This window comes from Brienomyrus brachyistius, chromosome 18 (assembly GCF_023856365.1).
Source record: "Brienomyrus brachyistius isolate T26 chromosome 18, BBRACH_0.4, whole genome shotgun sequence".
Lineage (NCBI taxonomy): Eukaryota > Metazoa > Chordata > Actinopteri > Osteoglossiformes > Mormyridae > Brienomyrus > Brienomyrus brachyistius.
Window position 1 is genome coordinate 15,032,606 of NC_064550.1, and position 62,925 is coordinate 15,095,530.

Genomic DNA, 62,925 nt, shown 5'->3' on the forward strand with positions numbered 1-62,925 from the left:
CCAAGTATGGAAAATGGATGGATGGATGGATGGATGGATGGATGGATGGACAGACTGGTGGATGGATGGAGTTTGATTTATTTATAAAATAATGAGTACATTTTGTTTATGATTGCCGATGCACAAAAAAATCTAACATACTGACTTGTACTGATATTGCCAGGACAGTTTATATAAATTTTAAAAGATTATCTTTTCAAATCTACTAAAGGTCTCTCAGTTAATATAGCAGAAAAATGTCTTGTAATAGATTGTTTGATTAGGCAACATTGGAAGTTGTTTTGCCTAAAGTTGCCAGTTTAAATGAGGCGTGACGGTCTGGAAATCATGTTGATTCTGTGGATGTTTTGGGATTAAGTACAAAGGATGGATTTGCTACGGATATGTATGCAGATTAAAGTATGTGCCGGGGAAATGCCTCAAGTTAAAATTAAGTTTATGAAAAATATTCATAATGTTAATGTGCATGACAGAGTGAGATCAGAAAACCTAGAGAAAAGAGGTTTGAAGCAGGACATCAAAATTATGCTTGATTTTCTACAAGAAATAAGGAAACATCTGTAGAAAGGACATGCAGCTTTAAGTGGCTTTTCCCTGAGAAGTTAAGTTCCGAAGCCGCACAGAAGTTACATTTCAAGATATATTTCCCAGTTTCTTCTAATAACTCACTTCATTTAAAATCTCCGATTTCTAAGTTTTTACACTCTTTGTCCCTCAAATAGCTCACAAGAAGACAGTTTGCAGGTTTAATTGAGAGGGATTCTGTTGTTTCCAGAGCTACAGACAGAGCAGAGTTTCCTTTTGGATTAACTCAGTAAATGGTTTTGGTTAGCCCCTCCTTCTCTAAAGCCTTTCCTAAACCCACTGCTGATCCTGGGAACGTGACTCATCCCAGTATTCTGCACCTTGTGTGTGTGTGTGTGTATGTTGAGGGGGGGGGGGCATACTCCATTTGCCCTGTGGAGTCCGAATCATAAGTTGATCAACTAAATCCTTCGTTTTGAAACCTTTAATAAAAGATAACAGCTAATTCTCAGGAGCACTAACCCAGACATTACTGTTACTATTAATCTAAATTTAAATTCGGGAAATGACACATCCAAACACACACACGCACATGCAGTGGTTAGTACTGTTGGCTCACATCTCTGGGATCAGGCTTCAAGTGTCTGGTAGGGTTCCATGTGTATAGAGTCCAAAACGTTGCTGAGGCTGATTGGAATTACCCAATTGTGATGGGTTGATGCCCCATCCTGGGTTGTTTTCAGCCTTGCGCCCATATCCTTTGGGACAGGGTCTGCACCCCCTCCCTCCAATCCTTAATAGGACAAGTGCAGTAATGCCTTTGATGGAACAAGCCTAGAACCCTTTGATGGAAATGATTGAGGTGTAATAATTAAATATTGAGATATATTCACCAGTTTTTGCCTCATAGATTTTTAGGGCTTTCTTGTCTTAGTTTAGTGTCACTTATTAATGGAGCCCTAAATGTAAATGTAGTAGAGGTAACCTAATTTATGGAAAGAGAGCATTATTTAGGAGAAATAATTATTTGGGTATGTGTGTCAATATCCCTCATGGAGTTTGATTCTCAGTGGTTGTGGGTTTGATTACAGTGTGTGTTGAGATGCATGGATGGATGGATGGATGGATGGATGGATGGATGGATGGATTTGGGTGTAGGTTTCCAGCGTATAACTGGAAATATATACCAAGTAAGTCCTTTCGTGATACTCTGCCGCACCTTGTCACATTGCTTGAGTTTCTTATGTTAACAACCATTAGGAATAAACAGCTCTGAAATAAATGTTTACCCTCGGGAGATGCATTGGACTTAAAACTTTGTTTCATAGGAATCTGTTGCATATGTTTGCAGGAATGGTGCAGCATTTTAGATTCAGAGCAGGTACATAGAAATGTGTATGTCTGTGTGAATCTAGAGTAGTACCAAGACTGTACTGCTTAACTCGGCGGGAAATTTAGCCTTAAAGTCCTCCGTCGATTCACTAGAAGCACGGTCACTTAGTGAGCAGCAGCCCAAACCTCAGTGTCCCATTTACACGTAGATAGAAAACAGCCCTAAACAGGCGGTAATCAGTGCGGAGCAGCTTGTGCTTTGCCGCACCATCAAAGCAACATGGCAGAAGATTTATCTCACCACATAGGAGGAACTGAACCCTAAGAAGTTTTGGTGAAATGTGAGAATGACTGAAGAGTCGAGCCGGAGTGATCCCCCAGTCTTCCCAGTGTTCATGCCACGGTTCAGCACTGGATGGATTCATCTCCCAGGAGGAAACATGCGATACATCCTTGACAGTCATACGTAGCAGGGTCAGTGGGCGTCACCTCAGTGTGTGGACATGTGTGTGCGTGCGTACGACTCTGCCTCTATGAATCTGTGCTGGATATAGACACGTGTATGTATGTGTGTGTAAGAATGTGTTTTTCTGCCAAGACTCAAGACTCTTTCCCTGACTCTTACCTTGACTCTTTCCCTAACTCTTCTCTTGACACTGAAGAGTGATGACATTTTCAGTTAAAATAGTATTTACTTGTGTTCTCACCTCATTAAATAAAGCCCTATTATTCTACAAAACATTAATAAAAATGGCCATCTCCCCATTTATTTTCAGCCTATTTTCAACATCCACTTGTGTGGTTTTAGAACCTACAGTAATATGTCCTCATGCACGACCGGAAAAAAAAGAAAAAAACAAAACTAAAAAACTTCCCAAGGGATTTATATGGGAAATAAGGACCAATCCATGGAAAGTGATCTCCGCATGCATAATCTGCTCTTCCAAACAAATCAAGAACATTTCAGCAATTCAGACAGCTGTTGAACTTCTCCACTCGGAGAACTCCCGAAAATGTTTCTCTTCTGCTGTCACCTGCGCTGTGTAATTGTTATTTTCTTCCTTTCTAAACTTCTTCTCCAAGGAGATTATTTTGTCATCGCCATAGCGATAAGCCCTCAGAAGCAGCCCCGCCCCTTTTATTGCCCGCGTAACTCTTACCGATCCGGTTTTCACTCACGGAGTATTAATGAATTTACGTGAAACATGTTCCAACAAAACAAGTCAGTCAGTCAGAATCCTGTGGGATTTTCAGATCAGATATGGTAGGTCCAACGCTGATCTAATGCTTAATGTAAGACACGCATAGCTGCATTCTTCTGTATGTTAACATCGAGCTGCATTATCCTTGACGACATTTACATTACATTGTGTTTCCTTATTTATTGTCATAATTGTACTCATTACTCATTACTTACTGAAGCACCTTGATTTGTGTTTGTATTTAATTAGTGTTTATCGGGGGCTGGATGAATATGCAGAGTAAGGTTTTCATTGTACAGCGTAAGTGACTGTTTACTCTGCATATGACAGTAATCTTTTCATTGCCAGGCTTCCTGTAAGTTGCTGCTGCTTTTGAATAGACAGCTGCCAGCAATGCGTGAGCGTTGTTTTATCAGGAATGATTGCATTTAGTAGCTGCTGGTCTTCCCACTGACAACCAATCTGCCTTAATGAGTATCTCTCTTAGTGCCCCACTGGAATATCCCCAGCATCCTGCCCCACTGGAATAATCTGGCATCCTGCCCCACTGGAATAATCTGGCATCCTGCCCCCTGGAATTACCCTGGCATCCTGCTCCCTGGAATACCCCCAGCACCCTGCCCTACTGGAATGCCCCCAGTGCCCTGCCCTACTGGAATGCCCCCAGTGCCCTGCCCTACTGGAATGCCCCCAGTGCCCTGCCCTACTGGAATACCCCCGATGCCTTGCCCCACTGGAATATATCATCCAGACTGCAATGGAGGAGATGAGAAGCTGGTACGTTGCCCATTGATGGTAACGGCGGTGATTTCCCTTCAATTACAGAAATGTGTTTAATGAAACATCAGGACATTTTTAAATGATGCTGGTGTATTATAATAAAGAACTTGGTTCTATGGACAGTGCATGCTGGCTGTCCTGACTAATTTTTAAAGTGTGTTTTTTTAGCGGATGGAGCTAAAATCATCAATGGCTATTAAGGCCCTGGCCAATTAAACAAATTCTAACTAAAAGTCAAAATTGCTTAAGCATGGTCGGCTTAAAAAATCAAATACTGCAAAATGAGGACTTGAAGTTCCCTGGCAACCATGGTGATGAGGGCCGGCAAGCCAGGATGGGAATTACTTTGGTGAAAGGGGTTTGGTTTATTCAGAGAGATGATGGTCGAATGAGGTGAAGAGATTCCTTCTCCACCTTCAAGAAAAACCTCAATACCCATCAGTACCAGGAACAGCTCTGCTAGTCTGATAAGGCTCCGTGCTCCCAGAACGTCGCACTTTATTCTGATCTGAGTAGCTTAGTCTTGTTAGGTTCTTGCTTAGTTTGGTAGATGTTGTGTAGCTCCTGCTCCAATCCTGCTTACACACATATCCAGGCACTCATTAGAAGTTCAGCCTAGCAGAAGCATCTGCTACATAAAATAAATGTACGTTGAAGAGAAGAGAGGGTGGGGTAGCTCTGTAAATAATGATTTCCAGTTGGGAATTCGTGCAGGAGGTCTGTGGTGATGCCATATGAGTGCGGCTGGAGGAGAAAGTCCGATACATGCTGCCACCGTTCAGACGTAGGATGTAGCTGCGTGTCACGCAACCGTCAAGCTGCAGTTTGTTAACGTGGCGGATTGTTACAAGCAGGCTGTTGCTAAAGTGCTGAACGATTGTGTCCATGCAATCTGGTACTGAAAACGAATGCGGGCAAAACGGAAAACGTAAAAGAAGGCAAATGAGTAATAATTATGGTAGAGTGAAAATATATGCTTGGATGCTAAATGTTAGTGTAATTTTAGAGACCACCGTCATGTGGTCAGGGTCAATGGTTGCAACTTTTTGGCTTGTGACCCTTGTACAGTCGAACCTCGTTACTACGTACCCCGGATACAACGTTTTCACCTTTTCAACGTACAGGTTTCTATTCCCGTTTTTAGCCTATGTATTATTCCAATAGCGGCCATTGTTTACACCCTTACAGCGTAAACTTCGATACAACATCTAAATTTCTAGAGAAAATACGAAAACTAACCATCGTTACAACGTACAGCGCTCTCCCCGCCCACCACAACTTGTGTCGCTACATCTACCTGTATCTACCTGATCTTCGCCCGACAATGCATATTTGTCTATTGCGTTGCTTGGCGTTAAATGAGTTGCCTTGACCGATTGTTACTGGACTGCATAGTAATGTCTTGTTAAGTGTTGTGTGCGTATTCTTTGTTTATTAAACCTTGTGAAATACCGGTCATGCCGGTAATTGTGAATTCAGAATAATAATGGAAGTAAAGGATTTTATGATTTAATTTGACCAATATTTCATTAATATTTTCAGGCCATATTTGGATGCGAATGTTTATTTTAAAAATCGATTTTGACCAGCCGTTGTGTATTTTCGTTGCCGTTTATCACCGGCCAGCACTAAGTAATCGTGAGTAATTTAAGGAAAATTTCAAGGATCCAAATGAGCTTTGTCGAATTATTTAACAAGTAATAATGTGTTCGTTTGTTTTGTAGTCAATTTAAGGGTCTGTTCTATTAAAGTTTTATCATTTACATGGATATTTCGTGAGTTCTTTCATCCATCTTGCACTAAGTGGTTACAACATTCTATGCTTATAACGTACATGTTTTTGATATCCCGTCTTGTACGTAGTAACGAGGTTCGACTGTATTAATAGTAATGCAGAAGCCATTGTCATCTATCTTGATGTCTGGAAAAGACTCTGAGTAACACAGGGGCTGTTAAAATCATTTGTGTTTTATCTCAGAATTAAATAGTCCAGACCCAAGGGCCTTTCATACATATTTCAAGTGGAAATATTAAATTACGAATTACAGACATGTGTGTCATTTATGCTCATAAACTGCTCAAGGGGGATGAAATATGGAGTATTTGGAAGATGTTTCACCTGCTCAGGAATATCTGATAACAATTCCAGATGCAGTACATCTCAAAAAATGCAGAAGGAATCGAAGCAGGACGATTCCTGCTGCTTCTGCAAGGACACCGAAGAGGAGGTTTGGCCCTGAGTGGTAGATGACGTCTTTGATGTGAAGCCATCGGAGAAGCCAAAGATTCAGAGAACAAGAACGGAGGCGCTACCACAGTGTGAGAAAACAAGGTTAATTCATCAAGCCTTCTTTCAATCCATATTCTGGAATGTTCTGATCCTCCATCAGTATAACTCAGAAACATTATTGGAGTACAGGAAGGAGACTAAAGTCCACATGGAGAATGTTTCATCAGAATATTAACATCTCCTGCAATTCCTCTTGTCCATGGTAGCAGGCGGAAAGTAAGGAGTCAGATGCAGAGTACAAGAGTACCTAGAAACCTGTAAACAGTAGCAAAAATAAAGTGGTGAAAGACAGCAAAAGAATGATCGTTAGTTGAGGCCTGGATCGTGTAAAAGGCAAGCACTTCAAAACAGTCAAACTATCTGAGTTTTGAAGTGGAACAGAAACCGGCATCAAAGAAGATACACAGCCCCCTGCCAGCATAGAGAGGAGAGTCCAGCTCATCCACGGGTTCATGACACCAAGCCTACGGTCAGCAGTTAGATCATTAAGAGGAAGTGCTCTGGTAAATATGTGATGTTATATTTACCGATCCTGTTTTCAGGATGTACTGCATACAGTATGACACACACAGAAAAGCAGGGTTGGGTGTTTATACAGAAGATGGTAGTAGATGTCTCGCCTTTTGAGTTGTTGGCGAGAGGTCAGTTGTGAAGTAGCGTTTCACGAAGGTGCATTTGAGAATTTCCCTTTAAATGGTCGGCATGCAGCCCAATTATTTGAATGTCGGAAAAGCAGCATCCAATAAACCATAATCTAGAAAAACAAGGAATAAACAGAAAATGGGAAAATAGAGAAAACAGGAAGAACTCTGGAGACAATAAGTAAAAGTTAATGACGCTTTTATAACAACAGAGCCAAAAATATTTTAAAAGTAAAAATGAAGATGGAAAAAAATCTGCAAAAACTAAAATTGAGTTTTGTCTCATAGTTCAAATGCAAAAAAAAATCATGCAAATGTTTAGGCTTGGGAACTGTAGGCAGGTTAAATGAGGTCTTTACATACATTTTTACTAAAGAATATATGGGGAAAATGCCCTGCGATGAGCTGGCCCCCCATCCTGGGTTGTTCCCTCGCCTCGTGCCCATTGCTTCTGGGATAGGCTCCGGACCCCCCGCGACCCAGTAGGATAAGCGGTTTGGAAAATGGATGGATGGAATATATGGGGAAAATGCCAGGTATTTCTGGCAGTTTCTACTCCTGTGTCTGTTATACTACTAAGCAGCATGTTAAGGCTGATCTTAAACGAGGTACATTTCAGTTGTTGGGCTTTTCTGTTTCAGGAAACATTTTGGATGTTCATAGTTACACCAAAAAAAAGATGATTGAATATGTCTGCTATCTCCAAGTATAGTATATTTTTTTGTATACCTTATATATATATTTACTTTGTCTACCACGTGCCTATTTGTTACATGTCTTTCTCTCGTCTGCACTGAAAAAAGCTGGAGCCATGCCATCTCTCTGTGTACCTGTACAGCATATAGCAGAGATGACAATAAAGTTTACTTTGACTTTTGACTTTGACTTTGAGATTAAATCTAGGAAAGTCTTGGTAAGGCTGTAAGTTTGATGGTCCTGCTTAGGAATGTATTTAACTGTGGGATGAAATAGGTTCATCTTAAGGGGTTACTGTATAAGCATCGGGCAGAAGCCTTTAAGCCAAAACTCTAGAGCTAAAACAGATAGTAGGAGATGATGCTTGCAGCCAGTTAGTGGTACATGTACAAACAGGGCACTTCGTGAGCTAGCAGGATAGTTAAGGCATCAACCTGTTGTATTATTTCACAGGGTAGATATTTAAGCATTAAACATCTAATCCATCAACATGACTTGAGTAACCACCTCTCTTTCGCCGTATTCCTAACATTACACGATACATAAATTATTCCACATTTTAGCATTTCAGTTATAATCAGCGGTTATGGGTTTATGTAATTGTGTACTATAGTCACAGTGAGTATACCTGAGGCCAGAATCTCTGCCCTGTATTTGAATGACAAGTGTCACGTGAACTTTAGCCAATGGTGTCCATCCATCTATCCATCTTGTAGTAGTACGGTAGTATATACAGGGAGATGGAATTGCCTACTAGGCATTGCTGCCGGTCGCACCTCCTCCGGTGCCCACGGGTCAGCTGCAGGGTTATCAGCCAGGAACCACCGATCAACAATGTTCCTGGATGGTCTCCTGGAGGCGGAGCAGGTGGACGTCTCCCTGTCACCCCTGCAGCCGATTGGTGTTTCCCCTGTGACTGTTGTCAGGGTTAGTTGTTGTTTCCCCAGCACTTGTCCTTCCTCCTCAGCCAAAGCCAAAACGCTCCCCTTCTCAGCCTCCTCTCCCAGCTCTTTGATTGCCTTCTTTAGGTTCCCTCCAGTCACTCCTACGTCCCTCAGATGGCGAGTGATTGACAGCCCCACATAGCCTCAGCATCCAGTAAGATTATTCTCTGTCAACTTTGAGATGACCTTCACATAACAGTAGCTAAAGTTCTGGGAATATTCTGTTTTAACTGGGAAGACTGGGGTACACGCTGGATAGAATGCCAACCCACCACAGTACATACATCCATGCAGTCATACTCTGTGGGTATTCGAACTATGGGAGAAACCTGGAGTACATCTCAAGGAGAGCATGCAGGCTGTACACACATGGGGGGGGCAGGGTACTCCAGTGCTGGTGGTGTAGCAAAGGAGATCAATCACAAACTAGTGGCCAGACGCTGGAGGCTTCTAGAGAACTTCAGGGTCTACAGAAGTGCCCAGTTTGTGAATTCTTACCACAGGTGTGTTGTTCCTGCTCTGAAGATTCAGCGTAGGTCCATTAGGCTACAACATACTAGGAGAATGAGGCTGGACCTGTCCAGACTCCAAGATCAAGATCAATGAATTTGCATGCAGTTTGTTTGAGGAACTTGCAGAACTGGGTGTGATTGCTGGTTCTAATACGATGTGGGAGACCTTCTGCGACAAGACCCTGAAGGTTGCTGAGGGTTGTGCTGGTGTTGCTGGTGTTCCTAGGAGGAGAAGTTTCATCTCGCAAGGCACCCTGGATATTTTAGAGACGAGTCACAGTGCATGGCTTGATGGAAACTCCAGTCAGTACCAGGAACTAAGAAGGATGGCTCTGAGGGCAGAAAGAAAAATCTGTGAGCAGGTGACAGCATCTATGGTCTAGTGACCCACATCCTGCTTACAGAGGAATCAAAGTCAGGGTGGATGATGGAACGGTCCTTACAGGTGACACTGCAGTTGTGACCTGCTAGGCTGGCTACTTTTAGCAGCTGATTAAGGCTGATCCTTCGGCTATGTCGTTGGACATCTCTGGCTCCACAGTTCCTGAGGCTGACCGAATGTTGGCCTGCAAGGTCACCAGCCGGGATCCCGCGTTCCGTCGCATGATGGGTGCTGCAGCGCACAGCACCAGTGCATGCTTCTCAACCTGACCTAACCTGACGTGATTACATATTTCAATCACACTTCACTTGAGGGGGAACAAGTAACAGAGTATCTCAGTAATTACTCAAGTACGCATCATGAGCAAATATAGTAACTGCATGGAAAACATGGGCCGTTGTGACTGATTAAGGATAAACAAACATGAGATCAGTACAGTATCTAACTGAGATTAGCATGATAAGTTACAGTAGAGCATTAGCATATATTTCTCTTTAAGCACAATCAAGGAAGCAGATGGTGAAAGCATTTCATTGTTTCTATCTGTGGGAAATAAAACTTGAAACTATATGCTACACAAAACTGCAGCAAAACCTAAGCTCACACTAAAAACGTTACTGTTGTATAATACTAACAAAAAACTTCACGGTGAGCATGTCTTATGTCACGTCTGCTGAGTTTCAGGTTCCTGCCCACATTCTTCAGACTATAGAAATACTACATACTTCATGCTACCCAAACTGCAGCGTGTTGCTTGTGGGGCAGAGCCCCGGATTTCGCCGGAATTCTCTTACCCGTCAGTGTTGATATTCCCTTCAGGATGACTAGGGCCCCGCCCAGCAGCTGTAAGCACTCAGCGTGCACACGCAAGGCTCTGTCCTTCTCACTCCCCTTCTCACCACGGAGGATTCCCCGCAGGCACGACCACGTCTGATATCAATAGTAAAGCCAGTTGCGGAATTTCACAAACCAATGAAACGTTCACGCTCAGCTTGGCCACTTTTGGCTCAGCACCATGATAGTCAGTGATATTCCAACTATTTGTAATCGAGATTTTCACACTGTCCGACGCCGCATGCCTGAGTTTCCTGTCATGCCCTCTGCTTCCTGGGAGAGGTTACAGGTTCACCATCTCGTTGGATAAGTGGATGTGGAAAGTGGATAGATGGATGGATGGATTTTCTTAGCAATGTTCATTATAACCAGGTCTGTGATAAACAGCCGTACGACAACTACAGAAGTGATGTGACTCTGTAGAGTGATGTGACTCTGTAGAGTGATGTGACTCTGTAAATAATTTAGCTGACTTGCCCCTTGCCTTCTGTCGTCCATAATTCATCATCCATCTGTCCATCCATCCGTCCACCCATCCATATTCAGATATAGTCTCCTCCACATCACCAGGGAACATTCACACGTACCAAGTAAGACATCACATGGTGTTTGTTAATACAAATTATTTTTGGTCCTTAACTTGCCCCTCTGAGGATCGGAAAAGATGCAGACACCTCAGCATCAAGGAATATCCACCCTGGTGTGTTAACCCTTAAAAGTATTTTCCTAGGTTAATCCACATATTTTTTTTGTTAGATGCACAGAAATGGCATTGATTATACTGCATATAGCGAAATGGTGGTATTTGAACCAGCTAGAAGATGCCACATTGAACGCCTTTGTTCCAAACTCATGTGGCATAAAAAAATCGCATTCATCTGTCACAGCCGAAGCAGAAAGGATGCCTATAGACCACAGCTTCTGAATTTCAGCCATAATAGCATCAGGGAAGAGGGAGCTCAGTGTGTTAAGCTGGGTTTGGACACTGTGTCTGTGATCACAAGGCTGCCAATTCAAATTCCAGGGCCTGCAGAGTGACTCCACCGTTGGGCCCTTGAGACCCTCCAGTTTCTCCATGACTGTCTAACTCTGCTTTCTGAAATGTCTGTACATAAAACTGTCTGCAAAATTATCAATTAAACACTACAACTAGGGGACTTGAAAACGCAGCTTTCATGTCTGATGACTAATTATTATCGTTCTATTTGCTGATTACGTTTTCCTGATCCTTCTTCAAGTTTTTCTAGATCACAATAAAACCAGAAACCAGCATATAAAAATACCCCCCCCCCAAAAAAAAAAATGTAAAAAACACAGTGAGGGGCTTTAGGATGTTTCCACTTGAGCCCACGATCAAACGTTTGCCCTTAGAGATAGATGAATCAAGCAAGATCCGGACTGAAGTTATAACCAGCACCCTGCTAGCCAATGCCTCGGCAAGTAATACCAGTATTTTTTTTTCGAGTATTTGCATAAATAGTTACTGCAGACAAAACTATTTAATGTGGTGCGAGGTGACAATGTGAGTAGGGACAGGGAATTCTCCATGTCTTACTCCGTGGACAGACTCCAGGGCTCAGAAAAAGGCTTTTGCAGCAGCCTGATGCAGATCTTCGACAGCAGCACATGGAAGATGAGATGAGCCCCTTGTAGTATTTTATTTGCCCAGGAAGTTAGAGAACTCACATATTTGAGTTTTCGGTTATTTGCATGCAGTAGATTGATGCAGACTTTCTCGTGAGAGTCGGCGCTCCATAATTTTAAAAACACAGTTCCGGCATCCCGTCATTCCAGGCAATGAAAGCAGCAACATTTCACTCCCAGTTTACTTCCACAGTTTCTTAATGGCATACAGCAACACATGGTCAGATTCCTGGGGTGCCGTGACTGAACGCTAGCCCTGTTCGGCAAACGCAGACAGGCACGAAATTCAATATCTGCATTAAAAAGTGACCCAGCAAACGGGACAGATGTGAGCGAGGGATACGCATGTCACCGTCTCAATCCTCAGCCAATTAGCTATTCGTCCCCAACTGGAAGATGGGCAAGGACAGTACTTTCATGCCTATTTCATATACTACATACAGAACAACAAAACCTGCTTCTACAAAACTGGACATTTTTATTATTTGTACCCTAGAACTCTGTTTTGCTCTACCTTACGTTTATCAGGTTCTGTGTACATGTACTCCTGCTTGATCCTTGCCTTTCACGTCATTGTTTACCCCGTCTGTGTCATTTGTATCTAAGTCCTGTGTTCCTGGAATTTCTTATTTCCTAGTGTTTGATTAATGGTTAATGACCCACACCTGTCCCTGGTCTAGACCTCGATACTTGCGTTTAAACATCCCTTTCAGAACAGAAGAGTTCAGAAAATAAAAATCCAGACCAGGATTTTCTTTCAACAAACCAGCTGTGTATAAAGAGTCACAGGTTGGCTGAAACAAAATCTGGATCTTTACTCCTGAACTATCCACCTCTGGTCCCTGCCTATCCTTAGTTCCCTTCTCGGCTATTGAATGTGTTTGTAGTTGCATGATCCCCTACTGCAAGCCTAAGACCGTGCCCTTACTCCATGCTTCCTCTTGTTTAATTTTAGCCTTCGTTAGTACTTGTATAGCTTACCTGCCTTTGTTTAGACCCGCCACAGTCTCTTTTGTTTCCAAGTCTTTTGAGTTACATTTGAAATAAAGCTCTGTATTCTCTGAACGCTGTCTGTTGGGCTGTGATCCATGCCCTGTCGTAACATTAAGGGCTTATATTGTTTTGACATTTGAACATCTTAAAAGTCTGAAAGTAAGGCCTAAAGAATCGGTTTCGTGTTAACGATCCTGAAACATTACGAATATATACACCCATGTGTGTGCATGCTCTTCTCATGATGGGCAGCTTTCTTACTTTGCCTAATAAAACTGTCAAAGAGGTGTTAAGGGAGCGGAAGAAGTAATTTTCATTGAAATATTTTTTGCTTTCCAGAAATCTCTGTGGCTGTTTGCTGTTTGCGGTTTTTTATTTAAATACATTTTGCCTATTTTAGGAAATCCAGTACAATTGCTAAAATGTTGCTAAGCTCTTATCTCAGGGTGATTATGGTCTGTTCCGGGGCATTTCGGGGTCCAATTTCAACAGTCTTTAGGCCACATGCCAATTGATCATGTCAGCTATGTTTTTAAAAGGATATTAGAGTCATTTTAGATTAAACTGATTGATTAAATGGTACGATCTATATTTGTGCGAGAGGAAACATGGGAGCAAAGCATAAAATTATGATTAAGAATTAATAAGGTATGAGTTGCTTCCTGTTCAGAGGTTTGATTTATGGGGCTTGGTGGTGTCCGGTCTTCCAGGTTTTTTATGCCTGTAGTCCTGTTTCCTCGGTGCCCGTTAGTAGCCAGCAGGTACTGGTTTGGTGGTTGGGGTGGCAGTTGGGTACATGGTCCCTGTTGACTGGCATTTAGTCTTGGGCTCCTGGTTATCCAGGTTCTGTGTTGGGGATTCATGACCCAAAGTAGCCAGCATTCTGCAGGTGGCCTGCTGTGCTGCTGGTGTCCTGTCTTCAGATTTTAGTGGCTTGGGTTTTGTGGTCTTGCCCCTTTTAGCTTCTCAGTTCCTTGTTCATGTTCTCCAGTCCTCTGCGAATAAGTTTCCCTCCTCGTTCACCTCATCCTAGAAGCTGTCCATCCAGTCAGCAGCCTAGTCCCCTTAGTCCATTTTTTAAATTCAGTCAGCAAAGCACATGAGGTAGGATGTGATCTGAGAGACAGCCGGCTTGTACCCGGAGCTGCCACGCACTCTCTGCTCCCTGCCCCCTGACCAGCATTAACAGATGGATGGATGGATGGAAATCTTACAAATGATTTTCACTTCATGCCTAATGAAAACGACACCAGTGCCATGAGCAGAGTCGAGTGGACCTCCTGAGCAGGCGTAGATACGAAGATGACCCAAGCAGACCGACCAGGAAGTGTGACACCAGCAGGTGGAGAAAACGTGAGGCACCTGGAGCCGACTGGCCCACAGCTGATGTGAAGTTGATGTCTTCATGGACAGAAAAGTCACGAGAGCACCCTCATGTCTGTCTGATACACTAAATACAGAACAGCCAAACCTGCTTCTACGGCCCATCCTTGGAATTCGAAGGACCCTGTGATCCCTGTGAGGATGAGGGGAAATCCAGATGTGCTCTGGAATCCATAAGACTTCAGCTCCATGCCCGGAGGGGTGGGGGGAGGGGGGTGAAGTCTGCTGGACAAGAGCCAGACTGTTAACCCCGAGTGCAAGGAGATATGGATGTTTGGCTTATTTTGATGATGCATCCTTATGTAGTTTAACAAAAATGGGACCTAGTCATCGCTGGATTATGGACTGGGCCATTGCCCAAGGGCTTCGGGCAGGAGGGGGTCTCTGACTATTAATGGTAACATTTATAGTGCGAGCTAAACACTATGACTCTCACATACGTGAGTCCAACCCAGGGCCCTCTGTATATACGGCATACAGTATAGAGCAAGAGTTGACCACCAGGGCCCAAGAGCCATTGGACATGTACAGCACAAATTAGCCATATGAGGGCCCCTCAGCACTGCAGCATAAGCCCACCAGCAGGGGCCCGCAGGGCCTTCGGCATGTACAGCACAAATTATCCATATGAGGGCCCCTCAGCACTGCAGCATAAGCCCACCAGCAGGGGCCCGCAGGGCCTTCGGCATGTACAGCACATTTTGATCAATACCCGGCCTCCAGGGGCCCCTCAGCATATACAGTAGAATACAAGCTGGCCATTGGTCTTTTTCAAGAGTTTAAAGATCACCACCACTACTTTTGCTTTAGCTCTCCGAGCCAATCATAATCATTTTCATTCTTGCTGATTAAATCATTCCTGGACAGCTGTGTGAGAAATTTATATTGCCTTTTTAAATACCACAGTATTTATTGCAGAAATAAATCACATGGTGATATCTGAAATTTTCCAGAGCGCGCAGCCTGAGCGCACACGACTGCAACCGTGTTTTTCTGACAGCGTGAAAGGCTACATCCGTGGCAAAGACAGCAGGCTACCAATGAGCCAAACACAACCTTTTCCCGACAACAACAAAACATCTGTGCAATACAAAGCTACCCAGACCAATCACAGTTGTTGAGCTGTGCCTCAGGCTATGGTGTTGGGTAAGCAGCTATGCTGTACTTATGACGAAGATTCTACATAAATCAGCCTTTAACTGGCAGAGATCCCCCAGCCCCTCCACCATATAAGTTGTGAGCTGCCCACCTGGGGCACTTAGTACGTACTATGGACTCCCTGGTGTGTACAGTACACACTTAAAACAAGGGCCCTTCGGGGAATAAGTTGTTAGCCCCTCTGCTTACACAGTGGTGCAAGACTAACATCAGAGTCCTCGGCCCCCATCCTCAATACGCTGTCTGGCATTTCACAATATAGTGAACTATCTAAAACAGAAGGCCTTGATAGTGGAGCAGAATCCAGACCCTTTATGTGGCACGTATGTACCTGTAAGAACGTACGGTACCCAGCATGCACCTGTATGTCCCCCTTCGCCCCTGACAGGGGGGGCCCTCCAAAAAGCAAGACGACCTTAAGAACTTCATCCATGCTTTTCAGCACGGTGAAATTTCCTGAAGTAGTGCTTATGTCCTGCACTTGCTCGGGCGCGGAACGGGGAAGCAACGCAGGAGCCGGGAAGTCAGGCGAACGAGGGATTTTAATAAGAAAACGACAAGGACCACTACACACCATAAAATGGATGGACGTCAATGTAGGGACTGAGGAAAAGATACCTAAGAGAGATTTAAATACATTGAACTAATGACAGCAACAAGAATCGGCTGGTAACATGGGGATTCCACACGAGGTAGGTGAGGGGGCGTAGCACCCGGGGAGGAGCGGACGAGCGGGGCGTGACAGCGTATTTGCTGTATTGTAATCTAAGATTACTCTCTTGGTTTACCATAAACTTAGTGAAATAGATTCTTTAGGCTAAAAAATGGGTTCTTATTACTTCACACTGAGTATCTGCTGATTTTAACATTATTTTTTCCATGGTCTTTCTTTCATAGTGTGTTTGGGGCAGAAGATTGAGATATTAGAGATATTCTATTAACATTTGAATGTCCATCGTTGTTTTTGGCCTCCTCTCCTCCCTCAGGTGAGGTTCTAGACCAGGTCAGGATTTTGGAACCCCTTTGCCTTTCGATCTAAACAGATTTATTTCCTAAAGAACATTAATAACAGAGTGTTGCTTGCAACTTTAAAATGTTTTAATGTGTTAATGCAACTATAATTGCTACATTATGGTCCATATTATTGCTAGTTTTTATTCTTAATGCTCTTAATGCTGTTTACGGCCCACGGAGGGACTCTTGGTCGGGGCCAGAAATGAGCTAAAGCCTTAAATGCTTTAATATATTGTTTGTTCACACGACTGAGGCTTGGGTGGTGCCACGAAATGTTGGAAAAGCAATTGTCTTGGCACATTTAGTGTTAATGCTAATGATCCCCTTCCAGTTGGATGGGGTCCGTCGCTCTCGTAAACATCAGGCCTTTCCCAAAATTACATTTCCAAGGCTGTACTTGTACACCTCACAAATGTCCTTAATTGGTGGACTGAGCCATGTGACCTGCTGCGGGTTGCAGTGACTTTGTGCAGTGCTGGGTGGGTTTCCACTCAACAATTCAACTATTTCCGTTTGAAACAAGCTAAATTATTAACTGATGCTCCAGTGGGGTCATTGTGAGTAGTAGAAATATGAAGAGGTGACCTTCTTCCATGTCTCCACTGGCTTGGCACAAGAACATTCCAACTATCATTGCTGAGTTTGCCCGGTGTGTAGAAACTATGCATTCTTCTTGAAAATGTGCAGAAAACAGCAGAAACACAATGCATCTGTTGTGCTCATCCTTGCTGATCGTAAAACCCTTTCTGAACAGGGAAATGCCTTTGAAAGTTTCACTTAATTGTGCCACATGATTCAAATCACCAAAATTACAACAAATCTTTCCTGCCTCTTCTATATTAATCACATTAGATTTAATCAAAGTCAAACAGATCCATGGGGATAAGAAACCATGAGACTGTGATGAGCACTCATGTCATGATGGAGTCATTTACCACCATTAAGGGATCTCAAGACATCGCTGATTGGTCTACCAATGGATATGGGATATTGCGTCTGGAACATCATCCATGGAGACAACTGGGTTCCACCAAAAAGACTCTGTCACTGACTCATGAGGCATTTCTGAGTCAACAAGTAGTCAACATTCAGAATCATATGCCATCATGAAGAAAACCGGAGATGAAAACAATCCTGCAGAGACATACTGTATACCTACATTTTACTGCAGTTTCTAATTTTCATTTTGAAATTTCTGAAGTATTACTTTAAATCCTGGTCTTGTGTTGTTGTTTATTCACATGTTATTGTTGTTGGTTAATTCTGGAACTCAACTTTGACATGTGTCCCTATTGTTTACTGATGCTGCTATTAGGAGTGAGCCAAACAATTTCCTATGTACAACATGCAATGACAATAAAGAATTCTGATTCAGATATAGAATATGTTATTTTCTATGTTTATGCTTGAAGATATAATCATTATATGTGAAAAATAACATCCATGACTTGAGGTCCTGAATTATAAGCGGAGTTTCTATCACTGCATTGTGAGTCTGACATTTTTACATTGATGAATCGAAATGGTGCAGTGAAATATCCAGCCATGAAGCCACATAGTAAAATTACGTGTTTGAACCCCTTCTCTGCACCCCCCACCATTACCACCAAAATTTACTTGCTCTTGACCAGGCGCATAGCCAGATAGTAAACTTATGGGCTTGAACCCAGCTCAAAATTAGCCAGACCCCCCTGAAAATTAATTGTTGGCTACAGACCTGGATATACGCAGCCATACAAGTAAGCAAAAAACACGAATTTGCCATTTGTATTATGCCAGCTACCTTAAGTACTTATCTGTTCTTAATGATTACAGGTTAGCTAGCAGATAAATGTTACAGTGTGACAAGCAGCCATTGGCCGACAGGACTGTCTTTCATCTGTGTAACAAACAGTCATTGGCTGATGGAGCAATGTGAAGCAGGTGAATACTCTCTCTCCTACCGATGTGTCTTGACTCGTAAGGGGAGGCATTTCAGATCATTAAATTAGGGTATCCCTCTGACTAAGAGCTCAATGATTTAAGATGAGATTTCTCCAGCATTCCACTGCATTGAGACAGACTCGGGCTGTTTATTTGTAGCATAACAGGAAACCTGGAGGTAATTAACAACAGCGCCATTAAGCATATTACACAAGATGGGCATTTAATGAGTCTGGGCATCTGCCATGATATTTCATTCATAAATATAAAACCATGATTAGAGACAATGGGGAAGAAATCTGGCAAAATCTCATAGATCAAGGCGAATGTTGTCAAATTGTTCTGGAAGTTAAAGAGATTTCAAATGAACATCAGCCTGAGACGAGCAATGTTGTGTTTTTACTGTAAAAAAGAAATAATGCAATAGGTAACAAAGTGATGTGGCTGGGATGACTGTGGTTGTTCATCACAAGCTTGGAATGATGTTCTATGGAGGCAGTCAAGTGTGCAGCTTTTTAGCAAGCCTGAGACTTTGTGACCAAACCAAACACTACATTCCATAGTAGGCTGACGAAGACCTGGGCAGCTTAAATTCTGCTGTGCAGCAGAGAATTATACAGACCATTTGTTAGTGAGCTGAAGCTGAAGTACTTTTTGGTCATACAAGACAATATGTTAAAAAATAGTCTATAATAATAATAATAATAATAATAATAATTTTAATAGCCTAGGCAAAGTCCAGGCTTGAGCTATCTTGAGACATTGAGAGGCAAAAAACATTTCCCAGTAAATATATTTTTATAGAAAGTTGTCACGCTTATGTTTTCATTAGCATCAAAAAGTAACGTACTATAACAATGAGTGAAGCAAAACCTCAAAAAGGCTACCAAACCCTCACTGCAGGATCACACCACAGCGTGGAAACTAAGGGCTAGAACTCATCCATTCATCCATCCTCAGTGGAGAAAGGGATTTCACGGCGCTCTGTTGTGGCAAAGTGGGAAACGAAGGCCTACGCTTGAGCGTGAGATTAAGTAGTCAGCCTTTCCCAAATGTTGGCTCTGTCCCAGTCCTCAGAATTGCCCAAAATGAGGTGACAAAGGAGCCAGATCTTTCACAAGCATTCCTGAAAATGACGTTGCAACAGGGACATAACTAATATGGAAAACAAACCACTAAACTCTAAGTGGTACTAAGCAGCCATCTTTCTTTTTAACCTGAACATTCCGTAAAGGTTCGAACACCCCAGCTTATTAAACAACTGCTTGATTAAACTTAAACTAACCTGAGTTGTATGCTGGCCTGAAATAATGAATGAATGTTACATTTGCGTAGTGCTTCCAAAGCGCTTTACAGAGGCAATGGGGAGCCAGTTCAACCACTGTGTAGCTCCCGTCTGGATGGTGTGACGGCAGCCGTTCTGTGGCAGTTCACTCATAACACAGCAGAATAGGTGCTTATTAAGTAGACTAAGCAACAATAACTTCAACATCGTAGTAAGAATGCCTTCAATTCATTTACATTTACATAGTAATGAATCTATCTTCTGAAAAATCTATAATCATGCCCCAGTTATATATGGAGAGTATCCAACCAAAAGAAAGGAAATAAACCATATATGTGTGTGTGTGTGTATATATATATATATATATATATATATATATATATATATATATTGTCCTAAGATAACAGAGATTAATCAAAAAAATCTAAAATCTTTTTTTGGGAAATTGTTTATTGATACCACAAGTCAAGACCGTGCTTCAAGTGACCAGATACCCCCAAACATGTGTCAGCAAATCGTTAACCAACAGAAGTTGATTTGTGGTGCGGAGCCTATTGCAACACTGGCATCCTGTCGTCTATAAACACGTGGCATAGAGGTGGCCTGCTGTTTGTTAAGGAAAACCAGGTAACATGGCCCACGCCTGTTCTGAAGGTGCAAGCCTGTGTGTCGGGTGGCTCAGCCGAGGCGGAAGGATGCGGCTTTGGCTCCGCCTTCGCACATCTGCACACCTCTGCCATTGGCTGGCTAATGGTTGGGATGTTCATTCTCCCCAATGAGGGAGCGGAACCAAAGAGGTCATAACAACTTGCATTCAGAGCCAGAGGCTAATACTTCTTAACAGGACTCTGGTGTTGTAACTGGATCGTCCCCGGAGGGTCTGTAGTTATAAATCTCACTTTACTTCTGGGCCGAAAGGTTAATGCCACTTAGCTAGTGGTATATTTAACACAATAGTATAAAAGTTCGCAGCTATAGAACAGTGATTAACGGGACCTAGCCCTGTGGAATGTTTAACCCTTGATAAATCAGGTATCTGCTTTTGAACCCTTGAAGTGTATGACCATGTTCACGGAACCTTGATATGGTGCATTCATGTTGACCTTTTGACTTGGAAAATCCGCTCACCATTGTAGCCTTGACAAATTCCAGAACGCCAGCTACTGATTTTGTGAGTATTATGTCTAAAAGTGTGTAACTGTAAGGGATAATACAACTGTAGGGGGGTAAAGACCCTTATCACCAGTTCTTGTCCCAGTTTATACTAAACATGGACAATTTCCTCCTAACCCTAGCTGTTAATCTGTAAACTGAATAGTGTTTTAAAATGGAGACTTACTTATTGCTAAGCTCTTGTCCAACGGCAGTTTGGTGAAAGCTTCTTGTGTAAAGTGCCTATTGCCTGCAATGCCTAACAGTGTAAAAACTCTTTTCTTCAACGGCATGTTCATGATGCCCATAGAATATTTACAAATGATTTCATCCATCCATCCATCAGTCCATCTGTCCATCATGTCCCTGCCGATACAATAGAAGGTCGTGGCAGGTGACCAAGAGCAGAGGTCACAAGGCAGGGCTGCACCCTGTCTGCGATGCCAGGATTATGTTATGCTGTGTCCTCATTAATTAGACGCAGACACACTGTTTTCATAGCTCTATGCTCCAGTTTCACCATCCGTCTAGTAATATATGCCTCCCATCATTGTCCATGCGAATAATAGGGCGATGGCATGGAAGACACACCTGGGTATAGGATAGCCATTTCGGGGAAATAAAAAAAAGCTAATTCTGAGCCAAAATAGAGACGGGAAATTTCAGGAAGGATCTCCTGGAAAAAGAAAACACGCCACAGAGTGGTTTATTTTCATATTGTCTTCCGGAATTTAGTGCCACGGTTCCAAACCTGGATGATGGTGAACAGCGATAAATGAAATCACCTTAGTGTGAAACCAAGGGGATCAGGGCACTTCCGGGCTGGAGAAACCAGGAGATGTGACAAAGAGGGAGCGGAGACTTGTCTGGAAAACCCTGGAAGTAAATAAATAATTTAAAAAAACTTTTAAAGATGTTTAAAGGGAAACCATTTAACCACATGATTCATTGTTGTGCAGTTTTGTTCTTTTCTGGTCATTCTCTGCATTCTTCATCCTTTTCATTAAATTCTTTCCTCTGTCCTCTTTTCTTTTAATATTACTGTTCATTCAGAATTCCAAAGTTTATTGTCATATGCACAGTAAACAGTCAGTTACACTCTGCATGTCCTTCCCCCAGAGGGTAAATGCAAACCTCAGTTTTATAAAAATCTGTAAATGCTTTTAAAAAACTAAAAAAAGTTTTGCCAAAAGTCTTGTATTTTGTTTGGTTACATATGGTTAAGGATAGTAGGGGTTAGAGATATCATATAGATAGGATTAGGATTAATACCATAGAAATGATTGAAGTGGCCCCACAATGATTGGAATACTTGAACTGTGCATGTGTGCGTGTCTGTCTGTCTGTCTGTCTGCCTGCCTATCGGTCTGTCTGTCTGTGTGTCTGCCTGTCTGTCTGTCTGCCTATCTGTCTGTCTGTCTGTGTGCCTGCCTATCTGGCTGTCTGTCTGTCTGCCTATATGTCTGTCTGTCTGTCTGCCTATCTGTCTGTCTGTCTGCCTATATGTTTGTCTGTCTGTCTGTCTGCCTATCTGTCTGTCTGTCTGTCTGCCTGCCTGTTTGTGCATAATTTTGCAGAATCAAGGCACTTATTTGCCATCATATGAGACTAATTCTGAAACAATCTTCAGCACTTTGGAAAATGCTTCTAGTTCTGGGGCTGCAGGGCAGGGTGTCACACAAACACACACATCAAGGTGTATTTCAGAAAATGCCATCGTGTCAAAATGTCACCATGACTGGTGGGGTGTCCCTTTAAGCAAAGGTTCTCTGACCTGGGAATATGAGAACAACTTCTTAGTTGTCATACCTAATACCTTAATATACTCTATTCCACAAACGTACACAGGACCTTCTCTGAATAAAAGGCAATGATTGTGATCAACAAGTAGACTAACATATCACACAGAAATTACTGTCTCAAACTAGTTAATTTTGAAATAAATAGTCATAAATAATCACCACTAAATAATCACTAGTACTTGGAAGTCCAAGGTAATCTAGACTGTTTTTCAGTTGTGCTTTATCTTAGAAATGACACTGTAGCATAAATCTTCAGCACGAAGAGCACGGATTCCCGGAGAAAGACATGAGATACATGAGAGTGGACCACCTACAATGACACGGCCATTCACAGGAGTTTCACTGGAACGAAATCCCAAGGAACACGCTCCCTCACACAGACAAAGGTGAACAGGAAGAATGCTCACATTCCTCAAGCTGGGAGACAAGACGTATCGAAGACATATCATGCTGTAAAGCGCACAGAAATGGCAACAGGACTCGGGACCCAGCTAAGACAGATCAATTGGCTGAAGAAACCTGATAAAGCTTGTGAGGATAAGCCAGTGCTCGGCTTTTCAAAACAAACCATTCGACGCCCCCCACCCCTGTCACCTCGTGTCACCGCGGTCCAGAGGTCTTACCGGCCCAGACCAAACATCACAGACATCGAGAAACACACCCTGTAAGCACCTGTCGGTCTGCAGAATATGTATTGTGTTTCCATCACCTGGCAACCCTGGAAGCTATCAGAGGGTTAGGGTCAAAGTTCAGGGGTCGCCTTTCAGCTAGCCACTCGAGACTGACATAATGGGTGAACAATGAAAGGGGAGACAGTTCTGCTGGGTCACATATGAACATATTAGTTATTTTTGTATATACCAATTTGCACAATTTCGTATATTTTAAAACTTCTGTTTTCTTCTTATTTTTTTTATATTTCTGTTCTCTGTTGTCTGTTGAATGTATGCACCAATTTGCCAAGACAAATTCGTCGTGCGTGTATGTATACATGACCAATAAAGTGAATTCTGATTTTGATGTTTTCCACAGCATATTGTCACAGCTTAATGTTTGCCATTAAGTAGCATAAATGTAGCTGTTTGGGAGTAAATACGCTTTTTTTTGGCTCAGGGGGTCGGGCACTGTGGCCGTGATCAGAAGGTTGCCGGTTCAAATCCCAGTACCAGCAGACTGATCTCACCACTGGGTCCCTAAACAAGGCTTGTTCCCGGGACTGTCTGTCCCTACGTTCTAAAAACTTTTGATAAAAGCATCTATTAAATAAATAAAATGCAAACATTCAAATGCAAATCATTGTCAGGTTATCGGAAAAAGCAAAAAAAAAAACACAAAAAGTATTACCCAGGATTTCAGTGTTACTTTGATTTGCTCCCTCCAGTTCACCAGGCAAATCATTCCATTATAACAGCAGAATGACTTCATGTGGACTATGTTGCAACAGAGAAGAGAAGCGTAAACAAGAATTATGGGAGAGAATCTTCAATAAAAACTATACCAGGCAACAAAATAAAATAAGTGAAAGGGATAATCCTTTGTAAATGTTTACGAGAGACACCCCAGCCGAGTCACAGAGACTTTATGCCTGGTTTTACTTGAGCTCTAGTGCATTGTGGGCAGTGGTGGCTTAATGGTTAGGGAAACACACTTTTAATTGAAAGGTTGCAGGTTCGAATCCCTGACCAGCAAGGCACCACTGAGGTACCCTGAGCAAGGTACCGCCCCCAAGCACTGCTCCCTGGCCGCTGAATTAGCTGCCCCCTGCTATGTCACATTGTCACATATGGGTTAAATGCAAAGGACACATTTCATTGTTGTGTGCTGTGTCAACAATGACAATTAATTTAAAAAATTATATATGTGCATTTTATGGGGCAGATTTACATATAATTTTACTAATATACATTAAAAAAGTTTATTTGCTGTTCCCCAGTAAAAAAACCTTTAGTTAATGGTATTACCCTGTCATACAGCTGCATAGTCCATGGGATGATTTGGCACGGCTGGATCCAGGAACAGGCAAATTAGGCAGCTGCACAGGGCCCCAGTCAGCACCAGGGGACCCAGACAAAGTCAAGAAATGATGTGTGTGTGGGTATGTATACATGTATACGTGTGGTGAATGCTATACACATTCCGGGCTCTAGCTATAGGACCTCAAATTACCTGTGCTGTGGAGGAAGTGAAATGATCATTAGTTTTTGTGGTAAGGGGGTCTCCCAAGTTAAGCTTTGCCTGGGGCCTCCTGAAAAGGTACAACCAACCCTGCATTTGGGAAATGCGTTTAAAGGTACAGCAACCCACAAACATTCAGTGGTAAGTTTACTATCCCAGCTGGGTCCTCAGTTTTGGATTTTATGGTTGTCTATTAAACATTTAAGAGAGGAAAGCTATGAAACTCCAAACAACATTAGTGATCACGACAATAAACTCAAGACGGAAACAACGAAAACATTTCAGATGAAGCCGCGGAGATTTTCCTGACCTAGATGCCCCATCTGCCCTGCCAGAGAGGTGCAGAGCATGACATTCTCCAGGAAGGAGGAAATTTGGACGTATCCTCAGAGCAGGCCACCTTAGATCTCTGCTCCATGGTGAACTATGGTAAGTGATGAAAGGTGCGTTTCCAAGACAGCAGGAGGCTCAAATCAGCTCATCGGGACTTTGGTTCTGGCCCAGAGATACACAGCCTCATTCTCCTACTCCCACACTGCATGGCACACAAGCATGGACAGACCCCATCCAATCACATCAGATGTGCCTCATTCCCAAACTGCTTACAGCTACCAGTAAACAAATCCAAAGGTTTGAATTCAAAAGCTGCATCTGCAACGTGCGTAAATGAATATGTAAACAGACAGATTAAAAACGCTCTTGGCCAAGACACAAAAACTGTAGATCCCGCAGAATGACGGGAAGGCATGTAACGACATGCGCATTGTTTTCGGAGGGAGATGAACATAAAGCTATATGTTGAGGTGTTTAGGAGAACTTTCTGTTCCTGAATTATTAGTGCCAGGCGTTTTTTATAATTTCCACTGAAAAAGTGCCTCTTTTATGGGATCCTGTCTACAGTTTACTCCTTGAATTAATTAGCCAGCTCCCACTGTCTATGGCGAAGCATTTACAGTGTGTAAAATCCCAGCCGTTAGGTCTTAAAATTAAGCGCTTTTTTTTTTCCACGTACTTTATAGCTCTGGTCGCCTGAGGTTGAACTCCTGGGCTGTCACCAATTGTAGGGTAATTTTAAATCCAAAGTAAAACCAGTACAGAAAGGCCATGATGGGATTATTTTACACTCTGTTTGCATTTATTGATTCCTACACTACCTGTGACGTTACAATGAAAAAAACAGGGTGATGTGTAAATCTGTCGATGAAGACCCTGTGCCCATCATCAGACGGTCGTTGGGTTGGATCACAGGGCTCTGGGACGCTGGATGAGTTCCTGACCCTGCACTGTGACCCCAAGGTGGCTCTCCCCTGCATTTGTGTCTCGGGTCCTAAGGAAAACATGACAGGATGGAAACAAGAGAGTTTCCCCAAAGAGATAAATAAAATTATCTCTAAAAATAAATAAATGTGAAGTGTTTGCAGCCGTTTTCTTTGAGAACGATAGATGCTATTGCTGTTATGTACTGCTGTTGGATCAGGCCACCAGTCGAGACAATATTTCAGGGCCTAAACTCTGATCCTGGTTTAATTCACAGTCTCTGCCCCGCGCGTCCTTCCGGAACGTGCCGTCAGACCTATGACGGGCCAGGCGGCTACACCCCGCCCGCCGTGATAGGGTGAGGTAGCTACTAGCGCCCACGCGTGCTTTGTATAGGCAATGGGAATGGAAGCAGATCCCGTGAGGCTCAGGGAGACGGGACGAGAGGAGGAAGAGGGTGAGGAACGGAGGAGGAAGAGAGAAGCACATCTGGGATAACAGAAGCATGGCAGGCGGGTCGGCCATGCCGATCGGGACACGGTGATGATTCATGGGGGGCAATCCTCCTAAGCCTGGGCTTCTCCTTTTCACGAGGGAAAAGAAAAAGTGAACGGGACTCCCTGAAGCTGAGCCAGAGGGGGCAGGCACTAGGACCTGCCGACTCCCAGCCTAGACGGCGGGCAGACACCACCTCTCTAACTTTCAGAACAATCAATTTGCCAAAGAGTGTAGGAGTTGGGCTGCAGTGAATGGTGAAGGACTTGCTGTTTCCAAACCTACCAGAAGGAGCTGGGCACTTGGCTTCTGGGGGCTAATTCTGTGGACTATCCTGGAATATTCTGTGCTTTTGCTGAACTGATTTTGCACTTGCCAGGGAGGCTGGAGGAAAGGTAAGGACCCTTACGTTTCCTTGCTGCCTTCTCAATCTGTCCTTCTGCGTGAAGGAAGAGTGAGTGAGTGAGAGAGAGAGAGAGAGAGACTCCCGTACCTGTCCGTGAGGAGCACAGCAGGCTACCTTAGCACTGAAGTAGCAAACAAAGGGTGATCAGTGGACTTGCTTATGCAAAAAAGGTGAAAATGTCCTGAACAGAAAGATCAGAGAGATCCGATTGGACCAAACAGATTGGACCAACTTGATCATGCCCAAAACTGTGGCAACCCCCCCCCCCCCAGTTACACAGCCCCAACCTGCAGATGTCCAGGAGAGAAATCAGTGAATTGGACTGTTTCCTGAGCTACGGATGTAGGATAAGGGTGCACTTGGTGTGGGGGGGGGGGGCTTCAGACTTCAATTGGAAGCAGCCGCCCTTTGCCCCCCCTCCCACTACCCCCACCTCTGAGGGGCTAGCACCCTCTGGTTTGTGAGGCTCATCGGGTTACATCCCGCACTGGGGCCGCTATGCTCCAAAGCACCCTGCACCCCTCCTCACGTTACCCGCTCACGCCCCCCCCCACCCACCCCCCAAACGCCACCGTATGGAATATCCCAATTACACGTACCACGGGCATCGCAGGTCACCGGGGGGGGGGGAGTATGCGTGTGCCCCCGAATGCGCGCGTGTTTCTATGTCTGTGACTTTGTATATGAGAGCTTCCAAGAGCTGGCATCCACAATTCATTCAGGCAATTTAAAAACCGCCAAAATCACATTCCAGAATTCCGGAAGCCACCATAGTTTGTTGCTGAAAGGGAGGTGTTATTTATATTATCTTCACAATTACCGCACATGATTTCTTCTCCGTTTCAAGACATTCGAGATGCCCCCCCTCGTCACCGGCGGAGAGACGGAGAAATTGTGCCTCACAGGAGGCATGATGAACGTGTCCAATCGAAACTGCCCAGTTGTGGGTCTCTATGCCAACCTGCGCTCTACAACACCTGTGTCGCCCCCCCCATTGGTCGTCTGTCTGCGGGCGCTTGCCGTCTGTCCCCCTCAAATCCCTCGTTAGGGTTGGGGGCCTTACAAGGTCCCCTGGTCCCTCCAGGCCACCCAGAGGGGGCCGAAAACTCAATGATGCACGGACTCAAATACAAATAATATACAATAAATATAAACGATACAATAATAGAAATAGCCCCTTTGTTACCATCTGACAGTATATGACAAAGGAGGGAAGTATCTCTCTTTAGAATAATACCTTTAAAAGATGAAGAAAAATATTTATCTCTTTTTCCCCCCACTTGATTCCATTGAGACATGCTCTATTGGAATTACAGGACCAAACATTTGTCTGAATGTAATGTCAATTAACGGTTGACTTGAAATGTAAACTTATTTTCAGTTGTTATCTTGGGAAATGGAATCCATTTTCACAGGTGAATGAAAGGTGAACAAGAGGCTTTGAGGCATTTTACTGAAAGCTGAATGAACAGGACAAAAGGTGCATTGAAAATGATATTTCAGACTAAATTAAAATAAGAGAAAGAATAATGTTGAATTAATACAGTAAATTAAAGTTAAACAGAAAGGCAATATTTGCAATATTTATTACTTGTTTTTTTTTGATAAGCAGAGATATTAAGAAAAGAAACAAACAAATAATCCAAAAAAAATAATGAATGAACATAATGTTTATGTACAAACTGATAGCCCTGGATTTTCACTACCTCTCTTTTTTTTGTTGGCCTGTTCCATTTTTTAAAAAGTTCCCTAAATATTTTGGCAATAAAAATACACTCAAACTGCAAGTGTGAACATGATAGGAGGCAAACACAGATTCCACGTTCATTTAATGAGTCCTTTTAAATTCCTCTGCTGCTTCATGAGTGGCCCGAAACATTCCTTTCCTCGCAGCCGGGAAGGGGACCTTTGTGCCAAAAGTCTGTCACGACAAAACCTTGCCGTAGCTTGACCGTGCGTCTTCCCGTGCGTTCCGGTTTAAAAACTATCTCCTTCGCTTCAGCTGTTGACCCCTGCCTCAGTGAGACACATGTTCGGCTGGACGGACCTCATCCTGGCTGCACGTGACCCTCCTGCTGCAGGATTTCCATCCTTGCTTGTCCCAAAGTTCTCGTTTTGTGTCAGTTCATTACCATAAATCTATAGGAGAAAATGTTTGGCAACGGGATTGTGGAATGTTGGGCTCTTGCATCGTGTTTGTGACAGTCTCTGCAGAAGGAGCCAATAGAGATTCACCACAAACACCCCGATGGGGGATAGCAAGCCATGTTGTTGTGGTTAGGGAATTTGAATTTCAGATTCTGCCCTTCAGCTAAATGCTTCCTTCGAATAGCGTCAGTACGATACCCAGCTGTATGAACTGGTAAAATGCAGAAGAAGTATACAAGTCATTCTGGGTAAAAGTTTCTCCCAAGAAAACAAATAATAATATTATCTGATTAATAATCCATTATTGGCAACAAGAACCCACTGAGTCATATGTTGCATCACCGATGTGTTTTCTCAGTTGCTGTTTCAGTGTTTCCGCTACATTTATGAATTTTACTTAGCACACAAGGATGAGTAGTGATGTATAGAACGCGTTTAGCCGAAGCTACATCTGATCAGCTGTTAGGGCGACAGACCAGCTACTGCATGGAATTATTGTTACGTTAAACCGAGAGGCGAAACCCCACGTTTAGCTATTTTCATTTTCATTTTGTTTTAGTTCACACATGATACCTAAATAATTGAAAACATTTTGTAGCTAAAATCTGAATAAAATTTCTGTGATGGCTGTGGCAGGTTTTTGGCAAAACCACTCAAAAAGTCACTTAGCTAGTTAGTATGCAGAGTCAGAAGATCGTAGCTAGCTAGCTGGTTAGCAGAACATGATGCTTTTGCATCTCATAGGTAAGGATCGCGTTTATTTCATTTTTAGTGTAGTAGCTGTTTGCAGCCATCAGGGGGCCCAAAACCTTCAGGGGCCCCACATGAATGCGTAGTTTAGCGGCATTAAACACCTCCACTGAGTTTATGCAGGGTGTTCGTCTATTTACCAACTTTTGTTATTGTACAGTCTGGTGTTATTGCATGGTTCCTCACGCTCTTCATCTGAGGTGGTCGGAAGAAAAAAGCTGCTTGTCGCAGATCCTCCACTCACGTTGACTCCTTGTAGATATCGGTATCCCATTGTGCCAGGGAACAGGACAATCAGTCATAAGTCCTCTCGGAGCTGGGGAATCTGACCTGAGCCGTTCACTCTGGAGGGAAGCTATACATTGTGATGGTTTCTCCGTGAGAGATGATGCCAGAGGCTGAACTTTCACTTCTGATGTTGTCAAAGTTTGGCAGTAATGGACCCGACCAGAGTAAGTCAACAACTCTGCTTTAATGAATAGATCATTCTTATTATTAAGACATAAACTTGCAGCAGGAAAAGGAAGCTTACTGACGTAATACAAAAAGGAAGCTGGTAAGTTTATTGATGTGGACCTGTGTCCGGCAGGTCATGGGTTCAAAGCCCGTGGCTGTCAGTGTAATATCCACTTTGGATCCCTTGAGCAAGGCTCTTAATCCCAGGTGCTCCAGGGACGCCAGCCGGCTCTGCTGTCTGTCCCCACACTCGCCCTGCTTATATGTGGCATTGAACAGAAGCGTCCGCGATATTAATGTAAATATGTTTGCTCTCCTCTAACCGTCATAGCAACAAATGAGCATAACCTGGAGTCGGTTTTGCGTTTTCCGACTCGTAGCGCTGGAAGTGGTGATTTAAAAACCCGGCAGGTGTTCCCCATCGCTTGGAGAGATTTGCCTCATGAAAGGATAAAAAATGTTTTTGTCATACGATGAGTATTAGCGATAATAACAGGCATTGCGCGCGGAACGCCTCCCACAGCTCAGCAATGAAAGGGGTGATTAATATTCCTGAACATTTTTAAAACGCTTTTTAAAAGAGCATGTTAAACCTTGTTCAAAGTATGATTTATGAAATCGTATCAAAGGACGCGATCACTTAGATAATATGAGCTTGAAGAGAAAGTACAGCTTGGCTGCAGTTCATCAGAAGCACCGTGAGCTATGCAGTGTAAATGTACGCTGTGAACTGCCTTTTCCACCTGCTTTCGGGATTCAGGAAAAATATAAAGAACACAATAAATAAGATTAAAACAACAAAGAAAAATAACAACGACAGCAAAATAAGATAATATGGAAAAACGTTAAGGCTAGCAGCTGCTGTAAAATGAAGATACAATGAAAGTTATGTCTTGCGTTTAGTACCGTGTAGGTTTAGGGTGAGGCTTCAGCGTGGAGTTTGTGTTGTCAGCGGTATGGCAGCCAGGGTAGAGGCTGAATAGTTAGTTCCACGTGTAACATCAGGGAACCGTTCCCATTCCTCTGGCTCATTTTAAAGCAGTATCTGATCAGAGCTGAAGCCCTTTGGATACAGAGAGCCAGCGGGTGCTCGTGGATCAGATAAAGGATTTCGGAGCTTCGGTGCGCATGCGAGCGGATCTCAGGACAGTGTACGGCCGGGAGGGTCCCATCGCAGCCTGGTTACCGCTCACATTCTTCTTTACTGCAAACACAGACGCTGTATATACCCATTATTTATAACACACCGCGCATACCATGTGACCAAAACTGTGGAAACACTTCCAGTTTTTAGAGACTGTAGAACTTTATTCAGCTGTTGCTCCAGTTACTTATTTAATCGTGACTGTTTGTAATCATTAATGCCAATATTCCTGTAGAGATGTTTGAAGTGTACTGTAATGCCAAAAATGTTAGGTGTTTCCACAATTTTGGCCACTGGTGTATACCACTGTACACCCACAAAGAATTTATTTGTCACACTTGTTTAGTGTACAGCTGTTTCAGTGCAGTTTTGCACTTTTAGGTTAGACGCCAAACTGTGTTTAATTGTTTGAGAACTTGTAAATTGTGCAACAAAAATAAAGTCGAATCTAACCTTAAGCTGTCTGATCTAGTGTCATAATTCTAAGAATGAAGATAACTGACTGGTAACCACCACCCTCAATGAGTTACATAATTCACCTCAAATCAATCACCTAGATAAGACAGGAAGCAGTGCAGTCTGGGTAAGTTCGTTAGGCAATCAGCATTAGGGAGCGTTTTCCTTAGCAATACTGATTTTATCTTACCCTCATAAGATCTGAAAAGCTGATTCACACAAGTAGCATCTTTCTGTTGGTGTCAAAAGCAGGTTTTAGGCGCGTGACTTCGTAAGGATTCGGGCATGTGTGACTTTCTGCTGGGCTGTGCAGACATGTTTTGGATTTAGCTGCGTAAACTGTCAGAATCAAAGCCGGAACGCCCCTCCTAGAGTGAGTCAACGGCTGCCCATGCAGTGCTCTAAGCAGGCGACAGGAACATCAGCCGTGACAACTCATCTCTGGCGTGTCTACTATTAGGGGGCCAGGCAGTTGGCTATGCCCCCCCCCCTCACAATAATTCACACAGATTTCCCCTCCTCTGGTTATCTTCTAGATTTTCTATGCCCCGATATGGTGCTCATCTTTTCACTGCCAAGAACATTTGGCCAACTGTGTTGAAAGTGGCTATATACTGTACAGTATGCGCTAAACAGCCTTAGGCAAAGAAAATGACATTTAAATGATCTTCATGTTGGTGTAAAACTCTGATATTATGCCTGACAAAAGTGTGTCAGCTTCGCCACTTCAAACCCTCTGCCAAAGTCACCCCAGTGTTTGCAGCATCCATCCAATACACTCATGTACTTTTTGACCTGACCACCAGCACACCTTGTATGGCTGATCAATACCTCTTTTGAGTTAATCAGTTAAGTAATTACGTGAGCCGGTGGTCAATTTTCACAAATACATGGAGTGGCTCGGCGCCCGAGGAGAGGTTTGGGAACCGTGTTCATGTCGCGGATCAGCGAGATATCAGCAAAGTTTTGGAGAACAGAGGAAATTCTTGTGTATTTTATTGTGTCTCTGTTAATTAGCATATGTTATAATTTTTATATATATGAACCATAATCAAGAAGTAGCAGAATATTTAAATGCACCATCAGCTAACCTCTGTTCCGTCGCTGCTTATTCTCCAAACTACTGGCTACAGAATTAAGTCAGATTTGTAAAGCTTAGTGGCACGCAACACAGAAGCTAACTTAGCCGGTAATCATCAAACTGAAAGCTGCTGTAAGACTCTGAAAGTCCAACAATATGACGAGGGAGGGCAGACTGCTGTTTCTGGGCCCTTACTCAAAAAGCCCCCCCCCCCCCCCCCCACCACCTCAAATATTTCAAAAGCTAAATAAATAGCTAGCATATAGAGCCAGAAGATGGTAGTTTACTAGCCGGTTAGCAGAACATGCTTCTTCAGCATCTCCTAAGGAATGTGTTTATTTCATATTTAGTGTAGTGACTGTTTTTGGCCAACAGGGGGCCCCCACAAAGAAGCGAGGCAGTGATTAACACCTGCGCTGATCACAGAGGGAAAAGGCCGCCATGCTAACTTCAAAACGGACCAGCCATAAAGAGCTCTCCTCCTGCGCTCCACTTGATAGTTTAAGACAAACGTCTGGCACAAAAAAGATACCGAGGGGCCATTTTTCCAAGAGGCAAAGGCTCATCAGAAGAATGCTGTTTATTACGGTCTTATAAACACAATGGAAAAGGACAAGATGTTTGGGTTGAGCCTAAAGATTCCTTTGCTCCACTTAAATCTCAGGCCTGTATCTCATTCCGTGCCACTTAAAGGGCGTTTTTCTGATTTAAGGGCGGGACCCCAGGAAGGGGATGCCGTGGAGTGTCGAACAGACGAACAGTTTTACTTCTGCAGCTGAAATGTTACTGAATAATAAGCAGCCCACAAGGAGACAGAAGATTAATTAATCACACAGGTCTATGTCCCTGTTCTTGGGAAACTTTCAAAGGGAAATTAGCTTCATTTCCACCCTTAGTTGCCTGCAGTTTCACCAGTGTTTCTGATGCCTGTAAAATGTGATTATGCAGTGACATTCTCAGAACTTCAGTAAACGTTATATTAAGGTATTCTGAAAGCTGGCAGAGAATGTTCTTACTGTAACATTAATGGAACGTTATTCCCACATTTTATATTTTAACAAAACACTACCACCTGAACACCCTTTTAATGCAAATAATGTTGAAAAACAATGTTTTATAATGATGTATTACATGATAAATGTGTTATACGTGCATACTGGGAATGTACAGGACAGCCTTGAACACATAACCTCTGACATGTAAGGCTACAGTCTTACCTACTGCCATACATTGGCTTTTATATTATGACCTATAATTGTAGCTGCAGTTGTAGTAGTGAAACAACATTTCGAAAGCATCAGGAAAACTGCACACTTTGAATGTTTCCATTCCTTAATCTTAGCATTCGGTAAACGTCCCCAGGTTGAAAAATTGTTAGTGGGGTAGACAGGAAAACAGCAGTTGTGGTCTCCTAGCGTAGTGATGGAGAATAGTTTAAGGGCACTCTGAAAGCATAACACCAAAGGCAGACATTGGCCCATTGCTCAAGTGCATTAGGGTTAGGGTTCTCAACCGGCTCAGTCGTGACCCTCCTAAATACAGGTTTAAATTAATCGTATGACCAAGAACTCAGTGCACTCTACAGTTTGCGCCAATGAATGAATGCCTATCGCACAAACCTGATTGGATGTGCCGGTGAATTTTAATTTAGGCATCAGTGGTTTGGCTTCTTGGATTGGTTGAGTGTTCATTAGTTTTGCGCTAAGCATTTGCAGACCCAAGATCCATTTATGTAGCTTAGTTCTAGAATTGGGGCTGGGAAATCTGATCGTGGATCAGCGTAGGAGCTTGCTGGTTTTACCATTCCATGTTCAGTAAATAAAAAAATGTCAAATATAGAATTCTACAATATAAAATGCCCATGGCTACTAGTAATGTATCTTAATGAGTTTGCTGTGAAATTTGCGCAGAAATCTCCTTTCCACTCATAAGCAGCCCAATGCATTGTATACAATGATTACATGTATCACCCAAACCCTCTGTTCCGGTTTCAGAGCGTGCTGTAGCTTTAAACACTTGTTTATAATGCCAAAGGACAGAAAATGTATCCAACTGCCGTAAATTCATGGTGCTAACATGAGTTCCAGAGTGCTTTGTGCACAGATCAGAGCATGCTGTTTGTAACGTGCCCTGGGCAGTGCAGAGCACAATCCATACTGCACACTCCATACTCTACAGATAGCATACTCTGTACACTGCACTCAACATACTCCAAACTGTACATACCGCACACTCAATACTCTACAGATAACATATTCTGTACACTGCACTCAACATATTCCAAACTGCATATACTGCACACTCCATACTCTATAGATAACATACTCTGTACACTGCACTCAACATACTCTAAACTGCACATACTGCACACTCCATACTCTACAGATAACATACTCTGTACACTGCGCTCAACAAACTCCAAACTACATACCGCACACTCAATACTCAACAGATAACATATTCTGTACACTGCACTCAACATATTCCAAACTGTACATACTGCACACTCCATACTCTACAGATAGCATACTCTGTACACTACACTCAATATACTCCAAACTGCACATACTGCACACTCCATACTCTACACACAATGCACACTATACTGCATGCAGCAGACTCCTTATTCCGATAAAAAAAAAAAACTTTTTGCTTCTGAACAGACAACACAATTCACATAGCACAAAAACACCTGCAGAACAGACATGGAACTGATCTGAACTGGGGGCATAAAAGTGTCTGTTTCATTTGGAAAAATTCAGATACAATGTTTTGTTAAAAAAACACATGAATATAATTCAGTTTTATCGGCTTGCGTTAAAGTCCACACGCAACATCTTTCACAGCCCGTTCCCAGTGACACCGACCACAGTGTCAGACATATACGTGCGTTTTCACCGCCTTGCTTATACTGCTTGTCACAGCTTCTCCTTAAAGCTGAACAGAGCCACGTAGATGTTCGCTGCTCAGGCAGCCATAAACAAAGTTGCCAAGCAGAGAGGGACACAGCGGGACAGAGCGACACAGAAAGCCGGTCGCTGCTTTGTTCTCACTGGCAAACCACACGTGCGCATATTTTAACGCAGCAGCCAAAGAGCAGTGCGCATGCAGCCAGGCTGAAAAGGCAGCAGATTCGTTTCGATTATTTATCTGTTGGCTCGGTATCCATGCCAAGTCTATGTTTGTTTGTCAAAGCGGCTCGTAGCTACAATCTTTCCGCACTGATCCGCATACGTGACTGACAGTTGCGCGTTCCGCATCGGGCTAATCAACCTCATTGTTCATACGATGCGCTGCTGTCTTTGAAGGCCTGCCAGCATTCTCAATCGGTTCCAAATAAAGTTTGTGCAGGATAAAAATAAAAGCTTTCTGAAGACTCTCGCAGCTCCGCTCGGTAGAAGCAGAGCGGATATGTCCGTGCAGGGCGTCTCATTTCTGCGCGGTTCTTACGTCTTGCTTCGCTACCTGGACACATCAGGTCCTGGCACCGAGAGAATCGGAAGTTAAATTCTTCTTCGCCGCTAGAGCGTTGGGATGCAGACCGGTGATCGTGCAGGAGTCGTCGGACTTTGTGACTAAAAAAAATAATTTGCCAATCTTGCCAAAAATATCAGAGTAATAAGTGCTTATCCTCTGACAGCACTTGTGTGGCAAAACCAGGAATGTTTTTAATGAGTAACAAGCTTGCAAAGTTAATGAGTCATTTTAGACATCAAGGCGGTTTTCCACAAATTAAAATAAGACGTAAATGGTATTAATACAGGGTAAGTGGGTAGTACTGATGCATCATGTCTTCAGGGTTGTGGGTTCAAACCTCACCTGTACTATCTTTGTTATCTCTCCTTGCCATACTCTGGTTTTCATCTGCAGTCCAAAGGCATACAGCCAAACTAATTGGTATCTCTAAATTCCCTCTTGTGCATGTGCCTCAGCAGAGTGTGTGGAAGATTGATATACAATAAAATTTGATCCATATTCCAACCATTCATCTTGGTCATTCTTAGGGGGGTAGGGCACAAAATTGGGGAAAGGGATGGGGTACATACTGGATGGAATACCAGTCTATCACAGGGCATATAATAATATTACATCATATAGGTCTGCTCAGTGTGTTAGAATGCTGTACCTGTGATCAGAAGGTTGCTGGTTCAAATCCCAGAGTTTCCGGGGTGATTTCACCCTTGGGTTCCATTGCTAGACCCGTAAACTCCAATTGCACCATGGTCTGGCTAATCCTGCTTCCTCAACTGTGCATTGCTTTAGAAAAGAGCATCTGCTAAATGAATATGTGAAAAATACAATACCAATAAAATAAGCTAGCAGTATTGCATATGTGGCGCATGGAGAGAGCAGCCTTTCTGCATCTGAGCGGCTGAGGATTCTAGGGTGGTCGGGCCTGTTTATAAACAGGCAGACATCCTCTCAGCCGGCGGCCCTGGGCGCTAAGTGACATGGTTTACAGCAGCGGGAGAACTTTACAGCCGGCTAACCAAACATGGCTGCAAACTGCCCGTATAACGGCTCGCATTAAACACCTGGGATCAGGCTGGTCTTTAACATGTGTGCCTGTGTGCATATGCATGTAACAGCCTGCATTTAATGCCCCTGATTGGGCTGGTGTTTAACATGCATGCGTGTGTCTGTATGCGTGTAACAGCCTGCATTTAATTCCCCTGATTCGGCTGGTCTTTAACATGCATGCGTGTGTCTGTATGCGTGTAACAGCCTGCATTTAATGCCCCTGATTGGGCTGGTCTTTAACATGCATACGTGTGTCTGTATGCGTGTAACAGCCTGCATTTAATTCCCCTGATTCGGCTGGTCTTTAACATGCATGCGTGTGTCTGTATGCGTGTAACAGCCTGCATTTAATGCCCCTGATTGGGCTGGTCTTTAACATGCATGCGTGTGTCTGTATGCGTGTAACAGCCTGCATTTAATGCCCCTGATCGGACTGGTCTTTAACATGCATGCGTGTGTCTGTATGCGTGTAACAGCCTGCATTTAATTCCCCTGATTCGGCTGGTCTTTAACATGCATGCGTGTGTCTGTATGCGTGTAACAGCCTGCATTTAATGCCCCTGATTGGGCTGGTCTTTAACATGCATACGTGTGTCTGTATGCGTGTAACAGCCTGCATTTAATTCCCCTGATTCGGCTGGTCTTTAACATGCATGCGTGTGTCTGTATGCGTGTAACAGCCTGCATTTAATGCCCCTGATTGGGCTGGTCTTTAACATGCATGCGTGTGTCTGTATGCGTGTAACAGCCTGCATTTAATGCCCCTGATCGGACTGGTCTTTAACATGCATGCGTGTGTCCACAAGCGTGTACCGTCCAGCATTAAACGTCCATGATCAGGCTTATTGTTAGCATGTACATGTGTCCATATGCATGTAACAGACTGCATTAAGTGCCCGTGATCCGGTTGGTTATTAAGATGCACACGTTGTGTCTGTATGCATGTAACGGCCTGCATTTAATGCCCGTGATCGGGCTGGTGTTTAACATGCATGCATGTGTCTGTATGCATGTAATGACCCACGTTAAATGCCCGTGATCAGGCCTGTTTTTAATATGCAGACATGTGTCTGTACTCATGTTATTAAATGCCTGTGGTCTGGTTGGTTATTAACATGCACATGTGTGTCTAAATGCGTACAGTATAATGGCCCACTTTACACATCCGTGAGCAGGCTGATTTTTACTGTGCACGTGGGTGTGTGTGTGCTGTAGGTCCCCAGTGCTGTAAGCTGGTTCATTAACCCTTATGGCTCTTTCTAACGTGGTTATACAAGGGAGCTACTCTGTCGTTGCAGTAAAACAGCACTGAACAAACCTCTTCATAAATATTTAACTATTCTTGTAGTACATAGGGTCCTGCAACATTAGCTAATGGTTATTTAATTTGTTAATGGTTGGTTCCCATACTGTACAAGTAGAACAGTTTCACTGTAGCTTTAAGATAGCATACATTAGAAATATTTTACTTTGTGTATATAAGGTCCTGCAGCATTAGCTGGCGGTAATTGAACTTGCTAATGGTTAGTTCCCGTGCAGTAAGAGTAGAATATTTCAGTCTAGCTTTAAAATAACACACATAAACATATTTAACTTCTTGTACATAGGGTCCTACAATATTAGCTGACAGTTATTTAATTCGTTAATGGTTGGTTCCTATGCTGTAAGAGTAGAGTACTTTCAGTTGGCTTTAAAATAGCATACAAGAGAAATATTTAACTGTTCTTGCAGGACGAGGATCTTGCAACATTAGGTCACTGTTATTTAACTTGCTAATGGTTGGTTCCTGTGCTGTAGGAGAGGAATAGTTTCAGTCTGGCTTTGATAGACCGTACAGTAGCTTAAACAAGAACCATAAAGCCAGAGCCCATGTTCTGACAGGCAGATGTAAATGGTGGCCATGTTTTGTGGAATGTCAAGTATGGAAATGGCGTAATGTGATTAACTGCTGTGGGGGAAATTCCTTCAGAGGAGGACGCGTAACAGAGCAGCATCCAAGCAACAGCATCCCACCCCCAGCATCGCTTTCCTGCCATTTCTGCTCCTCACTTGTCTCCAGGACTCAGAGTTTGGTTGCAGTTTGGATGTTCCAGCACATTGATGTCACTGTTGGATCCCTGAACGAAGCTCTAAACCCCAAATTGCACCAGGGGGGGCTGCATGCTGACTCACCCTGTGCTGTGACCCCCAAGCATGCTCTCACCTGTATGTGTGTCTCATGGAGAGCAAAATGGGGTTAAGTGAAAATGCTGTAACCACACAGGGATGAAGGAAGCATCTCTGTTTCTGAGGCGTGTGATGCAGAAAAAGACTGGGGCTCTTTAATCAAATGCCATATTAGGTTGGATGTATTTCAGCGAAAGTGCAGATTGCTGAGATAAAAACCCAGACAGAAATCAACACAGCAGTTAATCTGGAGACAGTAGGGGATCACAGTGGGAGGGTCCTGGTTTAAGGTCTGCCAATGAGATCCGGATTGCTGATGAGGACGACGCGTCGGGGATGGAGGCTGGGTCTGCGACCCTATGCAGAGCCACATGAGAGGATTGGTCCTACACAGCAGGCAGATCATCCAATGACACAGCATGGTACTGGCAGTCCCTGCCACTGTTTGGTCAGCTCATGGGATTGGCTGTTGTGGGGCAGCCAGGAGATGGTGACATCACTAGAGTGTGTGAGTTTTTCATCACCTGCTAGAAGGGGTTACACCACCCCCGAGACAATGCCGAGATTACGAAACGACTAACTCTGTCTTTAATGTTAATTTAGATTAGAAAAACAGACATATTATTTCTCACTTGTGTGAATATGTGCTCTGTGATAGTCTGGCATCTCACCCTGTGTGCACCCCGACTTTGTATGCTGTGCTGCCCGATTTATCTGCCAATAATTTCTGTAACAGGAGACCTGCAATTCATGTGAAGATGCTGTATGCAGTTTCCATGTCCAGAGTACATTTTAAAGCAAAAATGTTGCTTGTTTATGCTGCCCACTGAGCCACTAATTATACTTCTTTTAAAAAATGTATAATTAAAAATACGAAATTTAAAAAGCTTCTATTGCTGTTATGAGACTGCAGTATTGCGGGGAGAGGGTATAGGGTGAATGCGGCAGCACGGTGATTTCGCCCCTCCTGGGTTGTGGGTTCGAATCCTGCCCCCACGCTCTGTGTGGAATTTACTCTGTGTCGTTTGGATTTTCCCCTTAGTGTGTGTGTGTCCTGCGGTTATCTGTTGTCCGCTGCCTTATACTGTTCAGAATAAATTCCAGATACACACACACACGCCCTGACCAAAACACTGATCAGTAAACGAGGGTCAGTGCCCTATAGATGTTATGCGAACTGAAAAAAAACAATAACAGAAAAGTTAAATTCTCCCTGAGGAGTGAAACTGCAGTTATAAAGCTGCGATAGTGGCATGGAGCAGGACTACCAATCAGGCTTCCTCTTACGATGATGTCAGGCGAACAGATGATCACATGACCTCACATGTGATCAAAATACTGATTCGTAAAATGGAAATGCAAAGAATATCCTGGAAATATTCTCCATCTGCCTCAGCTTTTCCTTCTTACAGTTTTGTTGACAATTTAATTCAGTGACGCTGATATTTATAACTGATCCCGTTTCCTATATCCTGACGATCTGAACACTATTTTGGCTGTAACGTAAACTGAAAACTATGTGGTATTTCATTCATTTTTGAATAGTTGGTTAACAGACAACTTTGTGTGGTCGCCGGTCCTATGCAGGTTCACCCCGGGGCCAGAGCCTATCCTGGAAGCTACAGGTGCAAGACGAACATGATCTATTCTGCATTAATTATCTGAAGGAGAGAATTGTTTTGATTATGTTTTTAAGCAGTAGTCATTTGTGGAAGATATTGTGGAAAATAATGCATTTGCAAGTAAAATGTGTTTGTTGAAACTTTTTGGGGGGGGCAGCGCATGCCCCTGTGAACGGAAGGTCGGCAGTTTGAGCCAGGCTTCCGGAGAGTAGTCACACCTCTGGGCCCCTCCCAGCTCTTTGACCTTTGCTGCCAAGCTAGCTGTCACCCACGCATGTGTCATGGAGGGCAAGATGGGGTAGGCATAAAGATTATTCTCCATAGGGATCAATTAAGTGTCATTATTAAACAGCGATCCTTGAATATATTTCTCCTGTTGATGCATAGATTAAATTGCGTACTACAAAAAAGTCCAAATCCAGAAGTCAGTGCAGAACTAGTGTTTGGTTGGCCAGGTACCGAACGTACTTAAAGAACCCTCCTTCACATGCTTGATAATTGGCCAATCAGAAACTAACTTGGAGTTCACCGCAATTCATGCAGGAGGAAGCTGGATCAAAACAAACATGCCGTGTTTATGACTGTTGGTCTGAAAGTGAATCTAAAATGAATCCATAAATTATGAGAATAGGTGGCTTAAAGCATTTGGGTTTGTAATGAACTCCCTATAAAATCAAGTACTCTGATACCTACTGGTTTGTGGCAGTGGGCCGGCCTTACCTGTACAGACCCAGCACCAGCTTTGTGGTATCTGCAGCCCCACACAAAAAGTCATTTTGCCCACCCCCCTCTAGTTAGCAGTACTTACTGCTTCATATTTAGTGTAGTGACTGTTTGTGAACAAGAGGGGGCCCCATTCAAATGTCTGGTTCGATTGGAGGTAAACAGTGCTGCAGCACAAACCCCTGAGGTTAGGCTTGTACCAAATATACCATCTCATTCAGGAACTGTTATGCATAGCCAGAGAAGATGGATGAGAATAGACTGGAGGGGCAGAAAATGGGGGCACGGGGGGGGGAGGGCTGGGGGGTAGCGTCCTCAAAGAGTATGAAAGATATAAAAAGGTGAGGAATGATCGAGACATGCGCATGCATGTAGCATGGAAGCGGCCCAGAAGGCAACATTTACAGAAAAATGTATCCAGAGCTGTGTAGCTCCGTGGATTAGGATGTGGTGCCTGTGAGCTGAAGGTTGCCGGTTTCCATCCCGGGATCAGCAGAGTGATGTCACCAATGGGCCCTTGAGCAAAAGCCATTTACCCCCAGTTACTTCAGGGACTGGCTGATATGCTTTCTCAAAAATATCTCTCTTTTGGTAAAAGCCTCTGCTAAATAATGGAAATGAGCATCTGAGGAATCAGATTTAAGTTTCTCCGGCTATTAGAGGGCTGCCCACCCCTCTGCCCGGCAACTGTGTACAGCTGGAGCGTTTTAAATATCACTAAGACCCAGACTGCCCTCTGTGCTGAGTTGGGGGTGGAGAGGTTCCGGAAATTTCCATCACCACAGGTGATCAGCGGGGCATCCCCGCGTGTCAGACCCTTAAGCAAATTGATTGTACTGTAGGTGGGCTCACATCTCCCATGTGTGGCTCCCTAATCACCCCGGGTCTGTCAGCAGCACCTGACGGGGGAGGGGGTGTCTTGGCATTCAGAAGCATGTCTGTTAGTAGGACTCTCAGCTGGGGAGATGCAGTGCAGCCTGGCACTGGAAGCCTTCAATTCCCCAATTCCCATCTTAGTCACGTACAGTAGCGAGCAGTTTTATCCAAAGTGGCATATATGTAAGAAAGAAGAGTCAGTCTGGCACTGGAACAACTAGAGTTAAGGGCCTTACTGAAGGGGCTAATGGTGACATCACTTGGCTGACCCTGGCTTTTGAACCAACAACCTTCTGATTCAAAGCACAGCATCCTAAGGCACACGCCAACAGGAAGCTTGCGTCATTTTTGTGTCCCTTTCACTGAACATTCCTGATCACAGTGGCGAGTGCCGAGCCTGAGAAAATCAAAAAGGCGCCTAAAAGAAGATTCTGGAATTGGAAGAAGATTTTCATAAAATTCTTTATCCCAAAATGTTAAGCATGAATAAAAATTCCGGCAACATCATTACGATTGAGAAATCTGGAACTCTTCCAGAGTACAAAGGGGTATACATTCAATTACATTCAAAAAAACTTTTATCTCACTGTCCAGAAGACAATTACCTTATTGTCTCCATCGAATTGCACTGGCAAATGACCTCCCATCTGCCACTGTCAGCATTCGCTCACATTTACACATTTCATTCATTCACACACATCCAACAAAGAGATTTTTCATTTTAACTATTCATATTGCTGTGTGCAAAATCACTGCTAATCATTGTGGTGTGTGTGTGTGTGTGTGTGTGAGGCTTTTCTGGTAAGTTCTCCATGAATTCCTGCCCTGAGGTATAAAACAGCTGAACTCCAATGACTGTTCTCCTACTAAATCACTTAAGTGACAGTTAGCTTCTCCCGGTAAAATATCAAAGCTCTGACTGTTAGCGAAATACATTCCGGGCTATCCCAGGTTTCCCATAACCAATCTATACAGACAGACAGGCCTGACTTTTAACAGGTTTTGTGTGTACTGTGGGAAATATTTGATAATGGCAGGTGCGAGACCTATGTAGTAAAATTTGCAATCATTCATTATAGTAAATAGACAGTGTAGCCATGGATCTTTTTAAACTGCCTCCAAGATAAGTGTGCTGAGTGGGTGTGTTGTAGTTATCACACATTATTTATAGCTAAATTAAAGTAAATGCTTTGATTTTCGCTTAGGGATCTCCATGGTAAACTGCCACCCCTCCCCTCCCATTAGCTCCTGGTCATGATCAAGGAGCATGTGCTGACAGGGACGGGTATGGGGGGGGGGGGGGGGGGGTTTAGCACACTTAGCACGTCAGTCACAGACAGCCCCGCGGCCATGGTGACCCTGCGGTGTGTTTATGCAGCCTCTCCCCAAGTGCACGGCGGGTGGGGGTGGGGGGGGGCATATTTTAGTCAGGCCCGACAGCGAGCTTCATGTTTCGTGTAAATACTGGCCCCCCTGAGCCGTGCTGGGCCAGTTGACTGAGTGTGTGTATATAGGTTCCATATGTGGCTGAGACCCCCCCCCCCAAAAATTCTACTAAGAAGGTCTGCGGATGCTTTTGGGAGACCCTCGACCCCCCGACCTCTCCAGCGGCTGCCGAACATTGCTGCAGGGCTGTTTGTTAGTTCTCGCTCCGAGTCTGGTCCCTTAGGAAACGCATCCCCTGAATCTCGGACTCCCTTCTTCAGCACAGACCCGCAAACCATCCCGACGTTCTGCTCATCGGTGGGACAGTCAACACAGCTGCTCTTCACGCTTACCAGCAGCTTTGGTGAAGCATTCTCCAAGAATCCAGAGAACACATCCTAGTCATAAAGGCTGAGGCCCTCTTAGCATCTGAATCGCTCCAGTTCAGGGGGAAGGGTAATGTTTGGGTCATACTGCCCTCTACTGGATACAAGTGAGAGCAGAGCCGATGGGATCGCTTCATCCCCTTCTTTTGTGGTGGGGATTCGCTTGTATTTCCACCGTGAAACTGAAACTGAGGGTAAGATTCACAAGTTTATAAACAGAAACCTACAAATATATACCGTTCATAAATCTTGAAGCATGCTGTAAACATGCAATCAATTTCGAATCAATTTAAGCACGACGTGTGATTCCCTATTCTGGTCAGTGTTTTCTTGAGCTTGTAACATTTTCAATGCATATATGAATAATGAACTTTGCCAGGATTCCTTTTCCCTACAAAACTTGACGATAAGCGATGAAGACCGTTTGTGTGCAAAAGGTCGAAAAACATTTTATTATACGGTTTATGAAAATGGTTTACAGTGGCTTGCAGATGAATTTTTACTGTCACAAAAGAATAGCCAGGCTACTACTGTGAATGAAATATGATGGTTATAAATCGCAATTTCTGGCCACCTTACCACAGTATGTGACATTAAAACAAAGCAAAATTATGAACTGGAGATTACTGCCCTGCTAGTTCTAGTGATTTAAAAGAAGTTTAAAAGCTATGAAATTAATGCAGGATATTTAATCTGCCCCATATATGGAGCCCGAGCATTTCAGAGATGGATATTTGCGGTTATAATAATGTTAACTAGCTTTTTGAATTTGGATTCAGTGTCTTGAGTAGATGGAAACAGCACAACCGGGACCCATGTCATGCATGTTTGAGATTTGTGTCCCATAATTAACTGAAACCAATATATTCAGCAGCCTCTATTAATAATACTAATAATTAGATGTGATACAACTTGGCATGAAGACTAACGAAAACAGCACTTCTTCGTCTTTTAAACTAGATTAGTTAAAAGATTATCAAAAGGTCCAAGTGTCTTATGTTGTCACCTTCAGACGTATGATGCATGGAGTCGTTCTGAGGCGAGATATCGGTCTCGTTGATCCTGGTGCCAATGCAGAAGGAATAAACAGAATGTACAATATACATATTGACATGCAGCGTAACAGATATGCAACAGGTAAGCTCTTTTGCTTACTTGTGGTAAACCACCAAACCATCACAGTCAGCGATACCCTGAAACTTCTTATCCAAAAACCATAAAAATACCCGTGACTAAACCACTCCCTCTCCACCCCCCTTGCTCACCCCACCACTACCGGGGTTTAGCTCCCAAGACATTACATGTTACATGAAGATCAGCAGAGATAAGACTTCTGGCTACTTTTTTTTTTTTTTTTTTTGGGGGGGGGGGGGGCTTTATGCTTTTTTTGGTGGGAGGGGTGGGGTTTCTCGCTGATTGAGCTCTGTAACACGGACCAGCCTTCAAGCAGCTCCAGTGTGCATGGTAAGTCGCTCCCAGCAACACGAGTCCCCCGGGGGCCCGAGGGGGTCAGACAAAGCCCTCCGTTCATCCCTGGGGGCCCGATGCCAATGAATGGGCCCGGGGCCTCGCCCGGAGAGGCCACCAGCCATCGGAGTGACATTCAAAACCCAGCGGTGGCCCCTGATAAAGAGCGACCCCTCTGATAAAAAGCCCAGGGTTTCGCTGCTGGGGTTCAAGTTTCTGGGAGGGTGGGGGTGTAGGATTTACCATATGAATGTCAGTTCGGCTTCAGCGGCCGTGGGGGCCTCAGACTGGGCTCCTTTGTCTGCCCTGCCGCCCTCGGGCTGTCGCTCAGCGCGTTCCGTGTTCAAAGACCACCCTCCATTAGGCCTAATGAGGTCAAGGTCGCGACGGTGGGTGGTCACGCTGTCGCACACATAGTGAGAGACGCAAAACACCGGCCATCCACTAGGGGGCCCCCCCACAAGACCTGTGCTGTTTTGTCATTTCCTTTGATAGTCAAATACTCACTTGTTTTTCTTACACACTGACTGCTGCAGAGGGGGTATAAGCATGATCTTAAAGTCACCTTTGAAGCATTAGCACTGTGAGATATATAACCTGCCTTAACGGCACAGTTAGTGTATGTATACCCATCGGTATCACCATTCCTGCAGCATGCTGACAATATTTTGCGCAATAAAAAATAGATAGAAATGCTTCTCCGGAAGGGCTGTGTGTCTCAGCTGAGTGGCCTGTGATCGAAAGGTCATTGGTTCAAATCCCGTGCTTGTTAGAGTAACCATATCACTGTTGCCCCCTTGAGAAAAGCTCTTAACCCATGAAAAATGCTCTTCTGGTTCTGGGTGGACAGCAGAGTCTGCAGTCAGACCCCTAGCTTCACTTTCACCTCTATACGTGTATGTATTACTTTAAAAAGCAGAGCATGATGGGATACGTGAACGCTAACACATTGTTGTGCTTGAGGTGCCACCAAGCGCTGGTAATAAGCTTCTGAATCCCAAGTGCGATGTCGCTCTTTATGTCGCGCTTTATGTGCTTAAAAATGTGCCACTTCCATGAAATATCCACCTGTGTGAGATTTTAACCGGCCTGAGCTGGATTATAGCGCCTGCGGGAAGGTAAACAGAAGCTATAACTCGGCAGGTGAGACTTCATCGTCACATGGTGACGAATAAGTCGGGAGCGGGGCTGTTTTCAGGCAGCCGTGAGGCAGGGACGAGGCGTGTCAGCTGCAGGAAGTCAGTAACAGAGGAACACCTCACACATCAACCAAGGACACATCCTCCACACTGACAGATCACTGTAGGGGGGGTGGTACAGCTGTATAACAGTGCTGCTTAAGCTCTGAGCATAATACACTTATCAAAATACTTGAATAGCTGCGCCCACTCAATCACTCTCACGTACTTTATCATATTTTATCTTTAACTGATAAAGAGATCCTGAATCAGACCCCACAGACTTATATAAATCTCATTATTTCATCTTCTAGAGAAGCTGTTTCCATTCCTTCCCCAGAAGAACCTCAGACTTATTGCTTGCTTGCTTACTTGATTGATTGATTGATTGATTGATTGGTTATACCACTCAGATCATCTGGCAGTGGAACAGAATAAATACTATAAGAGCATACTGCATGCTAAAAGAGGAATCTTTAATAAACAAAGATCTAGGGAACACTCTGCCTTGGTGCGAAGCTGAGGAGGAACTTGGAGATAATGGTGATCTTCTCTATTAATGTATGCATCACACGAAAGGAATGTTGACTGACAGAAAATCGTGAGGGGGATGGGGTGTGTGTTTATATTGTTATAAATAATTATATACAATTCATGTAGAGTGCATAACATGTAATCTCCAAGTCATTGCATCACTCTTGGGTGGAATTTTACTCTGGTGGGACTAAGAACACATGGAAGGAGGTACAGACGAGAGGCATGTCCTGCGGTGTGAAGTTTCACTAAGCATGCTGAGATCGACGGCAGGAATTCATGTCAGCAACAAACCAAGAGAATCTGGGGCCGTGTTATAGAGCAACGGCCTTTCTGTAGGTTTTATACACGTGTTTTATAGAGACGACATGGTCCGTCGCTGAGGGTAGCACTTCGAGGTTCTGAGCAGAGGTCACCCGCCACGGAGGAAGAAGGTGCTGCTCACAGAAACACAGGGTCACACATTCAGCAGACAGGGTTCAAAGGAGGACATTGGACTTCCACCTCATTTTATAGCGTCTCTGTATATATATCCATCCATCCATCCATTTTCCAAACCGCTTATCCTATTGGGTCGCGGGGGGTCCGGAGCCTATCCCGGAATCAATGGGCACGAGGCAGGGAACAACCCAGGATGGGGGGCCAGCCCATCGCAGGGCACACTCACACACCAGTCACTCACACATGCACACCTACGGGCAATTCAGCAACTCCAATTAGCCTCAGCATGTTTTTGGACTGTGGGGGGAAACCGGAGTACCCGGAGGAAACCCCACGACGACACGGGGAGAACATGCAAACTCCGCACACATGTGACCCAGGCGGAGACTCGAACCCGGGTCCCAGAGGTGTGAGGCGACAGTGCTAACCACTGCACCACCATGCCGCCCTTTCTGTATATATATTCTGTATAGAAATGTGTTTTCCAACATTGCTACTTCTCTCCCCCCTGGAAGTATTACTACACTGTGACAGGTCTGGATTGCGTTTGTGTGATATTAATGTTTTGGTTGTGACTCTAAAGTTCAGCACATCACTCTGCCATCTCTGGTTCTTGTTAGGGGTGTAAAACTCCAGCACACAGCAGACAGATTCTTCCTCTCTCCGCTTCAGGCTTCTACCAACCCTTTAGTACGTAATGTCCCACATCAGTGTCACAAAAAACCCAGAGAAAACTCCCATGGCTTCCAACTGAGTGACGGGAGAGCTACTTAATACGGGGGTGCGCTTTCATTTCCTCTTTATACCACCCCCCGCCCCGAGCCATCCAGGTTTACCATGGGAACTCAACCGACTCAGGATCTCAGCCTTCTGTTACTGATCATTGAGTATTAGATTTAATTCATTCTCCCCGCTGCAATCTCACATTTGAAAAGCAGCAGTAGGCTGTAAATATTTTTCCTTTGGCTGGTCCTGCTGTTTTTCGTGATCCAGGGTGAATCTCAGTATGTGTACTTGACCGCACTTGTGTTCTCGTGTCCCCGTTTTCCGTCGTCTTCCATTGCCAAAGACCAGTTCCAATACTAAGGATTCAAGTACGGAGGATGGTAAAAATCTCCGGATGTTGGTCTTTTTCGACCTCAGGTTGCATCCTCGCCATATGAGACCAATCCCATGATTCATTGCTCCCCAAGTTTGTTCTTGGAAGGCAAGTTCGCAAGACCAGTTTTGCCAAGACCACAAGTATGGTTTTTTGCATTCTTGGTATTGAGACTCAGTCCCTCTGTCTCATGCTGATTCCTAACCTTGAGATTCATTTGCTTCTTTTACCATTGGTCTCCTGGGTGGTGGCTTCTCGTTGTACATGAAGATGCCGTTTTGGTGCTAAACCCTGGGAATCCTTCATTGGGGGAGGAATTTGGCTCACGCAATGTAATGTGTAACAAGTGTTGGTGTGACGGAAAACTTACAAAATGATGTCTGCAGGAGGGTCAGGTATGAGAATACCCCCATTTTAGGGCCCACCTCTCTTAGGTGTGTATGTTCTACTCAGGGGTGTACTTATTGTTTCTTTGAACCCCACTCAAAAAGTCACCCCCCCAGAAACTAAATTAATCACAAACTAAATAAATAGCTAGTGAGTACAGTCAGGAGGTCCTAGCTAGGTAGCTAGTTAGCAGAACATGCGCTTCAGCATCTCCTAAATATGGAACATGCTTATTTCATATTTAGTGTAATGACTGTTCGTGACCAACAGGGGGTTCCCTAACCGCAGGAGCCCCATGACCCCCTAAGCCCCATGACCATGCATGATTTGAGTGATGGTAAACACCAGCAATGAGCAAAGCAAGGTGATGTACGCAGCCACTCGCTTGGCCTGTGTCTTTCTCCAGTTTCTTAACGTCTGTATTCTTGCCCCCGATGCTAAATGCCCCCCCCCATACACCCACCATGACACTTGCTCCTTCCTGTGTCCTTGTGTGCTTTCCCCCCGCTGTCTGTTTATGATGTTCCCAGTCATTTCTGCTGATCTTGTCTCCCCTCCTTTCACCGACGTTCCTCCCTCCTGCTCCCATGGATGTGATCTCACCCCCCCCCCCAGCGGCGTAGGAGTAGGATCCATGCTGGTGGAGCTGTCATGTTCATTCTGAAGTAAACAGGCTTGAGTGATCCAGTTCCCCTGAGAAATCCCTATGTGCCAACGAATTTACTTCCTGGTCGCATCGATACACAAGGAATCGTGGGTAAAAATAAACCTGTTATGTACCCAGCTTCAATGGTCGCTGTTTGACAGATGTATGCTGACTTTTTTCAGTTGCTTCTAATCTCTGATTTCCGAAATTGCACCCATTAAAATACACAACCCACACGGATGACTGTTGATCTGAACTCTCAAGAAGCCCCTCTGGTCATATCCGTCTAAAATGACACTGATCATTTCAGTGTGGAAACTATACTCGGTTTCAGTCTTAAAACTTTCCTCTGGATATTTCAGTATAGAAACTATGTTTCAGTTTTAAAACGTTACTCTGCTTGTTTCAGTGTAAAAACTATGCTCAGCCCATTTCAGTTTCAAATGAATACCAGTTTAGCTACCTTTCTTTGCACTGTGGGAGGACACTGAAGTACCCAGTTTTCTGATTAAATTTGCGTCCCAGTTTTAAATACCTGACATAATATACATTCATTAACAGGCAATGAAGATCAAGATGTTGACATAATAATGCTTGGTTTCAATACTCATTATTCATTTAATCTTTGATACTCATTATTACAGTATTTGATCCTGTCCATGGTGTACCCCAGGCGACATTGCCCAGGATAAGTCATTAGAAAATGGATGGATGGATGGATGGTTTACACCTGGTCTCACAAATGAACAGCTATTGATGATGCAGGCCGTGGCCTGACAGACATTGTTTAAACATAGAGGGCAGAAAACCGTCCACCTGGTCAGGTTGTTGCATTGTTGTCCTGAATGTCAGCATCTCCTTTCTTAGGTAGACGTTTGTTGGCCACCTGGGTGTGTCTCCATTCTGCTTTAATGCTGGGCTGTACCCATGTTCTCGGCTTCTCCCACTTTACATTATGAGTGTAATGTGCACTAAGCCGCTGCTCCTACTACCTCAATGCAGCTATTTACATTTATCCGTACATGTTCACTCAGCATAGCTTTCGCTGCTCTTGGCTTCATTGTGAGACGTTATGCAGGGGCATAGATGGTGTGTGTGTTGTATGCATAGTAACTGTGCTTTGGTTTGCTCATGGCAAGTCGCTCTTTCTGCTGTGTCCCAGGGGGCAGCAGTGAGGGGGGGGGAGAGCCCGAATGGCAGATGCTTGGGGGCCAGCCTGCGTGGGACGGTCGCTCTAGGAGCCTACAGGAGGGGCAGCACTTCACCTGGAGAAACTGACAGGTAGGCAAGAGCCGGGGTTTAAAATTTTACAATGTATAAATCAAACCAAAAAAATACATCTCTCTGAGTGTCAGGGGCTCTCCCTGCATTCCCAACACAGAATGCAGGGGGCGCCATTACGATGTATAAACCTAACCACTGGCACAGTGTAACTGGCTCTCCCTGTGCCCACAGCAGAGACTGCATAACCTTGAAGGAATTCTGAGATTATAGCTTGTTTTCTACTGGTAGCCGAAATATGAATCCCAGCAACGAGCTGACATTGGATTTTCTAGTCATGTCTTTTCATGGTACATCCAGCAGCAACAGCGATTGACTGATTCCTAATAAAACCTATGGCTTTAATTGAATAGATGGGGAAAATATGACCTTGGTAAGTCAAAGTAACTGAAGGGGCATTTTGTAATGAAATTAAGCTTTATTTCTGTAATGGCTTGGCGCTCCATCCTGCACAGGGTGGATGGATGAAGCCGTATTTGCTATTTATACAAGTATAAGAAGAAGCACATTTCATTAGCTGTCGCGTATCCCATCATGCTCTGCTTTTTAAGACACACAGGCGCACAGAGATGACAGCGAAGGTTGGGGTCTGAGCACAGGGACAGCCGTCCGTCCATCCCCCCAACCCCCCCCGGGGGGGGCATTTCTCAGGGGGTTAAGGATCATGATCAAGGTTCTCACTGAGGTGTGACTCTGGCGGCTTGGTGGGGCTGACGTACCGATAGATTTCCCTTCCTAGTCCAGTATAAGCATTCAAATGAACAGTCAGAAAATGACAACAATTTAATAATTTAATTTCCTTAGCTGGCTGGGTGATATTTATTTCAGGATTTTCTGGTCCCAGCTCCTTAACGTGGATTTTTTTCCACCATCGTCCTTCTCACAGAAGGGTAATTCAATAACGATCTCACGGAACTTCCTGGAAGCCGCCCCTCAACTGTCGTCGTCGCCATCATCTCTCTCTCTGACTTTCCGACTTTCTTCTCTGACGGAATTTCCAGCGCCCCAAGACCATTTAATTCGGCGATGCTGATAGGTGAAATCTTTATTATATTCGCCTAGCGACCTTACAAGATTGGCTAAGAAGAAGAAATGATTGGTGGAAATCTGTGGAAATTCACGGTTGAATGAGAGTCAATCGGTGGAAATGTTGTTTAAATAATTCAGATTGCATGTAGGCACACACTATTAAGTAAAAAAAAATTGATAAACAAAGGGCCTGACCACCCCCTACGGGCCAGCCCCCACTGGTGTGGCTACAGTATCGCACACAGGATTTGAGCACAGAGGCCTTACCTGCTTTGTCACACACCCTAACCCTAACCCTAACCCCCCTATCTTTTCTCATGGAATCAATAAAACAACTGATGAAGCAAAATCTACATTTGACATTAATTGTAGGATTTATGCGGGGGGTTTTGTCATGTAAATAACAACCAAACGTTGCGTGTTGAAAACTATAAACGTAGACGAATGTCAGAGATACGTGACATGTGCACAGGCGAAGAGGCTATTGTGCGTATCTGCCTGTCAGCATGGGAACGACCTGCAGCGTGTCCCGACACATCGCGATCTTTCCGATTCCCTGCCCTGAGGGACGTGTCACCTGGCAACGGGGCCAGCAGACTTCCTATTGGCTCTTCAGCTTTTTCCCATCAGCATAATTAGCCGGGCTTGTCTACTGCCCTTTATATACTCTTCATTTCTGATGAGCGAACACAGCCCCTCCTTTCAAAATACAGTTTCATCACTGGGAAAAAAAAACCCAAAAAAACCCCAAAAATATTCTTTGAACATGGCTTCTTGTTCAATTTCAATTAATTCATTCAATGACTTCTCACTTCTAAACAGAGGTACTGGATAAGCTTTGCAATATGTGCCTTGTGATAATTTATTCATTTTTTTCTTAGTGCATCTCAGTGCTTTAGAATGTCGGTGGTCACCAGTTCGAATCCCGGGGTTGACAGACCGATGCCACCGTTGGGCTCTAGAGTGGAGTCTTTACCCCCCAGCTCCAGGGGTGCTGCATGCTGGCTGACCCTGTGCAGTGACCCCCAAGCCTGATCTCACCCCTGTATGTGTGTCTCACTGTAAACAGGAAGTGGTTAGTGAAAAGAGAATTTCCCCATGGATGAAGTATCACTGTTATATTCTATATTCTATTCAATCAAGGTAGTAGTTAGTGTAACATGCATATATAGAATGAAACTCAAGAAACATACAACACAATTTGCAAATATGTCCATATTCATAACACACTCGGCATATCACATTTACTAGCTGTTTAATTACCGCACATGTATGCAGTATATTGTACAGCTGTTTGCAAGGGTTTTGCTAGACATAAAGCTCTATTGGGATACAGGTCTCTCAACCCCCCATTACCTCATATGATTTGTGCGTGAGATTTGTGTAAATACTGGGCCATGTGCCCCAGTAACAGGGATCTAGCGACACCAATGGCTGTTGTAGCACTTTTCACTATTTTCACTTTCGGATTAGATGCGAAACTGCATTTCAGTGTCTGAGTGCTTTGTCTGATTACAGTACAGCTGAATCTGATCCGTGATACAGTCTAACGGTTTGTAAAGCTGTTAGTTATGATTCTGTAGGCAGCGTTTCCCGACGGCACTGCATCGCAAAGAGAGAGAGAGCGAAAATGCTACTGCGATCTCTTTTCAAAGCGATTCCTTCCTCCAGTGCCGCATTCCCGGTCTCCCTAAATATTCCATCCCTCGTTCACGCTTCCTTCTTCTTCCGTTGCATTAGCAGTAACCTCGAACATATCTCCTGCCTCTGATTTCCCACGCTGGGCAGCTCCCTATCGTTCCCCCCACTGTTAGCTTTCTGCTTTTTCACTCCCTCTGTAAAATATAACGATAAATCACCACAAAGGTCTTTGTGACAACTTGTAAAAATTTATGTTACACAAAACTTATAGATAGATTTACAGATTGACCTATTGCTCCAAATGCAAAATGCTAATACTTAAAAGTACATTTTTATATTTTAGTATATTAAAGTGTAAAAAAAAAGCATATTAAAGAATTCCACTTAAGGAAACAGCCCAGAAAACACAGTCATTAGCAATTAAATATTCTGCCATTATGAGATGTGGAGTTGATGACTCTCTGCCGAGATTTAGCTAAATGTACAGTAACTGTGTAAAACACAGACACTAGAAGAAGGGTGATGCAACAGACATGCAAGCAATATAGTCAAAACCCATGGAAATGCATTTTGCCAGCAATATATGGTTAAAATCTGGCATTACTGAAACACAGCTGTGAAAGAATGCTGGATCTGCATTGACTTTATTTCAGTAGTTAAATTTTGTGGCGACTTATGTGGACATTATGGCCTGATGAACTGTCAGCCTTGGGAATGCGAGGTTTGCCACAGCCATCGTAGAGCAACAGAGAGCGCGGCCGCATACGTCAGAACAGTAACGTGAGGGGCGACTGTCATGAGACACCTGATCATCAATGAAGGAATCACCAGGAAGCTTGTGGAGAGCTTACTCTGTGTCGCAAAAGTATTAACTAACCCTAACCCTAACTAACCCTAACACTAACTAACCCTGACCCCCTTAAAATCATCAAATTTGCATGAATTACAAATGATTCATGCACATATTCTCCCTGTCAGTCTCTTTATTTCAAACCTATAGTCTGTGGGAGTAAAATTTCAAAGACAAAATCTTCTAAAGATACTCAAATTCAAAAAAGCATCAAATTTCAATGCCTGCATATTAGCATTTGGGCCATGTTTTGCTGAACAACAGCTCTAAGTATTTCGGAGTATGTAGTTACCAGCTTTTTACACCCCAGGAGTGACTCTGGCCCCTTTTACACCCCAGGAGTGACTCTGACCCCTTTTACACCCCAGGAGTGACTCTGGCCCCTTTTACACCCTAGGAGTGACTCTGGCCCCTTTTACACCCCAGGAGTGACTCTGGCCCCTTTTACACCCCAGGAGTGACTCTGACCCCTTTTACACCCCAGGAGTGACTCTGACCCCTTTTACACTCCAGGAGTGATTATGGCCCATTCTTCCTTGGAGGCTTGCTTCAGGGCCTTCACATGAGTTGGATGTCGCCTGTTCACTGCGATTTCCAAAGAAAGCTACAGGTTCTGCATGGGATTTAGATCTGGACTTTGACTTGGCAACTTCAGATGCGCTGCACTGTAATACCCTGTAAAGCATTGAGAATTATGAGTCGCTGGAACAGTCTGGGATGTCACCCAGAGGAGTATAATAAAGTCTGACATTCCCCATGTTCTTCAAGTAGTTGTGGCAACAGTCCCAGAATCCGCCCATCACGAAATGTCGGCTTCCACCTGAAAGGGGGTTCCTTCTGAGAGCAGAAGGAAGAATGATTGGTTCAGAGAAATAACCAATCAGACTGTAGAGGAGGTGGGTCTAGGATAGTAATTTAGAAGTCAGTAGAGGTCTTGTACCAACTTTTAATCTAGATTTGGACAATTTTCTGTTTAAAGTGTAGTATTATGAGACAAAGTTAAGGATATTTACAGAAGTTAAGACTGGCTATTGGATATCTTGTCAGGACATGTGGTTAGCTATTAACTATCATATCAGTCTGGTTAATGACTGGTGGAACTGCAAAGACATCTGATTGGCTACCGATTCTCTTGGCAGGACGTGTGCCCATGAGGTCGTCAACGCTGGCCCTACTCTTCCTGATCAGCGTCCAGGCTGTAGCACACATAGGAGGGGACGCCCAGGGGACCGCTGGGCAGGGCATGGCAGGGCCCCTCAGGACATCCGCCGGCCCCAACGCCCCGATGGCCAGCCTGCTACAGCACCAAGACTCGCACCCCATTCCCGTAGTGGACCCCAAACTCTTCAACAAGCGACGGTACCGCTCGCCCCGGGTTCTGTTCAGTGCTGTGGCCCCGGGCCCCGAGGGAGAGGGACCAGGCCCCCGGGTGCGAAGGAAAGCCAGTAAGCCGATGCACCGGGGCGAGTACTCAGTGTGCGACAGTGTCAACCGCTGGGTTATCAACAAGACGAGGGCCACGGACATGGCCGGCAACGAGGTGATGGTCCTCCCCAACTTCAACATCGACAACGTGGTCATCAAGCAGTACTTCTTCGAGACCACGTGTCTGACGGGCCCGTCCGGCACCACTGGCTGCCGCGGTATCGATGGGCGCCGCTGGAACTCGCATTGCTCGAACACGCACACCTTCGTGCGGGCGCTGACCTCCTTCCAGAGCCAGGTGGCCTGGCGCTACATTCGCATCAACACCGCCTGCGTGTGCGTCCTCAGCCGCAAGTCCTGGAAGCAGTGAGGCCGGGCGGATGCTGCCGCAGCCCTGCCCATTAAACCCCACCCACCCACAGCCCTGCCCCAACCCCGCCTCCTCCAAACAGCCGCAACAGCCCTAATGCCAACCAGCTGCCGTGCCCCTCCCCCCCCCCCCCAACCCTTCCCACATGCCCCGCCCACCCCTACCTCACTCTGTAAATTATTGGTGGTTTTAAGTTATGAGGACTGCATGTCATATTTATAGTTTATACAGTCAAATATATATAAATATATATATAATGTATGTGTATAAATACCGAAAAGAAAACCAAGCTTTTGTTGTTGTGCTGTTTTTGACATTGTTATTTATTAAACACTTCAGTCCACGCCTAGAAATGGTTGCTGTGTCTCATTGAATGACAGATTGAGCCACGGTCCGTCTCAAGATGGACAGCAGGTGGACTCAGGCGGCCCCTACAGTCTTCATTACTGTGACGGAGTCTTCATCACCCACAACAGACACTAATTTATCTATCCTGATTACTGAACGTGGTGTGTGTGAGGAATGGATTTATTGCCAAATATATTTAAAAAGTCACTGTCAAAATAGCAAAATAACTCCCATCCATCTTCCGAAACCACTTATCCAGTTCAGAGTCAAGGGGAGTCTGGAGCCTATGGGCGCAAGGCAGGGAACAACCCAGGATGGGACGTCAACCCGCACACTCACCTATGAGCAATTTGGTAACTCACCTGTAAAATCAGCCTCACCTGTTTTTGAACTGGTGGGGGGGGGGGGGGGGGGGGACCAGAGAACCCGGAGTAAACCCTACGATGACATGGGGAGAACATGTAAAATCCACAAGCGTGGAACCCCGGCAGAGACTCGAACCCGACTCCCTGAGGTGAGGGGTGACAGCACCACCATGCCGCCCCTAACAAAGATGAGTCCAATGGTATTTATTTTAAAGCCATGCTGTAGAAAGGTTTCATGGCCCCAGTCACAGTCGAGGCCGGGAAAGGTGACCACCCAGCATGGGGGTGGGGGGTGTCAGAAATTACTTTGAAAACTTAAAATACAAGCAGGAATGGAATCAAACCAAAAAAACTATAATTTTTTTAAACTTTTATTTGCAGTTTTCAAGTTTTGGTGAACTGGACCCAGACTTGGGCAAAATCTGACCAAAGGCCAAAGGTCGCGGAATTAATCGAGATTTTTTTTGCTTCTTCTCAATGGTCAGAGCTTTCAAAATAATGTGTGTGAGCGAGCAATGATAGACAATATGTCTATAAGCAGACAATTTGAGTTCCTCTAAAACTTTTCAAAAGCGTTTTGTGTTTGTTTAGCATCTCGTGACTGCCGGGATTTAAACTAGAACATGTTTGGGCATGTTTGTGCAGGTTGTTTGGGTGTTTTATGCGTTTAATTACGGTAAGGTCCAATCCTTTGAGCTATTTTCAAAGAAGTGGTGCAGGCCAAAGAGCTACACTGAGGTTGGACCTGTGGAAACAGAGGAAAAGTCAGCCATCCCAGAGAAACCTTATAGAAACCTGCAGACCATGTGCCCAGATTGTGTATCATGCTGCACTTTACTCTTGCGGTATATTCAACGAAATGACGGTTTTCCGTAAAAGATCTGAAAAAAAAAACCATCCAATCTTTTCCCTTTGGTTTGAACACATCATTAACTCACATACACATGGAATCATTTTACAAAATGGGGCTCACAAGATTATCTGGGTTTTTCTGTATTTTGATAGTGCCCATTTTATTTAAGTATCTATGGATTACGGCATATCCCTGTTAAACAAATCAGAACAAACGACATGAAAGATCTGGTAACTCCTGGCAATGATTAAATGCTGCACGATTTCGTTTTTCAGTCTTCAGTCGTCTCTTCCCTGAGCTCCTCCCGCATATGAAAGGACGTAACACTTAGTCCTGAGTGATTCCTCCAGACCCAAAGGAGGAAATTCAAAAGCTCCCCATTCCCCATCTGCAAAGAACAAAAAAATTAAACAAAAACAGACCGTTACTTGTTTCCTGGATGGCTGCTTACTCTGTATTTAATCCAACAAATTCCACAGCTTTATCCATGCAGTTTGTTGGTAATCAGAACTATTTATGCAAAGTCATTCTGCAATGTCACTGAGTTACATTTTTCTAATACAGAGGAGAGTCTCAGGTTATCTTTTTGTGAAAAAAAATCTGCTCTTTTTATCCAAGGACAGGTTTGTTGTTTTTGGGGGTCTGCTGAAAAAGTCACTTAGTCCGCAGCCCAATTCAGTAACTGTCATGGCCAACTGGGGGCCCCAGACCCGAGGTACCTCACACAGATATGTGGTTTGAGTGGTGTAAACAAGGCCTACATCAGATACCAAGAGTGTAGAAAAAGAAAAAATCCCTTTCTCTTCCTGTTTTTCTCCTGTAGTGCTAAATGCCTGAACTGTCAGGGGCATCCCAGTGCACACGCTGCCGATTTGCATCTGATTGCTTTGATAAATAAAAAAAAAATCCCGATAGATCGATGGAACGGGGGCGGCATGGTGGCGCAGTGGTTAGCACTGTTGCCTCACACCTCTGGTACCTGGGTTCGAATCTCCGCCTGGGTCACATGTGTGTGGAGTTTGCATGTTCTCCCCATGTCGTCGTGGGGTTTCCTCCGGGTACTCCGGTTTCCCCCCACAGTCCAAAAACATGCTGAGGCTAATTGGAGTTGCAAAATTGCCCATAGGTGTGTATGTGTGAGTGAATGGTGTGTGAGTGTGCCCTGCGATGGGCTGGCCCCCCATCCTGGGTTGTTCCCAGCCTCGTGCCCATTGCTTCCGGGATAGGCTCCGGACCTCCCGCGACCCAGTAGGATAAGCGGTTTGGAAAATGGATGGATGGATGGAGATCGATGGAACAGTCCACCTTAGTGTTCTGGTCAAGTTAAAACAAGGCATGAATGGACAGAACCTCTTTGACTTCTCTTGCTACGTATTCTGTGACCGGAAAGAGACAGGGGGAGGAAGCAGGATGAGGGGAGCGAAAATGGACGGAAGCTATGGTTACAGGGACCACCCACCAGCAGGGCTCGCTTGACAGGTGAAAAGTACTGAAATTAGAGAAGCGTGAAATAATATCCAGACCTTTGTGTTATGATATTTGTATGTACATGGTTCTACATGTTATGCCCACATGGAAATCTGAGCACACAAATTAGGCTTTAATAGGTCTGCCTGAGCCGTGTCGTGCGTATAACAGGACGCCCGCACTGCTGGCATACAGTATGGATGACTGGTGAGTCACTCTCATTAAATATACAGAATGGATCACGATGGATCACCGTCCAGTCAAACCCCATAAGGATAGCGAAGACTCACAACATGACCCCAGAGGGCTGACGTTAAAGGTCAGGCCTGCTCTGGGGTAAAGTGGTCACATGCAAAATCTGGAATCAAAAGCTCGGGTTTGGGGGTCTTGGCACATTTGTATGGCCTGCTGGAATGCAGAATAAATCCTCCTTCGTTGAGGGACCTTCAGTCTGGGGTATTTCCTTGCCTTTGTCACAAAGTGAAGATGTGGATTAGGTAAAGATTCCTGATGTTCGTAGGGAGACGACCCAGAGCTTCCTTACCCTCTGCTTTGTAAGGAAGACAGACAGACAGACATGCAGGTAGGCAGACAGGCAGGCTTGCAGGCACACAGGCCGGCAGATATACAGGCAGGTAGATAGACAGGCAGACATGCAGGCAGGCAGACATACAGAGAGACAAGTAGGTAAATAGTCAGGGAGGTAGAAGACAGAGATGGGCCGGTGGTCAGAGAGACAGTACAGATAAACATACAGAGAAAAAGAGACAGGCAGACAGACAGGTGGATGGACAGACAGGCAGACAGAGGCAGGTGCACAGAGACAGACAGGCAGGCAGGCAGACAGATACTGGTTGGGCATGGTGCCTAAACTACTACGCCCCCTGCTGTGCATTTGACACTTAAATAATAATGCATGATAGGCCCCCTACTGGCACTGGGAAGGATGTAGCTTGTTTTTGCTTAATGTAAATAGGGTGTTGGGAGTCTCAGTGGTTTGCCCCACTTTCAGCGCCCAGTCCTGCGCCTGATGTCTGCTGGGATTTTCTGTGGGCCTGGATCTAGAGACCAAGCAGGAGTTCAGGGTAAGCAGCTGTGTCACCAGTAGCTGTCACTGACTGCATGGGTATCAGCACTGCCCTTAATCAGCTCATTAAAGTGCTTGTTTGGCATAGACCTCTGGGGAGCTGATTATGGAAGCCTACAAGCCAGATGGCATAAAGGGAGAAGTACTGTACCCTATTTTTTATTTTTTTTTGGCATTTTTGTTTTCAAAGCTATGTTGTGAAACTGGGACAGTTCAAAGAAGCTTCCGGAGAGAGTCCCAAAGGTAATCAAATGCTGCTGTTGTAACTGAACTGCCACATTGAGCAGTTTTTACGCAAGCAGCCACACTGCGAAATATCCTTTGCCTGCTTCTGGAATCACATGAGGCCAAAGGACGGTTTGTTGTTTCTGGGGTCCCAGTCAAAAAGTCTCTCCCCCCCCCCCACCTCATGTTTCGGCTCTAGCAAGTAGAGTCAGAAGATGGTAGCTGGCTGGCGGGTTTGCAGAACACGCTGCTTCCAGCCCACGACACCTCCAGTCCCCTGCTAACGATGCTAATGATGCTAACTCTCACCTGTAACGTGAGAATATGTCCTGAAGAGGAAACGCGTGCAAAGATGTCATCAAATACCTTTTTTTATTATTATTTGAATTGCCTGAAGACAGCACTGAAGTGTTTTGATTAAAATCCACAGGAATATAACTGCGACAGATAGCAATATATCTGCAATGCTTTACTGATTTGCTCCATTCCAGCTGTTCCTTAGAGCTCCATCAAAACTGATTCATGGTTCATCATCAAACAAGCACAGATCTAAATCTGTTCAGTAATTACTGACGTTTATGTCGAGCCACAGCACTCAGCTATTCTGAAACTGACAGAGATGGTTCAGTGTCTGACTGAAAGCTAAATTACTGCCGATTATCACAGTTTACCTTTAATCAGAGATATAGAGGTTAGTATTAACACTCCATGCCTGTCCTCTGTCTTTAAAAATATAGCTGCAAGGCATCAAACATCCAAGCCCAGATGTTCATGAATCTCTCCGGGGTCTTTCCAGTTCCATCTGTGCTGACTGCAGATATGCCTGAATTTCCAAACGCACACCAGTCCAGATTAATTACCGTTTGATGTATTAGGATGTGAGGGACCCTGGACATCACACAGACTGCATGAGAAGAGCAACTTCATGCTAGATTGTGAAAAATAACAGGATGTCCTTGAAAACAGAGCTAACACCTGCGAACCAAGAGATACCCGGGTCTCACAGGTATGAGGCAACAGTGATAAGCACTGTGGTACCATACTGCCCCTGTGAATGCGATCCAAAAACTAACAGTGCCAAAAGTCTTGTATTATGTTTGGTTACTTACGCTATGGTTAAGGTTTGGGCTGGGTGGGGGCTAAGGTTGTCATTGTTAATATTAGAGTTATGTCCATAGAAATGAATAAAGTGTCCCCACCAAGACTGAAATAGTTGAGCTCTCTCTATATCTGTGCGTGTATGTGTGTGTATGTGTTTATGTGTTTATGTGACCAGTGATGGACTAACTTCCCACTCCTGCCTCCCACACTGACATAGAGGGGAGGATGGAAATAAAAATTTTAAAATGATATAATTTTATAAATAAACACTGCCGATGGGTTGCAGACATTTAATTATAGTCGGCTATAGTCACAATCGTTAGATGTATTTGATAGGTGGTTTATCTGGAAGAAGATGCTGCATGTGTAGCTCTTCTAGGTTTGTTTTGGTTTGAGAAGCAGAAGCACTGGAAAGACAGTAACCGATACAGGGAAATAGCCCAGAGACTGAAAAGTATGCGGGTGACACCTTCCATTCATTTATAGACATTCTTTGGCAAAAGAGAAGGAAAGAAAGAAAGAAAAAAAGAAAGAAAGAAAGAAAGAAAGAAA

General features: G+C 44.2%; 1 protein-coding gene across 3 annotated transcripts; it reads left to right on the forward strand.

Moving 5' to 3' along the window:
• Positions 1 to 26,327: 26,327 nt before the first annotated feature.
• ngfa (nerve growth factor a (beta polypeptide)) lies at positions 26,328 to 57,034 on the forward strand. Of its 3 annotated transcripts, none has more exons than XM_048984347.1 (3): positions 26,328 to 26,814; positions 51,494 to 51,612; positions 56,272 to 57,034. In XM_048984347.1, the coding sequence occupies exon 3, from the start codon at positions 56,283 to 56,285 to the stop codon at positions 56,925 to 56,927; it is 645 nt and encodes a 214-aa protein (XP_048840304.1). In that variant the 5' UTR covers positions 26,328 to 26,814; positions 51,494 to 51,612; positions 56,272 to 56,282; the 3' UTR covers positions 56,928 to 57,034. The 3 variants fall into 3 exon arrangements, with proteins under 3 accessions (XP_048840304.1, XP_048840306.1, XP_048840305.1); XM_048984348.1 differs by lacking the exon at positions 26,328 to 26,814 and adding an exon at positions 48,657 to 50,442; XM_048984349.1 differs by lacking the exon at positions 51,494 to 51,612.
• Positions 57,035 to 62,925: the final 5,891 nt, after the last annotated feature.

Bases quoted from the DNA above. Each gene is read 5' to 3' on its own strand.
- ngfa (XM_048984347.1), top strand. From the start codon at position 56,283: ATGAGGTCGTCAACGCTGGCCCTACTCTTCCTGATCAGCGTCCAGGCT.